Genomic DNA, 69,704 nt, shown 5'->3' on the forward strand with positions numbered 1-69,704 from the left:
GTGTTGGAATGCTGCGTCTCAGAATGTTTTCCACTTTCAATCACTTTTTTTTCTCGTTCCTTCTCACAACGGAGCTCTTTAAGCTCCGGTGCGCGACACAGAGCGGCCATTCATTGAAGGGCAAACCGAACGAGGGGGCAGGGGACGGAGCGCGAGCGTCACACCGGTGGACAGGGGAACGCACAAACTCGTGTGTTGAACGGGCGACCTCCTAAACTCTGCATTGGTAAGTTTTTTAACTTTATTTTCCATATGAACATAACATAGACTTGTTTACGCTTTTGGGTGGAATTTCTGAAATATCCTAATCTTATTAGCTGAGAGGTTTTTTTAATTCCCAAGATGATGTTGGGCTGAGTTTTACGGGCTTTTATCAACTTTAGCCTTAAAATAGGATTAAAACAGTAAACTACATATTCTCAGAATGATTTAAAGATAAATACTGAAACATTTAGGATGTTCGTTGTTAATGTTCAGTTTTCTTTATGAACCTTGGTTATTTGTAAAATAGGTCATATTGGGTGAAGCAAACCTTCCTATTATTAGCCTAAAATGACAAGAACCGGTGGATTTGGTCTTCTTCTTATGTATCCTATAAATTGGTTCCAGTTGACATATATTAGCCTATCTTTCGCACATTTTTTGTGGCCTAACATAACTGTAAACAAGACAACACTGTATGAATGCCTTTCTGTTCCTCTCAGAGCTAACGGTCATTTCTAGGCCTACCATTGTAATGAAAATATCCTCTGGGAATAGACGTTGAACTGACGTCTGTTCCCAGTGGGTACAGTTTCTGCCTTGGTCTATATATGATTTGTTTTATATATATTTTAAAAGTTGTATTAAATGGTGTCTGACTTCATTGCCCAATGTAAAATGTGTTAATTGCCTAATTTTGTTATATTCTATATTATTCATTTCAGGCGACATCGGTGGAAGTGAATGGGAAGTGCAAAGGACAGGATTTGGGTACATTCGATTACGCACGAGTAGGCTATGGGTTTACGCGTGGCATATAGGAAGAATTCCATATAAAGGAGCGAGTCCGGAGCACATCTCACAGCTGTAGCCTAAAGTTTTGTATTCTCTGAACAACTTGATTAATTTACCTAATTTTCCTGCAAGGATATTTTTGTTGCCAATCGATAATAGCCTATACATTAAAATGTCTGGAGAGGAGCACAGCCTATCCGAGGCAGAGTTGAGTCCCGGGGGCTCAGATGATGGTCACTCTCTGTCACCGGCACACTCCGGGGCCACCGGCGGCCGGGACTCCCCGCTCATCGGTCCGTCGCAGCAACTGACGGGGCTTTCTGGCGCAGATGGCGGCGGAGAAGATGGTGGACTAGTGCCCAAGTCAGAGGTGGATATGGACCGGTTCCCCATCGGCATCCGCGAGGCGGTCAGCCAGGTGCTCGATGGATACGACTGGACGCTCGTACCCATGCCCGTGCGAGTAAACAACGGGAACAAGAGCAAGCCGCACGTGAAGAGGCCCATGAACGCCTTCATGGTGTGGGCGCAGGCCGCGCGCCGTAAACTGGCGGACCAGTACCCTCACCTGCACAACGCGGAGCTCAGCAAGACACTTGGCAAACTGTGGAGGTGGGCATTGGCAGGGAATTGGAATGAATAGGCCTACGTGGGAAATTGATAATCTATAAACTACCCATAGGCCTTGTTGGCGTTTGTGTGTAATTGAAGCATGACTCATGCAGTAAAGTCCTACTTCCTTCAGATACATTTCCTGCCTGTATTTTATAAATATGTTTCTGAAATTAAAGGCATATTATATAACCATTATATTTAAGTTATTTAGCAGACACACTTATCCAGAGCAACTAGGGTTAAGTGCCTTGGTAAAGGGCACATCTACAGATTATTCACCTAGTCAGCATGGGGATTCAAACCAGTGACCTTTCAGTTACTGGACCAACCCTCTTAACCACTAGGCTACCTGCTGCCCTGCCATGACCATGTTTTGTCCCACAGGCTCCTGAATGAGAGTGACAAGAGGCCTTTCATTGAGGAGGCGGAGCGACTGAGGAAACAACATAAGAAGGACTACCCAGAGTACAAGTACCAGCCCCGCAGACGCAAGAACGGCAAGCTGGGGACCAATGGTGAGGGAGGGGAGGGAGCAGAGGGGGAGGGCAGCCACGCCCAGCCCCATTACAAGACCCTCCACCTGGATGTGCACAGTACAGGGGCTGGGTCCCCCCTGGCCGACCTCCACCACCATCATCACCACCCTGCAGGTGAGCTCAACTTTATTTGTTAGTGAATTTACCCAATACTCTGAGTAAGTCCTACTTCAACTAGCCAGGGCAAACAACAGGCCACCTGGTACCAAACGGCCTTCTGTAACCTCAGAGACCAAGATGAAAACAGAACTACTGTCTCCATTCGAAATGTTTCACTTCTATTGCTTTGCTGATTGGTTGTCCCCTTTTCCTTCCAGGTCAGGGCCCGCCGACACCCCCCACCACCCCAAAGACAGAGCTCCAGTCTGGGAAGATGGCGGAGGGGAAGAGGGAGGGCGGAGGTGGCTCAGGGTCCTCCCGTGGAGTAGGCCTGGGGGTAGGAGCAGAGGCCTCTGGTGGCCCTTCATCAGCGGGCGGGAAACCCCACATCGACTTCTGCACCATGGACATCGGCGAGATCAGCCACGACGTGATGGCCAACATCGAGCCCTTCGACGTCAACGAGTTTGACCAATACCTGCCGCCTAACGGGCACCCGGGGGTCGGCCAGGGCGGCGGTGTCACACCAAGCTCCTCTGCTACATCCTACGCCTACGCCCTGGCTGCTGCCAGCGGTCACTCAGCCGCCTGGCTCTCCAAGCAGCAGCATCAACAGGCCTCCCCCTCTGCCTCAGACCCCACCAAGGCCCAGATCAAGAGTGAGTCCGGAGCCGGGAGCCACTACGCAGAGACCTCCTCCTCCTCGTCAGGAACCCACGTCACCTACACCCCCCTCAGCCTCCCCCACTACGGATCAGCCTTCCCCTCGCTGGCCTCCAGGGCCCAGTTTGAGTACGGGGAGCACCAGGCGCCGGGGCCGTACTACGCCCACTCCAGCCAGGCCCCGGGGCTGTACTCAGCCTTCTCCTACATGGGGCCCAGCCAGAGGCCCCTCTACACTACCATCACTGACCCCTCCAGCGTGGCCCAGTCTCACAGTCCTACACACTGGGAGCAGCCTGTCTATACCACCCTGTCACGGCCATGAGAGAGACTGAGATGCATGGGATAGGATGGGTGCGTGTGTGTCTCTACACCACCATAGAGAAAGACAAAGATTGGAAGGGTGTAGGGCGGCTACTGAGTGTGTGTGTGTGTGTGTGTGTGTGTGTGTGTGTGTGTGTGTGTGTGTGTGTGTGTGTGTGTGTGTGTGTGTGTGTGTGCGTGTATATGTGTGTGTGTGTGGGGCGGGTTAACAAAGGATGGATATCTTACTGATGTTGTATTGGGATTCATTGGGACTTGACAGTGCATCCATGGAGGCCTTATAATCTTTTACTGTATAGTATATTTTCTATCACAGCCAATGGTCAATAGCCAATCAGAATAAACCTTTATCCAATGTGTGCCATGTTTTAGTGTGTAAGGTCAGGATCCCAGCTGCCATGGAGGCATAGTGTATAGTAAGAAAGCTTATCGTGATGATGAGCCCAGAGTTCACAGAATCAATACCGTAGTGGTAAGAAGGATACCCATAGGGTTGCAAAATGCTTGTAACCTTCCTCAAATTCCCCAGATTCCAGAAATCCTAGTTGTAAATTCCTGGAATTAGGAGGGAATAAGCAGGATATCCAGGAATCCTCCTACTGGGAAATTTTGGGAAAGTTATCGGAATTTTGCAACCCTAGCTACCTATATCACAAGGATTGAGTGACAGTGCCAGCGAGGACTGGCTTTGGGCGGGTTTCGACTGGCTATCAGCCTAGGCTTGACAAGAACAAATACAACGTGACGTTTATCAGAACTGGGTTGTTTTAGATTGAAATAATCCGATTCTATTAACCAAACTAAAGGAAATGTTTGTGTGACGTCATTTTAGTATTTTTTTATGACTTAAGTGATGTATTGTTTTTGTATTTTTTATATTACTTTACATGTTCTGGTTTGATATTACACTGCCATGGCTTCACCACTGCTTTTGAAAGAAAATGTTTATTTCAAATTCCTGAGTTTACTTGGCCAATAACTTTATGCTTTGGTTTATGGGCGTCAGGTAACCTAGCCAGTGCGTTAGGCCAATACCTGAAAGGTTGCCGGTTTGAAACCCTGAGCCGGCAAGGTGGAAAAATCTGCTGTTCTGCCCTTGAGCAAGGCAGTTAACCTGCAACAACTACCCCCCGGGTGCCATGGACGTCAATTAAGGCAGCCCCCCTGCAAATCTCTGATTCAAAGGGTTTGGGTTAAATGTGGAAGACACAGTTGAATGCATTCAGTTGTGCAACTGACTAGGTATCCCCTTCTGGGATGCTGCTTGACTCCTTATGAATTGCATTGTGCTAAACCATAGTTGATGGGAAAAAAAGAGGGAAAGAGAATGATTGGAAACACTTTAGCTTACAGTTCTGGAAATCATTACATTACCTCAACTCAATGTACATGTGCCAATAATATGCCAATAACACTTTACATGCTCAAATAACCTTGATAAGAATATATGGCACACATTTCGCTTATACTACTCATAAATAATAAAACATTGTTGAAGTCACTGGACTTTTTTATTGATATTGATTGCATTGTACCCTCTGGTTGCTTCTAATTCCATTTGTTTACCAAATTATCAAAGCAAAACAATCTACATGATTCAGCAAGTACAAAGTCTGCAAAATCTTTTGTGAGAATTCTCCAGCTTTAAACTAAAGATTTTGTGAGCTATTTAGAACAAGTGCCACATGCTATAGTTTATGTACATAGGTTTTCCCCTCTGCATCTCCCTTTTCTGTATCCTGTTTAATGTCCCTCTCTGCTCCCTCTGCAATGTGAATGCTCACCACATGCCTCTTCTTCCATAGGTGATTTATACTGAGTCATTTTATACTGACCCTCTCTGCTTTGTAGTTTTTATTTAAAACAATTTCACGTTTCGCTTTTTTTCAGTTTTGTACAATTCTGGATAGTTTCTAAAACGTTGTATGCTACACATTTGATGTATCTGCTTTCTTCTACAAGAAACAACAATGTACAAATATTATTGATGTTGTCATTACGTTGTCATTCTATTAAAGCAATTTATTTATACAAAACTGAAATTGATTGGATATGATTTGGAAAGGCACACACCTGTCTATATAAGGTCCCACAGTTGGCAGTGCATGTCAGAGCAAAAACCAAGACATGAGGTCGAAGGAATTGTCCGTAGAGCTCCGAGACAGGATTGTGTCGAAGGCACAGATCTGTGAAGGGTACCTAAATATTACTGCAGCATTGAAAGTCCCCAGGAACACAGTGGCCTCCATCATTCTTAAAAGAAGGAAGTATAGAACCACCAAGACTATTCGTAGAGCTGACCACCCGGCCAAATTGAGTAATCGGGGAAGAAGGGCCTTGGTCAGGGAGGTGACCAAGAACCCGATGGTCACTCCAACAGAGCTCCAGAGTTCCTCTGTGGAGATGGGAGAACCTTCCAGAAGGACATCCATCTCTGCAGCACTCCACCAATCAGGCCTTTATGGTAGAGTGGCCAGGCGGAAGCCACTCCTCAGTACAAGGCACATGACAGCTGGCTTGGAGTTTGCCAAAAGGCACCTAAAGGACTCTCAAACCATGAGAAACAATTCTCTGGTCTGATTAAACCAAGATTGAACTCTTTGGCCTGAATACCAAGCATCACATCTGGAGGAAACTTGGCACCATCCCTACAGTGAAGCATGGTGGCAGCATCATGCTGTGGGGATGTTTTTTAGCTGCAGGGACTGCGAGACTAGTCAATTACAGAGAGATCCTTGATGAAAACCTGCTCCAGAGCGCTGAGGACCTCAAACTGGGGAGAAGGTTCACCTTCCAACAGGACAACGACCCTAGGCACACAGCCAAGGCAACACAGGAGTGGCTTCGGGACAAGTCTCTGAATGTCCTTGAGTGGCCCAGCCAGAGCCCGGACTTGAACCCGATCAAACATCACTGGAGAGACCTGAAAATAGCTGTGCAGCAACGCTCCCCATCCAACCTGACAGAGCTTGAGAGGACCTGCAGAGAAGAATAGGAGACACTCCCCAAATACAGGTGTGCCAAGCTTGTAGCATAAAACCCAAGAAGACTCCAGGCTGTAATCACTGCCAAAGGTGCTTCAACAAAGTACTGAGTAAAGTACCAGGGTCTGAATACTTATGTAAATGCTATATTTCAGTTTTTTATTTTTAATAAATTTGCCAAAAATTCTAAAAACCTGTTTTTGCTTTGTCATTATGGGGTATTGTGTGTAGATTGATAAGGGAAAAAACGATTTAATCCATTTTAGAATAAGGCTGTAAAGTAACAAAATGTGAATACTTTCCGAATGCACTGCAAACAGCACTAATAAATCAAATCTCTGCCATGTACAGTCAGTGCGACAACAACAAGATCTCTGTCCCACAACACAAGCCCTTCCCCTAAGCAGTTTAATTTCTGTTTGTGTGTGTGGCAAGCTAAAATTGACAGCTAATTCCCTGCGTTTAATCGGCTGAGGCTGCATGTTACTCAGAGAGACAAAGAGAACCATTGAATATGAGAGAGAGGGAGGGAGGGAGCTAGATGGGGAGAGGGCCAGTGAGAAGGCCAATAGCTGCCACAGTCAGTACGCTACTTTACACATGGACTTTCATAAATGCCCGGCCGGAGGGATTTAACCCTCCCTCCATCCCCCTCTCTCTTCCTCGTGCCCTCCCTTTCTACGTTTACTCTCACTTCACAGTTCAGCTACGAAATCTAATGGATTCAAGCATTCAACAGCAGTCAGCAACCTAGATGGTGGGGTAAAAAAATTGATGTTTTAGCTAGTTAGACAGTCTCACAATGCACAATTTGATACCCAAACTCTTTGGATTGATAAATCATGTGCCATGCTTTACACAGTTGAGACTTGAGACAAGAGACACAAATAGAAAACGTTTAAAATAGAAGTTATACTCAAACACATTATTGCACAAAAATGAACACTTCATTTTTCCATAGCTCTATATGCCTCGTACAATTATCTCTGTGGTTTTGCCTCCCCCTAGTGGGCCAATGTTGTACTGCAAGACCAAATGCCTCATCACGTGGCTTTGAGACCCATGGTTTCTATGGCAACCGCCAGTTGTGTCCGGAAGAAACACTGCCATCATTATCCCATGGTGCAGCATCAAGAAAGTTGAGGAAAATAGAAATCCATGGTAAGAAATACAACACTGTGAAGTTATGTCTTGATAAATAGTTTGCATGTTTGCAGTTTGGGTAGCTTAGCTTCCTAACAAGCAACGTTTTGCTATCTGCCATGGCCTTTGTGCAGCAGCAGCTAACGCGTTATTCGTTGTAGATGGAGACGTCTTCTCGTGGTCCAGCTGGTGGAGGTCTGTGGAACTGTCCTAGAGGGACCCAGTACAGCAAGGAGACTCAGGAGATGCTGAAATGTGGGGGTTTGTTCTCTCTCTGTGTGTGTGTGTGTGAGTTTGTAGACTTTAGATCCATACCAGTGGAGGCTACTGAGGGGAGGACGGCTCATAATGATGGCTGAAACGGAGCAAATGGAATGGCATCAAACACCTGGAAACCATATGTTTGATATCATTCCACTGATTCTGCTCCAGCCATTACCACGAGCCGTCCTCCCCAATTAAGGTGTCACCAACCTTCTGTGATCCACACAAATACAATAGGCCATCTTGTGCACTGGTTTTACAGTGATGATGCAAGAGTCGAGACTCACCAACTTCCAGCAAAGACAGATCAATGACAAACTAAAGAGTGAGTGTCACATGTTTGTTATACATCTTCTCTTGAAAAGTAATGCTGACTTACTGCTTGAACTTCCTCCACAGCTGTTGCTCCATTATGAGTCCTAACATTCATTTTCAAGTATTATTAAACATTTTGCCCAACAAAGGTAAGATAATGTTGTGATGTTTTTTGTTTTTTTTTGTCTGCATTTTCAACAGAGGGAGCAGCTTTGCCATTGACCTGCAACCCCACATCATCGGCTCTTCCCTCACTGCCCAAACCCAAAGTCGTAAAAAATAGCACGACCCGCACTCCAGCCAAGCCCCTGAGGCGCTCCGCTGACAATTGTAGTTCTGGGGACAACTACACCAGAGAAAGGTTCCGCCCCAGTGCCACACGTATGTGTTCTGCTTCAGCTCTACCACCTTTGAACTGTCCGAGATGCTTGGTATTCTATTGATAGAGGCCCTCCTCTTCTGATATCAGAACTAGTTCACTGATAGTAGGTCAGGGACACCTGGGAACAAATGTACCACCACGCTCTATTCTTGTAAAAAAAGAAAATGTAATTTAGGCCTATGTGTATGAGCCTTCTTTTACAGTAGTTTCCCTCTCAATTTCTTTCTTTCTCTCACTCTCCTCTCTCTTCTGATTCAGAGGGGTTGGGTTAAATGCGGAAGACACATTTCAGTTGAATGCACTCAGTTGTACAACTGACTAGGTATCCCCCTTTCCCTTTCCTTCTATGAGAGATCTGGATAAGAAGAGGTGTATGTGCATTCATTCTCTCCCTCACCTTTTCTCCTGTAAGGAGATTTAGAGAAGGAGAAGAGGAGGCTCCAGAACATTCTAGCTACGGGGCAGGAGGAGCCCAGACCCAGTCCCAGGAACATTTCCCTGGACCAGGGCCCAGAGGAGGAGAGGGACCGCTTCCAGGAGGGTGAGGTTTACCACAGAGAGGGAGAGAGTTACTGCTTTCTGACCATGGGCAAACATGTTGTCCACATCTCTGGCTCTCCTACATGTTTTCTATATATATTTCCTCCTCACATACATCACTTTCCCCTAATTTCAATTCAGTTCCATATGACTCTACTAAATTACTAAAGTAATTTACCCCAACCTACTGTAACCCCATTCCAACACAGCGTTTGATCAAAGAGTTTCTCCTTGGTTTGATGTACGGTCTTTGCAAGTTTTCAAAGGGTTGTGTTCCTTTCCTAGTTTTGGGTGAGATTGAGGAGAGGAGGGGGTTTCTGGAGGAGATGACGGCCCTGGGGAAAGGGAAGCAGTACCACAACATCATCAACACAGAGATCTCACAGGTAAGTTGTCTCATATACCTCATGTCACAGGAATGTCTTTAAGGAAAATAATCTACACCCAACAACAAAAGTATTTACATTGTACTGTTTCGATGACGATACAGATTCATTGGTGAACACAATGTGGAATAACACACATACAGTACCAGTCAAAAGTTTGGACACACCTACTCATTCCAGGGTTTTTCTTTATTTTTACTATTTTCTACATTGTAGAATAATAGTGAAGACATCAAAACTATGAAATAACACATATGGAATCATGGATAACCAAAAAAAAGTGTTAAACAAATCAAAATATATTTTATATTTGAGATTCTTCAAAGTAGCCACCCTTTGCCTTGATGACAGCTTTGCACACTCTTGGCATTCTCTCAACCAGATTCAACAGTCTTGAAGGAGTTCCCACATATGCTGAGCACTTGTTGGCTGCTTTTCCTTCACTCTGCGGTCCAACTCATCCCAAACCATCTCAATTGGGTTGAGGTCGGGTGATTGTGGAGGCCAGGTCATCTGATGCAGCACTCCATCACTCTCCTTCTTGGTCAAATAGCCCTTACACAGCCTGGAGGTGTGTTTTGGGTCATTGTCCTGTTGAAAAACAAATGATAGTCCCACTAAGCGCAAACCAGATGGGATGGCGTATCGCTGCAGAATGCTGTGGTAGCCATGCTGGTTAAGTGTGCCTTGAATTCTAAATAAATCACAGACAGTGTCACCAGCAAAGCACCCCCACCCTATCACACCTCCTCCTCCATACTTCACGGTGGGAACCACACATGCGGAGATCATCCGTTCACCTACTCTGCGTCTCACAAAGACACAGCGGTTGGAACCAAGAATCTCACATTTGGACTCATCAGACCAAAGGACAGATTTCCACCGGTCTAATGTCCATTGCTCGTGTTTCTTGGCCCAAGCAAGTCTCTTATTATTATTATTGATGTCCTTTAGTAGTGGTTTCTTTGCAGCAATTCAACCATGAAGGCCTGATTCACGCAGTCTCCTCTGAACAGTTGATGTTGAGATGTGTCTGTTACCTGAACTCTGTGAAGCATTTATTTGGGCTGCAATTTCTGAGGCTGGTAACTCTAATGAACTTATCCTCTGCAGCAGAGGTAACTCTGGGTCTTCCTTTCCTGTGGCGGTCCTCATGAGGGCCAGTTTCATCATAGCGCTTGATGGTTTTTGCGACTGCACTTGAAAAAACTTTCAAAGTTCTTGAAATGTTCCGTATTGACTGACCTACATGTCTTAAAGTAATGATGGACTGTCGTTTCTCTTTGCTTATTTGAGATGTTCTTGCCATAATATGTACTTGGTCTTTTACCAAATAGGGCTATCTTCTGTATACCACCCCTACCTTGTCACAACACAACTGATTGGCTCAAACGCATTAAGAAGGAAATTAATTAACTTTGAACAAGGCACACCTGTTAATTGAAATGCATTCCAGGTGACTACCTCATGAAGCTGGTTGAGAGAATGCCAAGATGTGCAAAGCTGTCATCAAGGCAAAGGGTGGCTACTTTGAAGAATCTCAAATATAAAATATATAATTTATTTAACACTTTTTTGGTTACTACATGATTCCATATGTGTTATTTCATAGTTTTGATGTCATCACTATTATTCTACAATGTAGAAAATAGTAAAAATAAAGAAAAACCCTGGAATGAGTAGGTGTTCTAAAACTTTTGACTGGTACTATAGGTACATTCTCTCTCTCTTACACATTTTTTACGGTTATTTGTGTCTCCTCACCTTCCAGAAAATCCATGAGCTGGAGGTGATTGACAAGGCCCGCAGTGCAGAGCTGAGGACCATGATGCCAGAGAAGAAGACTGAGTGACAGAAAGGAATACTCATCTACCCCAACTCTGCTGAATGGATCTACTCTACTGCTAATACTGCTACAGAAAATACACTACTGCACAGGAATTCTGAACTCAAACTTGGATACTAGTCTTAATTTCAGCATAATGCGTGTTCAAATGATGGCATGGTATCATAAATGTTGCTGGGAAGACACCAATGCATCCTTATCAAACTGAAAAATCATTGTAGTGTACATTCAAACATGACCAAACAGACATCTTTTTAGTTGCATTAATATGTTTTATTTCTCAGTCTCCCATATTTCAATGCGATCCTGTTGTTTCTTTAGGACAGTGTTTTAACATAGCTATACAGAAGCCCTTGGTTTGAGTTCAATAGGAAGAAGAGGCACAAAGACAGGAAGAGACAGACATGGAAATACACTGACTAACAGAATGCACAAATAGACAGACAAGTAGCCATTTTGAATGGAAGACAAGATCGTGGAGAGAGAGAGAGACAATGACAACTAGACAATATACGAACAGACTATAACAAGACATTCAGTTTAACTTAGGACAAAAACAAGACTTATTGACAAATACATTTAAATAATGGCACTCTTAACATACAAAACGGATCTCATAGTACTATCGACTTTGACAGCCAATTCTAAGTTAAGGCAAAACTCAATGGAATTAGACAGCGTTTACAGAGTAAAACAAAGAAAGGTATTGTAAAATATATAAATTAAAAGATTTGCATATTTTGCAGGCTTTCCCGAAACAGTTAAACTGATATCAACTGGTAGGTACTAATAGTTTGCTACATTGTTAAAAGATATCTACAGAATATATAATTTATATACACACACACACACACACACACAGAGTGTACAAAACATTAGGAACACCTGCTCTTTCCATGACATAGACTGACCAGGTGAACCCAGGTGAAAGCTATGATCCCTTATTGATGTCACTTGTTAAATCCATTTCAATCAGTGTAGATGAAGGGGAGACAGGTTGAAGAAGGATTTTTAAGCCTTGAAACAATTGAGACATGGATTGTGTATGTGTGCCATTCAGAGGGTGAATGGGCAAGACAAAAGATTGAAGTGCTTTTGAACGAGGTATGGTAATAGGTGCCAGGCGCACCGGTTTGTGTCAAGAACTGCAACACTGCTGTTTTTTTAAATACTGAACCGTTTCCCGTGTCTATCAAGAATGGTCCACCACCCAAAGGACATCCAGCCAACTTGACACAACTGTGGGAAGCATTGGAGTCAACATGGGCCAGCATCCTGGTGGAACGCTTTCAACACCTTGTAGAGTCCATGCCCCGACAAATTGAGGCTGTTCTGAGGGCAAAAGGGGGTGCAACCCAATATTAGGAAGGTGTTCTTAATGTTTTGTACACTCACTGCATATGCATATGCATATGCATATATATATATATATATATATATATATATATATGCATATATATATATATATATATATATATATATAATGCAATCCTTATTGCATAATGTAGCCCCTAGAATAGTTCACACTTGTTTCGGTTGTAAATCTTGTCAGGTTCAGTAATACTAATAAGTCATACAACTATGTTAGTCAAATACAGTGCTTTAAAGTCCTCTTTTAAAGTAATTACATACATTCCATCTGAACTATTTCTATCCTGTCTTTCTCATGTCTTACTCTCAGACCATGATTATCCAACCCTAAACATTGTCCGATTTAATATCTACAGTCCAATAGTCAGTGATTTGGAAAACATAAGTAGCTAGTAAAGAAATAACCTTTTCGCTAAAAGCTACAGTAATTATTTGGGTTCTCATTTCTCCATCTTAACTGGCAGTCTTAACATGATGTATTTACTCACAACAACAGGTTCCTCTTTTAAAAGATTCACAATAGTTCAGAAGTACCACAGACTCAAACCAGACAACTGACTGACACATACAACTCTTAGTTCTATATCAAATCTACAGACAATGAGACATACGCAACGTCCACGAACAAATGAAAAACCTTATGACCACTGAATAAGCAGGAGATGTTGAGGGAGTGTTCTTCTTTAGTTTCTATCATGATAAGAGACTGATAAATGGTAAAAAACCTGCAGTCATAGTATTTATATCTTTGTTAAAAGCCGATTTAAAAAGGCCTGGGTCACAATGTGCAAAGTAACAATGAAAAGGGATAGAAGCATCCGCATACTGCACTGAACATCAAATATACAGTATATATACCTCCTCTTCAATTCAGTCTTTAGAAGTTTCTTAAGCTTTGTCTTAAAGCAGTTGAGTTCTCTTAACTTTCTCTTCACCCAAAGGCAACTTCAAATATATACAGTACAGAAAACATTGGAGTGGCTGTATTTGGAAGAGCATCATGGGAGCTACAGTAGGGAGCAGAGTATGTGAGCGGAGTGGAGCTGGAGCGAAGCGATCCCAATTTGACTGGAGCTCGGAGCGAGATTCCCAAAGGCTGGAGCGTCGGCCTTCTCGCCCGCCCGCTCCAATATCGCTGCAGTAGCGCTCACTTCACAAGCTCAGGGCATGCCCGGCCCAGCATGCATTTGTAGTCTACTTGTGTGCTGCTATAGCCCCTTGCTTTAGCTACTGTCATGGAGTTCGCTAAATATTTTCATAAAGAAACTGATATAACACACAGGTGCTAAATCAAGGTGACTTACAAAGATGAGGACCAAGAGCAAGAGAGGGAGTGCGGTGATGTGGTGTCCACAACTAAATAATCATTGTGGAATCTGAAAAGACACGTATCCCGAAAGCATGATGGTGTACTTACTATATGCACATGGTAAAAGAAAGGAACGAGGTGGGTAGATAACTAAGTGTGTCATTGTAGCAAAGTATTTATACACTAAAAATCACTATTATCTATACAATAGGCCGTAATTGATTTTGGCCCAATAGGCCTGGCATATTCCCACGTTCAATAAGCTTTCCGTTTTGATCGGGTTATTTTGCCTAAAAACCTTTAGGCCTACCTATGGTAAAAAAATTAAAAACAACTCTGCATCTCTGCCCAGCCTGGCAAGAATGGCCAAAAGGGTGTTTAGCATCCACAGTGGCTCTACAAGTGAGGAGAGGATTTTCTCCGATGCTGGCCTGCTCTCCAGGCACCATCGCATGAGCCTGAAGCCACATACTGGCCAAACTCGTGTTTCTAAAAATGAATTCTAAAAATAAATTTAAAGGCACTAATAAGTCATTTTTTTGTTTAATTTGTATTTAATTCTAAGTAAGTCCCAGCCTATATGCGAAATGTATAGACTATAATGATCAAATACAACGAAATGTTTAAATGCTGAGCACCTTATGTCCCTACCAATCTATTGTGTCGCACTCGCAAATGATTCACAATGTATTTCTTTGTAGGCTATAGCCTTGAAATATTTGAAATAATATATCCTAAATAATTCATTTTCGTTCCTTCTATCTGGCTATTTAGAGTGTTTATATGCTGTTTAATATGACATGTAGCCTATTTGAAATGATGTGCGCGTCTTACGTTCACCTTTTCATATTTATTCAAATACTTTTCATTCAAATCATATGGTTTGGTTTCAATACTTCAAAACCAAATGGTAGGTCCAGGTAGTCACAAAAATAGATGGGTGTTGGTTAAATTGTGATTTTCATGAATGGAGCGAATTTAGAGCAGCTGTTTTTTCTTCTGTGCGCGTAGCGATTTTTCGCGGAGCCTTTGGAAAGGACGTGGAGCCCGGAACGGGATTTCCAACCGCTCAACTCCACTCACATACTCTGGTAGGGAGGAGCGATATGAAGGATACGCTACAGTAAGGGCAAGGTGGAGTGAATTACAGGTTGCACAAATTACAGTCTTTGATATAGCTGTGAGAATCCTGGGCTGTTTTTCCTTTCTTTTTCTCCCTCCACTGTGTTTTGTTTTCATCAGTCGTTTCCTTGCTCTTTCCTTCTGATATGCCCCCCTGTAAAGGATGGTATCCCTCTTCCGTCTCCCATCCATCATCCACCTCTCCCTCCCTCCTTCTATACCTTGTTCAGCTCTTGTCCTTCTCTGGTATCTCCTTGCGTGGGCTCCCGCCTTTGCCTTGGTTCACACTCAACCTCTTCAGAACCTTCATGGGTTTAAACTTCTTCTCTTTCTTCTTCTTCTGTTGCTGCTCGCCCTCTGCTGCTGGCTCCTTCTGGAAGTCTGGAGGAAGGGAGAGATGGAGAGAGGACGTTAGGAGAAAGGAGAGAACGAAGAGAGAGAGAGGGGGGAAGACAGAGACATGGACGAGAAGCTTGAATACTTATAGTGGAAAGGAAGATCAATGGGAAAGTTCTAACAAAACAAGCTTTTGTCTTGTCTTACCTTTTTTCTTCAACATGGTCGCCACCAGCTTATCCTCTTCCTCTTCCCTATTGGAGAAGCACAGTAATATCACCAAAAACACAGACATTGACTGCAGATCACCTATCTAACATCATCCTACTAGCCCATCCTGCTCTGAATGAGCTCAGACAGTAGATGACAGGTGATTGATTACCTCTGCCTGTCCTGATCCATGTTGTTGATGATTTGGTTCCGCTGTTCGATGACGGTGACCAGCTCTGTCATCAGCTCCTGCTCCCTGCCCTTGTCCTCCTCATTCCAGTCTTTCTCTACAAGATGGAGGGATTGAGAGGAGAGGATGAATGAAGAGTAATGCAGTCACTTTTAACACATTTATCATTTTTTTGACCCTGTTCCATTTCAGTGAATTCAGTCCTCCAACACCAAAGAGGAAGGAAAGAGAAATGAAATGGAACCAGGTCTTTAGTTAACAAGCCTCCCATCCCAGGTAGGTGCAAGGGCCTTGTGCTCTATGATATCATTCACAAACAGGAAGTGAGATCACACACCCGGCTTGTTAAGAAGACATCTCAGCTCATACTCTACATCAGCCTGCCTCTCCTCCAAGTTCTGCTGCTTGTCCCTGTCAAGAGAAAAGAAATAGCGTCAGAATCTTAAAGAGACTGCAGCCAAATGGGCCAATGAGCACAGGCTCTGGTGAGGCTTTGGTACGTACGTGTAGACCAGCTCAGCCTCGCGGCGCACCAGCAGGTGTTTCTCATGGATCAGAGTGAACCAGTCCACCAGCAAAGTCTCCTCCTCCTCATCTATAACAGGACAGGAACACGACCATGAGAATATAATAAGATTATACTATAGATACAAATATGGATTATTAAACTGACTATTAGACTATTGACCTGACTATTAGACTACGGAACCAACTACTAGACTGTTGACCCGACTGTTTGACTGACTATTGAAGTGACTATTAGACTGACTACCGAACTGACTATTAGACTATTGAACCAACTATTGGAATATTGAACTGACTATCAAACTGACTATCAGACGATCAAACTAACAACTACCTAACCGACTATTAGACCACTGAACAGACTATTAGACTATTGAACCAGGTATTAGACTATTGAACCGGGTATTAGACTATTGAACCGGGTATTCAACCGAATATTCAACTGACTATTAGACTATTAAACTGAATATTAGACTATTGAACTGACTATTAGACTACTGAACTAACTATTAGGTAATTGAACTGACTATTCAAATAATGACTATTGAACTGACTATTAAACTATTGACTATTAAACTGACTACTAACCATTAACTATTGAACTAACGATTAGACAATTGACCCGACTATAAGACTACTGAACCGACTATTAGACTATTGAACTGAGTCCTGGACAAAAATATTTTAATAGAGACTCTCCAGACCTCTGAGACCATGCAACCTCCCTATATCATAAAATGAGTCTCAAGAGGTTTATATGATGGCCAGGAGTGCAGAACACTGGTTGATCTGATAGTTTTACCGTTGGGGTTGTCTCTTAGTTTTCTCTCCAGAGCCACTCCTCTCTGCTCCAGCTCATCCAGCTGTTTCTCCAGCTCTCCCATCTCTCCATGGATGTCCTCTACTGGGATGTACTGGTCTGACTGCACCTGGACAACACACACATCACAAAACACACTAGTACTGCCATCTTAGAATAATACAATATGGTACAGTTCGCATTATTTACATCCAGATAGAGTTGTTCCTTTGAAAACATTAGTGCTACTAGTCAAACTATATCCAACTATAACCAATACCGTTGCCTATTAATAGCAGTAATAGTAGACTGTTGTTGGCTTGTCGCCACATTCCATAAAAAGACTTGCTCTGTCGGATGCTGAATCATCGAGTGACTCATTGAATTACAAACTTTAGCTGACTGTGGCGTCCTCACAATCTCACCTTGCGTTTGATGAGGGGGAAGCCGTGTCCAGGTGCGGGGGGCCGGGCGGGGCGAGGGCCTCTAGGGGGTCTGGTTTTAGGGGAGGAAACGGGGGAGGGAGAGGCTTTCCTGTTGAAAGGGTTTTCCTTACAAATCCGCTGGAAGTAGAGAGAAGACAGAGATGAATGTCAAGGTATTAATAATTATCATGGTATTTGTTAGTTAGATATAAAGCTCATTACATTGAATATCTTGTATCATTAAAAGGTTCTTAGAAGTTAGTGGAGTGTATTTTTACATGGTGAAAAAATTAGAGGTCTAGAATCCCTTACCTTGGGGGGTGGAACTGGGATAGCACTTGACGCTGCCAGGGGACTGGGTGTCGTCGGGGGTCTCGGGGGAGGGGGTCTGGCGCTCCGATTGCTCTGCGGAGTGGCTGGAGCCGAGCTAGGATTGGCTGGCTGGGGAGGAGGGGAGGGGCTCGGAGAGAGGCGATTGGCTGAGGTAGAGGGGGAAGGGGTGGAGCCACCACAGGGCCCGCAGATGGAGGGCTCTGATACACTCTTGGTGAAGGGGTTGTCCTGATCGCCTGTGGCTCCGCCCCCTAGGGAAGATGGGTGGGAGGAGCTATGGTCGGAGGCAGAGGATAGGCTTTCTATGCTAATAGCTGGAGAGGGAGAGGAAGAGGAGGGCTGGGAGTGAGGAAGGGCTGAAGAAAGAGGGATGAAGTGATATCAGAAAACAGAAAAAAGGAGCAGAAGTTGAAATGGAAAACGAAGTAGAGTTGAATGGGACGAGGATGGAGGGAAAAACATTGTGAACATCCATGTACACACATCACATGTCTTTCAAAATGACAACAACAAAACCACAGTGCTGTGCAGGACATACAAGACACATGATTGACATGATTTGAGGTGAATTGGATCAAACCAGTCCATTGCGCTAACCCAGTGGTTCCCAACCTTTTTCGGTTACTGTACCTCCAACTGAATTTTGCTCTGCCCGGAGTACCCCTGAAGTATCCCCTCATGTGCATTTTACCAAGAAGCCTATGGTCTCATAAGTCTTCTCAAGTACCCCCTGTGGATAGGCAAAGTACACCCAGGGGTCTTAGTACCCCTGGTTGGGAACCACTGCTCTAACCAACCTCTATCCTATCCTGTTACCTTCAAGGCCCACTGACCTGAGTTAGAGTTTTGGGGCCTTGGAACAGGCTTTGGGGGCGCTGGACGTTTCTTGCACCTGGAGCCACTGGGGCTTGCAGAGCGGGAGGAAATACCCCCACTGGGGGGCGTGTCTGGATCAGCTGCAGCGTCTGCAGCCTGGGTGATGCTGTACCACGGATGACTCACCACCACAGTGGGCGAAACCAAACTTCCTACTGACCCCTCCCCTGACCCCGCCTCCTCTTCCTCTACTTCCTCATCGAAGGGGTTGGCGGGTGCAGGGGGCGTGGCTGGTCTGCAGCCCTCCCCTTTTAGAGAAGATAACGAACCAGTGTTTGGGGGCGTAGCCACTCCAGGGGGAGGGGGAGGGGCTGGTTTCTTCTTGGGTTCTTGGGATTGGACGAGGACCAGCCAGGGCGGGTTAGGGGGTTTGGGGGCGTCGCTGGAGAGACTGGAGCTGAGAGACAGGATGAGTGGGGGAGACAGAAACAGAAAGGGGGGGGATAAAACAACAAAGACAGATGAGTGCATGAAAACATCAACATACATTAACACACAAAGACTGCTGGACAGAGACTGGGAGAGACAAACAGATTAAGTAGTCCAACCACTGTAGACTTATAGTAAAGATAGGTTAGTCAGTATACTGAACCTTCCAGGGGAGTGGGATCTTTCTCGAGGTCTGGGAGCTGGAGGAAGAGATCTCCTGTGTTCACCATGATCACCTGAGAGTCAAAATCAGAGGTTTCATTTAGTTTCATATATTTTATTTTAGCAGGGAGTTCACAGTTCAGTTGAGGATCTACTGCAGCAAATAGCAATAACTTATTTCAGCTGTCAATCCCTTTAAAATCGACCACTCACCATTGACCGCGAGGTTGTCAACGCGGGGTGGGCGGACCCTGGGGGCGGGACGAGGCGGAGGGGAGGGCTGTGACAAGCGGCGAGGGACGGGGACTGGCTTACTGTCCCCTAGTCCTAGATGACTGACAGGTGTAGGAGGGATAACCCCATTGGCTGTGTCTTTGGCTGGTGTCTGAGTCTCCTCCCCCTTTCCCTCGTCTTGCTCCTCCTCGATGTCATCGAAAGGGTTGGGAGGAATGGAGGGTGGAGGTTTCACCTCTTTTTCTCCTGCGCCGTCTTCCCTCGCTTTCTCTTTTTCTGTTTTCAAAGAGTCTGTTTTTGTCGTTGAGGTAGGACAGGGTGTAGAGTCAGAGTCATTGGTTGGTGTGGGGGGGTAATCATCATTGGTGATGCCCTCTTGGGGCGGAGTCTCTTTTGGTGGAGTCTCTTGGGGCGGAGTCTCTTTTGGTGGAGTCTCTTGGGGCGGAGTCTCTTTTGGTGGAGTTTCTCGGGGCGGAGTCTCTTTTGGTGGAGTCTCTCGGGGTGGAGTCTCTTTTGGTGGAGTCTCTTGGGGCGGAGTCTCTTTTGGTGGAGTCTCTCGGGGTGGAGTCTCTTGGGGTGGAGTCTCTTGGGGTGGAGTCTCTTTTGGCAGAGTCTCTTGGGGCGGAGTCTTTGCCCCCTGGTCCCTCCCAGAAGGAGGAGAAGTTTGAGGCAGCATGGGTCGACCAATCCTGACAGACGGAACCGTTGTCGGTCGCTTGCTTAGGTCCGGTCGGCCATTCTGATTGGCTAAGGCAGACCTGGCAAAGTGATGCGTGCAGACCAGGGAGCCGACCTCGTTTCCTAGCTTGTAGGACCCAGGCAGCAGAGTGCTGCTACACTCCCTACACCTGAGAGAGGAGAGGAGGAGGCAACATTCAGAAGGCAGTAGGCTCTGACATACCCTGTGGTAAACATATTGATTAAACACTTGTAAAAACATGGTGAAAATCAAAGTTTAATTTCTTCAAACTCTGGAAATGCATGTCAACAGAGGCAATGCAACTGGCTGTTTTGAGTAACTGGAATAGCAGTGTATTATCATTTTACAGTTGACAGATTCAGCAGTATGACATGTTGTAGTTGCTGTGCAGACCAGATATACAGTAACTGAAGTGGTGGTGTTAACCTGAAACAGTTGCGGTGGTAGAGCTTGCCGTCGACCAGGAACCTCTGCACCAAGTGGACGTGCCTCTGGCAGGCAGCGCAGATGCTGCTGAGGGTGCTACGCTTCACCCCCGCCTGTACCCCTCCGTCCATACCCGTCTGACCAGGTAGGCTCAGCTAGCACGGGCGTGGCAGGCAGGTGGCCAGGGGGTGCGGGTCGCAGGTGGAGGGGGTGGGGGACGGGGGAGATGGAGAGGATAGGGGGGAGGGAGGGAGGTGGGGGGGAGATCAAACACGGAGTCAGGATCGAGGATGTGGAGGATTCATTCTGCTTATCATTCTGCTTATCATTCTGCTTATCTAGCTAAAACCAGTCTGTTATACTTCATCATCACCTTATCAGCTTAGAGTCATTGTCTTAGCTAGCTATACTATTATTATTGCATTTCTTTTATATTCATTCAAAATATTATTGTCTTGATATAAAAAAGTGATATGTATTAAGTGGGAAAGTAGTAAAGTTCCAAACCAGCTGTTAATTAGTTAGGAAAGTCTAGTAGAAAACTAGTCCTAGTAATGGAAGAAACTCTGGCAGGCGTTTTTAGGTCGAGTTAAAAGTTAAAAGGTTAGCAGCAAGTGTTCAAACTTGGCACACAACGTTAGTGGTATAAAACAACAGTTAAATAGTTAGTTTTTATGTACAGAGGTTAAAGGTTAAAGTTCAAAGTGACTGACCTAACTGTTTCAATCCCCCCCCCCCCCCCCCGCCCATCCTACTGTCTAGGCTCAGGACCAGAGAGAGGGGAGGAGATTACAGGCCAGGAGGAAGAAGAGGAGGAGGAGGAAGAAGAAGGGGAGGAGGAAGAAGAGTAGGGGGAGGAGGAGTGGATTTCCGTCTAAAGATGCGGAAGAAGGGAGGAGGCCGGTATGGGGGGACGGTGGGAGGAAGTGGTAGAGAGGGCATGCGGAAGAAGGGGAGAGACAGGATACAAAGGCTATCTTTAAAGCTACCTTTAAAAGAAAAACAATGGAGGCTAAACTTATAGGATAAAGCCCACATCAATAGTACCTTATAGGCCATATTTCTGAGATATCCTACAAGTTTAGCCTAAAATGTATTTAGTCAATAGAATTACTCCATCCCGTACCGCATTGATGTAATGGACAACATGACTTATATCGAAAACACTCACACACTAACTAGTACCCAACCTCTGCCATACGGACACACCAATAGATGCCATAGACAGACAACAATCCATTCATGTATCTCTGAGTGCTTTGTGCACGACACGTTTTGCATTGACACCTAAATAATGTGACAGTCAATGTTATAGAACACCCTTTGAGTGGTTTTCCAGGTCTTGGTCTGTGACAAAATACAACCACAAGCACAAATACATTCCCTGTTATGTTAAACAAATACAATGAATTAGTTATAGTTATCACGCATGTACAACAAAAGTTAAATCAATGTAGTAGGCTTCTAACGCAGCCATTAGTTTAATTTAATAAGGCGCTGAATTAGAACCATGTGAATGACATCATACACACATTCCATCAATCCAGAATATCTGCATACTCCGAGTCGATATTCACGTAATAATAAGGAAAACATTATATCCCATTGACCCCCAGTGTAAAAGAGCCAACTTTGTCATCGAGTTCTGTTATACAGAAATAACATACACCAGGTCAAAAATCCCAACCATCGGTTTGCAATGCTCCCACGTTGGGAAATAGAGCCTGCGAGAAGAGCCCTATGGCTTCAGGCTATTCGGCGTGGGACAGTGGGAAATTGTGGTGAGCCAGTGTCCAAGTAGGCTACACGTAGCTAGCTATGTGTGTGGAAAACATTTAAATCACAGGTAAGACATTTAACTTGTTTAGTACAGTCAGTTTGTAACTCCATTCACTACTTGTAGCTGTATAGTCTGTTTGTTTGTGTTGTTGGTCTTAGCTAGCTTAATGTTCTGGTTGGAAGCTAGCAACACATATAAACAACAGGCTAAATGTAGGCTAATATTGCTGGGGGGCAATGAGGAGATTCCGGATCTTTCCCCATATGGCCCTTTCCCCTACACGTTTCCATGGCAATTCCATTGTTTTGGTCACATTCCATTGACCTCTTTACCACATGTATTCATGCATAATCTGATTCCCTGATACCATCGTAGTCCTTACCTCAGGCTCAACCACTTTGTCTTCCAGAGGGGCCACCGGTCTCTTCTGGGCCGGCTCAATGTGGCCTGTACCACTGGACCTCTTCATGCAGGGGGGGTTGGCTACAGGAGAGGGAGATGGTATCAGTCAATTTCTAATCGAGTTTATGCATTGGCTACTGTAGATATTTTCCTTTGCGTCAGAGCACTACAAAGCCCAGAGGGACTTTTGAGAGACCAGTTACAAATGCAATCATGTAGTAGTGACTCAGTGATGAATGTCGGTGATACTGTCATATCTAATAACACAGCACCACTTCTTATCCAGCTATCGAACCGCTTAGGTTACCGTTGTGTACTAAAGGCCCTGGAGTCCTGGACCACGTTCCGTAGGCAATCGTTGTGGAACATTCAGATAGAACTATAATATGTAGAACAAATATGCCTCTCTGACAAATAGAAAAAGGGATCACGTCAGCTCTATTCATGACAATTCTATCTGCAACATTCCACAACACAGTCCTGGATTGGTGCTTTCACGGTGTCTGGGTCCTCCAACCCCAGAGCTGTACTACTCACCATGGGACTTGTTGGTGAAGAAGTTGTAGTACTGGGAGACGTAGGTGATGATGCTCAGTCTGTCAGGCACTTTCATTGACACCATGTCCTCTGGGTCCAGCAGAGCAGGGATACCCAGCTCCGCCTCCGCCACCTCAAACGCCTAGGGGAGGGAGGGAGGGAGGGAGGGAGGGAGGGCGGGAGAGAGAGAGGGAAAGACCATAAGAAAGAGCGAGAAAAACAACAATGTGAAAACAGACATCAGTTATTTTATTTTGTGTGTGTGTGTGTACTTTGATACTTGATCCCCTGCTTCAACAAACCTCAGTGTTATTTGGTCATAATGAAATGTTAAAGCCTGCCTGAATACTGTTGGCTAGATAACCATCTGCCTAATGAAAAATTCCACTGAGGAAATGAAGGCCTTAATAGTTCTGTGCCCCAAATGGTACCCTATTCTCTAAATAGTGCACGACTTTGACCAGGGTCCATAGGGAATAGGGGGACCCATATGGCTCTGGTCAAAAGTAGTGCACTATGTAGGGAATAGGTGCAATTTGGGACGCAATGCTGGTCAGGTTACAAAACACTGGGGATTACACAATCACTTGGCAGCTGTTCAGTAAACAGGGCCACAATTGATGCAGAACTGTGTACATGTAAACAAACTGTTACAAACTGTGTACATGTAAACAAACTGTTACAAACTGTGTACATGTAAACAAACTGTGTACATGTAAACAAACTGTTACAAACTGTGTACATGTAAACAAACTGTGTACCGGTACATGTAAACAAACTGTTACAAACTGTGTACATGTAAACAAAATGTTACAAACTGTGTACATGTAAACAAACTGTTACAAACTGTGTACATGTAAACAAACTGTGTACATGTAAACAAACTGTTACAAACTGTGTACATGTAAACAAAATGTTACAAACTGTGTACATGTAAACAAACTGTTACAAACTGTGTACATGTAAACAAACTGTGTACATGTAAACAAACTGTTACAAACTGTGTACATGTAAACAAACTGTGTACATGTAAACAAACTGTTACAAACTGTGTACATGTAAACAAACTGTTACAAACTGTGTACATTTAAACAAACCAGTGAATGGGAGCTGTTTTTGCATGTGAAAAACAAACAATCATCAAATGTATCTCGGCCAAATGTAATATCAGTCAAAACAATGACAGCTTGCAGAGAGTAGTTCAGCTGAATGTTATCCCAGAAGCAAGATAAATTCTAACAATTAACTCAAAACAGAATGTCCCATGATGACTAAAACTTTTCAAGGATTATCAGTAGTCAGATAAGTCTGAGAAACAACGGTAAACAAACGCAGGGGAACAATTGAAATCTACCGTGTAGACAATGATTGGAAGTTAATCATCTAGCTTTAGCTTAGTATGCTGCGTGTTTGGGTTCAGGATTAGGCTGTCTCGGGCTAACTCAGGCTAATGTCGTAGCTACAGTGAAAACACTCCAAATGTTCATAGATATCTGACATGCTGCCAGTGAAACAAACACTTATTTCGACCACCAACTGCTTCTACCCTGAAAAAGCTCTTGGATAATTGGAAAGAAATGTAAATAGTAGCATTCAGCTGCCAACACTCAAGCTCAGTTTGAGGATTAATACAAATAGGCTAACCAAGGCCTACTCAATATTAGAGCAATGTTATTTTGGCCCCTTTACAGTTGTTGATAAACAAATATTTGGCTTTTATGTAAATGCATTGCTACCACAAACAGGCCTATAGTGGAGGACTAGTTTTTTAAATATCCTCCCTTCGGTTAGCTGTTTTGTCTTTCTTTCCTGTCCTCATTTGCTCGCTCTGGCTCCCCCTTTCTCTCCTTCCCTCCCTCTCCCTCTCTCACCCCCCTTTCCCATGACAGGCTCCAGCAGGATCCAATACACAACTATGCTCTCTACAGACAGACAGACACAGAAGTATGAAACAGACCAATGAAAATGTATGACACTTAACTGACTAACTAACTGTAATGACTAATGACACTGCTCTTCTGTCATACCCACAATCCATCCGTTCCTCATCTCCATGACCTTCCTAAACAACACTCATACTCTCATACATACTAGCAGGCCTATACTTGGGCTACACTGTATTCTAGCATTACAGAATTCACCCAAAACATAGCCTACCACAGACTGTTAAATAGCCATCACTAGCACATTAGAGGCTGCTGCTGCCTATTGAAATCACTGGCCACTTTAAGAAATGGAACACTAGTCACTTTAATAATGTTTACATATCTTGCACTACTCATCTCATATGTATATACTGTATTCTATTCTATAATATTCTACTGTATCTTAGTCCATGCCGCTCTGTCATTGCTTGTCCATATATGTATATATTCTTAAATTCCATTCCTTACTAGATTTGTGTGTATTGGGTATATGTTGTGACATTGTTAGATATTACTTGTTAGATATTACTGCACTGTCAGAGCTAGAAGCACAAGCATTTCGCTACACCCACAATAACATCTGCTAAACACGTGTATGTAACAAATGAAATGTGATTTGACACCGAGGAGGGAACCAGAGTAACAACCATGACTGACTTGTCACAGCTAATTACAGTATCCGGCAACATGAAGTCACTGGCTGATTCACAACTAATCATAACATCTAGGCCTAGGCTATTAGAGTGTGTCTGTATGTGTGGAGAAGTGATGTGTTCTTGTGACTCACCAGACGGTTGTTCTCGTAGACATTCTCTTTGGAGAGGGAGTCAAAGTCTCTGGAATGAGGGACAAAAGACAACATTTAAAATCTAAACAAATAGCCTACTCTAAATCATTGATACAACATTACATCACAATACTACGGTCAGAATATGAGAGATCACACTACTATTATTAGGTAAAAGGGTGAGCATCTAACCAGAACAGTAATAAACCATATAGCATATTAACGCTAAAATATGTAACCTTTTGGCGACCCAACCAAATTCACATAGAAATGTGAGTTATAGGTCAGTTATAGATTCTTTCCTGTTGAAAGTGTGTCTAAGAAGCGGTAGATCTGTTCTATGAGTGCTATTTCTATGCTTCCCATTCTGAAGTTGTTTTTGCATCTTTTACTTTGGGTTTTGTACACCAGCTTCAAACAGCTGAAAATACAATATTTCTGGTTACGAAAAATATATTTCACAGCGGTTTAGATGGTACAATGATTCTCTACACTATACTTTATTATTATATTATTATTATTCTTGTTTTGTCACATAAACTGAAATTAGGCAAACTACTAGAATTTTAGCAACCAGGAAATGGAGCGATTTCTACATAGTGCATCTTTAAGTAATGACAGGCCTAACTATCTTGGGTGGGAGGGTAAAGTCAATTGGATCTCATCTGAAAAGTCTCTTGAGTGATGGCCCATCAAACACCATCAAGATCCTAACAGAATGACAGACAGTGTTTGCCCATACACAAGCAGTTACCTCCACATTCAATGAGACAATGGGGCCACAGCCCCCATCAAGTGTTTTATGGGTGAACCCCACTGTGATGAAAGGACAGCAGGTTGGCTCAACACAGCAGTAATGAGTAGGTGGCTGGTCGACTGGGCCTGGAGCAGGGAACTAAACCCCATATTCCCACCAATTAACATCCTGCTGTAAAACTGGGGTTGTGTCTCAAATGGCACCCTATTCACTGTGTAGAGCACTACTTTTGACCAGAGCTCTATGGGCCCTGATCAAAAGTAGTGCACTATGTAGGGAATAGGGTGACATTTGGGATGCATCCTGGAACATTAGTGAGTTGCTTTTGGACGCAACGTGTCTGCTCTGTTGAAGAAGGGAAGTAGGAAAAACACCAACACCACAACCTTGGAGGAGAGTTTGAAACCTCCCTAGCACAGCCAAGCCCATAGACTACTATGAGGCAGCCTATATACTAGTATGAGGCAGCCTATAGCACAGCCAGCCTATAGACTTGTTTTGTTTTACCCCATATGTAACTCTGTGTTGTTGTTTTTATCGCACTGCTTTGCTTTATCTTGGCCAGGTCGCAGTTGTAAATGAGAACTTGTTCTCAACTGGTTTACCTGGTTAAATAAAGGTTAAATAAAAAATAAAAGAAAAAAAGACTAGTATGAGGCAGCCTATAGACTAGCCAGCCTATAGACTAGTATGAGGCAACCTATAGACTAGGCAGCCTATAGCACAGCCAGCCTATAGACTAGTATGAGGCAGCCTATAGCACAGCCAGCCTATAGACTAGTATGAGGCAGCCTATTGCACAGCCAGCCTATAGACTAGTATGAGGCAGCCTATAGCACAGCCAGCCTATAGACTAGGCAGCCTATAGCACAGCCAGCCTATAGACTAGTATGAGGCAGCCTATAGACTAGGCAGCCTATAGACTAGTATGAGGCAGCCTATAGACTAGTATGAGGCAGCCTATAGCACAGCCAGCCTATAGACTAGTATGAGGCAGCCTATTGCACAGCCAGCCTATAGACTAGTATGAGGCAGCCTATAGCACAGCCAGCCTATAGACTAGGCAGCCTATAGCACAGCCAGCCTATAGACTAGTATGAGGCAGCCTATAGCACAGCCAGCCTATAGACTAGTATGAGGCAGCCTATAGCACAGCCAGCCTATAGACTAGTATGAGGCAGCCTATAGCACAGCCAGCCTATAGACTAGTATGAGGCAGCCTATAGCACAAAGTGAGCTCTGTTCTCCCCCTAATCTGACTCCCATGGCCCCTAATGCAATTAGATTATCCGTCCTGAACTAGCGCTACGTCACACACACCCTGCCTAGGCTACTGTATGTGATGGCCCACTCTGCTGTAGGCCTACTGGTGCTAAAGCGCTAACGCTACAGCTGAGTCTGCTATGACTCAAAGTTGTGCAAAGTGCAGCAACCGCCACCGCCAAATCCTCCTTGAGTAACAATGAAATCTCTGGAGTGGTGTCGCTCTGTCCTTCAACAGCTGACAGCCTGACAGGCCAGATCAGAGCAATGCTTCCCCTGTATTCATTTAGCAGTGGCGCACCGCAGCTGCTAAATTGTTGTTGCCACAATTTTTTTTTTAGAAAAGATAATTGACCTATCACATTTTTTAAAATATAATCTTTGAGAACAAGAAATAACAAAATAAAAGCTAGACACTTCTAAAAACAAATTGTGGAGTATTTTTGGCATGGTTGGATTAGTGACGGGGCACGCAGGGTTAGTGTCCATGGCCAGGGGCCCCCATTGATTTTGTTATAATGTTTGAGCATAAGAACACACAATTAGCCATGGCAAAATGCATATAATTGCAGGAAATTTGTTTTCACACTGCAAAATGTTCTCTCAGCTCCATGGAAACATTTATAGAATGTGGTCCTCTGTAGCTCAGCTGGTAGAGCACGGCGCTTGTAACGCCAAGGTAGTGGGTTCGATCCCCGGGACCACCCATACACAAAAATGTATGCACGCATGACTGTAAGTCGCTTTGGATAAAAGCGTCTGCTAAATGGCATATTATTATTATATTATAGAATTGCAGGAAATTAACTGGAAAAACAGAACATTTTTCTCTCTGCCAACAATTCCCGACCAATTTAACTCCGGACCAATTTAACCCACTCCTTCTGCGAGCATTGCACATTTTTGGGAGAGAAACACTGCAGACCATGACATAGACGGATGAGGGAGAGAGAACCTAATCCGACAAGTATTGCTGCCTCGCTCACAAGTTTATTTTTGGCAAGGGGACTGCCATCACCACCGGTGTGCTCGCTGTCTACCATCCTCATGTTTAAGTCCTGTATTGTGCGAGTGAACTTGGTGTTGCTGCCAACAAGATACATGGTCTGCTTTAAGCTACATGGTCTGCTTTAAGCTTCATGGTCTGGTGGTTAACAACAAACACAGCATGTAGTCAAATGTCCTCTGTTTATTTGGTGGTGATGTTGCTGTGTGGACAGTATATAGAGAGAGGTGGAAAAGTGGTGTCATTTTGAACAGTCTGGATGGGTGAGCTGGATGGTGTGGGAGAATATCACAGAGAGGTAGAGAACACCGTGTCAGTGTGGAAAAGGGAACTGAAATACAGAAAAGGGGAAAGAGAGACAATACGGAGGCCACTAGTGTCGTGTGTCAGAGAGAATCACAACGTCTGACATGAGGCACCGAAATCACATGAAACTGAGGTTGATACTGACTGAATAATAATAATAATAATAATAATAATATGCCATTTAGCAGACGCTTTTATCCAAAGCGACTTACAGTCATAATAACTGATCTGGGCCAATCTGTCTGGGCCCATTGATGGATCTACTGAACAAGGCTTATTGTTTGTACTGAGGAAATAATCAAAGTTGCCCCTACCAAACCTTGGTCAGACTTATAGCGTCAGTTTAATCACCTTGCTTATTAGCCCTGAACCAAGAGCCACTTCAGTCAAGAGAGAACTGGACCCTGTCTGATCCTGAATGACATTACTAGGTTTCAGTCAGATAAGTCCTGCGATGTGACCACTTTTGCTATTATTTGTGGTGCATTTGTATAGTACAGTGGAGTGCTGAATGCTGATAGCACAGACGTCAGTGCAGCACTAATAGCAGGAGTAGCATTGCTGTGCAGCACTGCACACTGACTGGCTAGAGTAGTATGAGAGCTAAATGCAGGTTGGCAGGCGGAGGCCTCTGCTGCAGATTACCCTGACGGCCTGTCTGTCTGGATCAGACTGAAGACAGTCACAGGGAGGACAGTGCAGCGCTGCTGGTTGGTTGATGAGGCTGCCTGGCCAAAGAGCTCTAAGCTCAGCGGACAGAGGTAGAGCTGGATCTTTAGCATTTGACCCATAGAGATAGATGTACTGTAATATATCTGGTGTCATTTGCCTTCACTCACTCCCTTTCTACTGTATGTAGTAGTTGAAGACTTAGGTCGAGAGAGACACTCATGTCAGGTGATCTCATGTCCTGTCACACACACAAGCCAGGATAGGTGCAGTGTGTGTAGTACTGGTGCAGTGTGTATGAGATCCTGCATGCAGGTCATGCACGCTTGGTTTTCACACACACACGTTGAAGGACATGGACACACAACGTGTGACGTCCGCAGAACAGCAATAAGACATGCCATTACACAGCAGAGTTACAGTATGAGGTGCGTGATTGTACCTGAATGATCTGTCTTGTACTGTATTGAATGTGAGGCATCATAGTTTGCTCACTCTTACTCTCAGTCAAGGCAGTTCTATTTACCATCTTCCGCTTCCTTGCAACCCATCATCGCAAACATTTTCATGCAGTTAGTTTGTGGCCTAACTGTGCCCTTGTTTTGTGACTGCAGTGTGTGTGACTCCAACACAGGAAAAGGGGTGTGTTGTTACAGACAAGGGCAGGCCCGTCAACCCACATTAGATACAGCACACTTGGCTTACCCTTGGTTTTCCCCTTTCTAATGCTGCTTAGAAACCGTCTCTGTAATGACGGTAAGTCAAGCCTAGGTTTGCTGGCCGTAATAGCTCACAAAAACGTTGTTAGTGGAACAATGTGATCGTTGTGGCAAAAGGGTAGTTAGCAAATCTTCTCATTCTGCACACAAACACTGGTGGTAAAATAATAAACACCAACACAAGCCAGAGGGCACACCCTCCCTATATTTAGTTGCATGTTGTAGTGACATGATCTTGTCTGTGTTCAAGACAAATTTAGTTCCCTGGCTACATAATTCTGAAGGTGGTCTGGCTCTGGCTGAGAGCACTAATATGCCACCCCATTATATTATCTAGTTACAGGCTAGATCAGTTCACTTAGCCTAGCGTTTGACCAGGAACACAGAGTGTACTCGAGTGTCCTGATGATAGGATTAGATTATAGTGAAGTCAGCAATCATGCATTACTGTATCGAAGTTCAGCGCCCAGCTAGTTCTGTTAACAGTTGTTACATTGTAACAGCGATGAAGTGTTGCAGCACGTTGCAACATTATAATTAGTGATCCTATTTTGGAGCAACAAATTGCTACATTCTCGATTAGTTTGAGAGTTCCATTGTTATTTAAGAATCTTTGTCAATAAGGACATTTTGCCCTGATGTGTTAAATAAACTCACTCTTTGTAGCTGGCGTGCTATGTTTCTAAATATGTATTGTTTCTGAGGGACAATATCATCTTGTTTAGGCCTGGGAAGAAGTGGAGGAAGTTTTTCAAAGTTTATTGAAACGAAATACTTACATCAAATCCGGTCTATATCGGTGGATTATGGCACAGAATGCCAAACCATCCCGGAAAGACGATGACATGTTCTTGATGTCTACATCGTTGTAACTCTCGCATTGTATCCGACACCATTCTTGAAGCGCTTTTAACGACCCCATGTTTGGAAACATTCAGATTTTATTCCTTTCAATCTCAGTCTCATCCCACGTGTAACGTTAGCGGGATGAGAAATAAGCTTTTGTAAGATTCTAGAAGCAGCTTTTAGAATTTTGGAAGACAACACCCGAAATGACTCATTCTGAATTCCATTGCCTGGTTGAGGATAGTAGCGTAGAAGTCACGTTTGTAGCAAGCTGGCTAACTTTGCGATGTCAATGAAACATTGTTTCCACAACTCCGCCAGCAGATGTGATCAAAGTTTCGATCTGCAACTTTTCCCAACACGCACAATCAATAAATCACCATATAAAAAGACTCCTACATACAATGGGTTTGACAGCTTGTCACAGAAATGTTGTCAGTGACTAGCTAGCTAGCTACCTGGATTAGCTAGCTTCGGTCCAAATTTAGACGAACATCTCAACCCTGCTTCAGACTGGTGTGAGTTAGCCTTTTAGCTAGTTAGCTAACCGCTAGCTGAAGCTAACTAGCCATGTTTTCACCTGGAAAAACACATTCATTGACCCGAAACGTGTCCCTTATTTGTGTTAACTCAGTTACAATCCTTATGTTGAAGCATTCATCCAAAACTTTAAATGGGAAACGTCGTTGCTTGTTATATTGTGCAGTCCCATCTGTGTCGTTATACCGGTCAGACTCCAGAACAAGGCGCTTTTTCTTCCTCGTGCACTGTTCTTGCCGCGAAAACAGAAGATAAATGTATCAAACGCACAGCTGTGTTTGGATGGTTAGTTATATGTATCATGAAAAAGTAATGTAATCAAGGCAGCCGACCATCCTGCCAAGCCTTGCCTTGGCTGCCTGCTGTTGAAATGAAACGAATGCAACAACGTTCCTCCTATGTGTCCGCTAGAGGGAGTAGCTAAATACTTTTTTGGCAACTCCTATAATTACAGTACTCACACACTCAGTCTGTTGACAGTGACCCAATTTACAAATTGACAACTTTTATGGAATATGTTGTTGGTCTCTTCTCCTCTCTGTGGAGTTTAATAGACTTATAAGGGAAACGCTAAACAGCATATTGCTGTTTATGTTTCCAGTTTCTGTGCTATTAGGAGCAGGTTAGTGCACAGGCTTGTCATCATCAATGGTTGAGGGTTGAGAACACACTTTGTGGAGGCAGAGAAGGATCAGGTATATCAGCCATAAAAAAGAAAACCTATAGATAGACCATGGGCAACAGCCAGGCTTTAGCCTACTATTTGTGTTTCTATTGCAATGTATCTGTCTTTCTCCTGATGGAGCCTTTACATGTGACGATGAAACACAGAACATTGTGCCTTTCCATGGTATCTGTGTAGAAAAGTGACATAAACATCCTGGAATATCAATCATGGAAAATGAGATGATCATGCATGACATACAGTCGTGGTCAAAAGTTTTGAGAATGACACAAATACTAATTTTCACAAAGTCTGCTGCCTCAGTTTTGATGATGTCAATTTGCATATAATAATAATAATATGCCATTTAGCAGACGCTTTTATCCAAAGCGACTTACAGTCATGCGTGTATGGGTGGTCCCGGGGATCAAACCCACTACCTTGGCGTTACAAGCGCCGTGCTCTACCAGCTGAGCTACAGAGGACCACGAATGTCATGAAGAGTGATCAGATGAATTGCAATGAATTGCAAAATCCCTCTTTGCCATGAAAATGAACTTAATCCCCCAAAAACATTTCTACTGCATTTCAGCCCTGCCACAAAAGGACCAGCTGCCATCATGTCAGTGATTCTCTCGTTAACACAGATGAGAGTGTTGACGAGGACAAGGCTGGAGATCACTCTATCATGCTGATTGAGTTAGAATAACAGACTGGAAGCTTTAAAAGGAGGGTGGTGCTTGAAATCATTGTTCTTCCTCTGTTAACCATGTTTACCTGCAAGGAAACATGTGCCGTCATCATTGATTTGCACAAAAAGGGCTTCACTGGCAAGGATATTGCTGCTAGTAAGATTGCACCTAAATCAACAATTTATCAGATCATCAAGAACTTCAAGGAGAGAGGTTCAATTGTTGTGAAGTAGGCGTCAGGGCGCCCAAGAAAGTCCAGCAAGCGCCAGGACCGTCTCCTAAAGTTGATTCAGCTGCGGGATCGGGGCATCACCAGTGCAGAGCTTGCTCAGGAATGGCAGCAGGCAGGTGTGAGTGCATCTGCACACACAGTGAGGCGAATACTTTTGGAGGATGGCCTGGTGTCAAGAAGGGCAGCAAAGAAGCCACTTCTCTCCAGGAAAAACATCAGGGACAGGCTGATATTCTGCAAAAGGTACAGGGATTGGACCGCTGAGGACTGGGGTAAAGTCATTTTCTCTGATGAATCCCCTTTCCGATTGTTTGTGGCATCCGGAAAACAACTTGTCCGGAGAAGACAAGGTGAGCGCTACCATCAGTCCTGTGTCATGCCAACACTAAAGCATCCTGAGACCATTCATGTGTGGGGTTGCTTCTCAGCCAAGGGAGTGGGCTCACTCACAATTTTGCCTAAGAACACAGCCATGAATAAAGAATGGTACCAACACATCCTCAGAGAGCAACTTCTCCCAACCATCCAAGAACAGTTTGGTGAAGACCAATGCCTTTTCCAGCATGATGGAGCACCTTGCCATAAGGCAAAAGTGATAACTAAGTGGCTCTGGGAACAAAACATTGACATTTTGGGTCCATGGCCAGGAAACTCCCCAGACCTTAATCCCATTGAGAACTTGTGGTCGATCCTCAAGAGGCGGGTGGACAAACAAAAACCCACAAATTCTGACAAACTCCAAGCATTGTTTATGCAAGAATGGGCTGCCATCAGTCAGGATGTGGCACAGAAGTTAATTGACAGCATGCCAGGGTGGATTTCAGAGGTCTTGAAAAAGAAGGGTCAACACTTCAAATATTGACTCTTTGCATAAACTTAATGTAATTGTCAATAAAAGCCATTGACACTTATGGAATGCTTGTAATTATACTTCAGTATACCATAGTAACATCTGACAAAAATATCTCATAACACTGAAGCAGCGAACTTTGTGAAGACCAATCCTTGTGTCATTCTCAAAACTTTTAACCACGACTGTAGAGTGGTGGTGTGTGAGTTAGTAGTGTCTGTGTATTTGGATGAGAGCAGCAGGTCTAGGGCTGACACAAGGTGAGTTTGAGTACGTGGCAATATGGGTTGAAATGGAGGCTTTTGCTGCAAGATGATTTGAGTCATAAAACGCATTATCATGCACCTCAGTTTTTTACTTCTCCTTGACAACCGTGCAGAGGTACTACCAAGGATGGGTTGATGTGATGACGACCACAACGTTGCATGAGACAGGCAGAGTACCGCGATAGCTGCCAGTTTGGCAATTGGAATCCCCGAAAGATGGCGGCGCCGCCAGAGGAGGAGAGCTTGGAGTCTCGCGTCAGTGAGTCATACGATGCTTTTACTGCTATAACGACTAAATAAGTGACCAATTTACTTTCAGAAAACTGTGGTAGATAATGCGCTGTAGTTTTAGTGTTATGTGCATAATTGCTGAATGTGCAATGGACGATATCCAAAGTGTTAGCTAGCGTCCTATAACGTTAGCTATCCATCGCGAAGCGCTGCTAAGGTTGGAACAAAAACAGACCTCACTCCTGTATTGTTTACGCTGAATAATGCCTTGACAACCACGAATAAAGTTTATTTTAGCTGTTCTTAATACGCAATTTGTTACAAATACAACAAAGTCCGACTTTGAAACTGGTGAATAGGACTGGCTAAGCTAACTAGCTACATTATCCAGTGGCTATGTGTCAATACTCAAAGAAATTGGGGAGGAGTCACTTCTGCTAACGTTTGCAGAATGTGAACATGAAGTCTGTCTTTGTGCATTTGGTTCTAGGGTAGAGAGAAACCCTTGAAAATGTTGATAATCCCCAGGTTCTGGAATTTGCTTTTATTCTCCCCAGACAAAGCCACCAACCCTCTGAACAAGGAGGCGGACTGGGACAGTATCCAGGGCTTCTGTGAACAGCTCAACAATGAGCCTGAAGGGTAAGGAGGACCAACATAATGTGGAGAGCTGGTTATAGGCTTGCTTTGTCAGTCATTACTTCAACATTTTTAAACATATGGCAAACCATACAGGTACTCTTATTTGATGTGTCCCCATGCCTCTAGTCCTCAACTGGCTACCAGACTTTTGGCCCACAAGATCCAGTCACCCCAAGAATGGGAGGCCATGCAAGCACTAATGGTGAGTATACTGTTATCGGGATAATGTATTGGTTGACATGCTCACTGACAACTCCATTAGCCAGAATATGCTAATTGTCAGTGATCACACCACCAGCAGTAACATGACATCTATGGGTCCCTAGGTCCTAGAGATGTGCATGAAGAACTGTGGGAAGAGGTTCCACAATGAAGTGGGCAAATTCCGCTTCCTCAACGAGCTCATCAAGGTGGTCTCACCCAAGGTACTGTCTGGAGGGCTATTTCTCTAGGGTCCAATTTTAAATCAGTCACCTTTTGACTGCATCCCGTTTGATTTGAACGAAACTTTCCATACATATTTGCCCATGGTAGAAGTGGTGAGAAAGTGCATTTCTGGACCTGAATGTCAAAACATTCAGAAGATAAAAATAAATAAAATATAATGTGGTTTGACCACCCTGTTTGTAAGGTTTTAAATGATATCAAACTTAACCGTTAATCGTTTCCAGTGATGAGGACATGGATGTGTCATGATATCGTGGGGTATGCAAAATGGGTGAACTTTGAGCACCAGAATGTTTTGACATTTAGGTCCAAAAAGTTACTTTCTGGCCACTTCTACCATGGGCAAATATGTATGGAAAGTTTCGTTCAAATCAAAAGGGGTGCGGACAACAAGTGATTGAAATCAAATGGAAAAACCCTCTATGTAACTCAAAAACCCTTTATTAACAAAAACAACACAGTATTCCTCCCATCTTATGTATGTTTTAATGTTCCTAAATCTCGTCTCCTGTGCAGTACCTGGGTACTCGGGCCCCAGAGCCAGTGAAGAAGAAGGTTCTGGAGGTGATGTTTAGTTGGACGGTGGGGCTGCCTGACGAGCCCAAGATAGCGGACGCCTACCAGATGCTGAAGAAACAAGGTGAGCTTTAATAGTGATGCTATACATAGAAAGAATACAAGGAGTGAAATAAAAACATTCCCTCTGTGTTGATCCTTTTCTATCAACTCACATTGTTTTCATTATGCTGTAACATGCTGACCAGACTGCACGCGTGCATGTTGATTTTTTTCCTCCCACACTAGACACGATCAGGACATGCAGGTTGAAATATCAAAACAAACTCTGAACCAACTATATAAACTTGGGGACAGGTTCGAAAAGCATTAAATATTTATGGCAATTTAACTAGCTAGCTTGCTGTTGCTAGCTAATTTGTCCTGGGATATAAACATTGGGTTGTTATTTTACCTGAAATGCACAAGGTCCTCTACTCCAACAATTAATCCACAGATAAAACGGTAAACCAAGTTCAGGCTTCCTTCAGGCTTCTTCTTCTTTGGACTTTATATGTCGGTTGGCAACCAACTTTAAGATGCATTACCACCACCAACTGGACTGGAGTGTGGACCTCAGTTCATCTTTCAATCACCCACGTGGTTATATGCTCCTAAAAACCAATGAGGAGATGGAAGAGGCAAGACTTGCAGCGTGTCAAGCATCACAAATAGAACCAAGTTCTATTTTAGTGCCTGCCCACGCAGACGCTTGCGAGCAGTGTGGGTGCAATGATTGAATAACATGTATTTGTACATTTATTTTGCAACGCACGCAACGCTTCCGGTCTGATCAGCATGTTACGATAGGATGAGGAATATGGGTAAATCATATGATTATTACAGTACTGTAACTGTATGATAATTTCAGGAGTTCACTCATTTAATTTTTTAGTTATCTGTAAGTTCCCCTAACGTGTGCTCCTGATATACAGTGGAGAAAAAAAGTATTTAGTCAGCCACCAATTGTGCAAGTTCTCCCACTTAAAAAGATGAGAGGCCTGTAATTTTCATCATAGGTACACGTCAACTATGACAGACAAAATGAGATTTTTTTTCTCCAGAAAATCACATTGTAGGATTTTTAATGAATTTATTTGCAAATTATGGTGGAAAATAAGTATTTGGTCAATAACAAACGTTTCTCAATACTTTGTTATATACCCTTTGTTGGCAATGACACAGGTCAAACGTTTTCTGTAAGTCTTCAAGGTTTTCACACACTGTTGCTGCTATTTTGGCCCATTCCTCCATGCAGATCTCCTCTAGAGCAGTGATGTTTTGGGGCTGTCGCTGGGCAACACGGACTTTCAACTCCCTCCAAAGATTTTCTATGGGGTTGAGATCTGGAGACTGGCTAGGCCACTCCAGGACCTTGAAATGCTTCTTACGAAGCCACTCCTTCGTTGCCCGGGCGGTGTGTTTGGGATCATTGTCATGCTGAAAGACCCAGCCACGTTTCATCTTCAATGCCCTTGCTGATGGAAGGAGGTTTTCACTCAAAATCTCACGATACATGGCCCCATTCATTCTTTCCTTTACACGGATCAATCGTCCTGGTCCCTTTGCAGAAAAACAGCCCCAAAGCATGATGTTTCCACCCCCATGCTTCACAGTAGGTATGGTGTTCTTTGGATGCAACTCAGCATTCTTTGTCCTCCAAACACGACGAGTTGAGTTTTTACCAAAAAGTTATATTTTGGTTTCATCTGACCATATGACATTCTCCCAATCCTCTTCTGGATCATCCAAATGCACTCTAGCAAACTTCAGACGGGCCTGGACATGTACTGGCTTAAGCAGGGGGACACGTCTGGCACTGCAGGATTTGAGTCCCTGGTGGCGTAGTGTGTTACTGATGGTAGGCTTTGTTACTTTGGTCCCAGCTCTCTGCAGGTCATTCACTAGGTCCCCCCGTGTGGTTCTGGGATTTTTGCTCACCGTTCTTGTGATCATTTTGACCCCACGGCGTGAGATCTTGCGTGGAGCCCCAGATCGAGGGAGATTATCAGTGGTCTTGTATGTCTTCCATTTCCTAATAATTGCTCCCACAGTTGATTTCTTCAAACCAAGCTGCTTACCTATTGCAGATTCAGTCTTCCCAGCCTGGTGCAGGTCTACAATTTTGTTTCTGGTGTCCTTTGACAGCTCTTTGGTCTTGGCCATAGTGGAGTTTGGAGTGTGACTGTTTGAGGTTGTGGACAGGTGTCTTTTTATACTGATAACAAGTTCAAACAGGTGCCATTAATACAGGTAACGAGTGGAGGACAGAGGAGCCTCTTAAAGAAGAAGTTACAGGTCTGTGAGAGCCAGAAATCTTGCTTGTTTGTAGGTGACCAAATACTTATTTTCCACCATAATTTGCAAATAAATTCATAAAAAATCCTACAATGTGATTTTCTGGATTTTCTTTTCTCAATTTGTCTGTCATAGTTGACGTGTACCTATGATGAAAATTACAGGCCTCTCTCATCTTTTTAAGTGGGAGAACTTGCACAATTGGTGGCTGACTAAATACTTTTTTTCCCCACTGTAAATAGTATCTTGTCCATGCCAATCTCACTTCTTCTTTTTATAGTTATGATGCACCAACACAAGACAAAACTATTGAAACTCCTGAGTCATAACTAGCTGCATCCAGAATCTTCTGGGTTTTTTCTTTCACTTAGTCCGTCTAAGTGAGAGAGAAAAAAAAAAAACTGTTTGTGTAGTATGATAGAAGATAATTACATAGTGCTCCAGTTAAGTGTTTTGCTCCAGGGAGTGACAGCCAGCAATATTTCTTAGCCTGGCCCTGAATCCATTGGTTGTGCTGCTTGTGTTTACAATAACTAGTATCTTCATGGGGAAAACAATGTTATTACCAACGTGCCGGCAACCTACGGTATATACAAGATGTACTATACAGTGTAAGGAGTGCCAGTGACAGGCTGTTTATTCATGTGACGTGGATGGGGTTCCCTGCTCTCTTCCAGGCATTGTGAAGCAGGACCCGGTACTTCCTGATGAGCCCCTCCCACCCCCTCCTCCCAGAACTAAGAGCGTCATCTTTGAGGATGAGGAGAAGTCCAAGGTAAAGATGACAATGAAGGAGCCCCTTGAGTTTTGTCAATAGAGATGACATTAGCGGACAATTTGAATTGATGTCATCTTTCCATTCTTCCACTGTAATTTTCATGTATTCCCTAACAGCCTGCTCTCCCTCTTTTACCTCACTCCTCCTGTTTTTTCCTATTTTCCTTCCTCTTCCCTTCCTTCCTGTGTAGATGCTGTCTCGCCTTTTGAATAGCACTCACCCTGAAGATCTAAGAGCAGCCAACAAACTCATTAAGGAAATGGTGCAGGAGGTGAGTCCTACTCTGTTTACTCATGTCTGCATGATTGTGTGTGGGTTTGGGTGGGTGCCAGTCAAATGCATATAGGCCTATTGCATTCACAACTCAGTAGATTTATTACTCGTACGCTAAGTAAACAGCAAGCACTTTATATCGTCAAAGCACTTCTAATGATTTATGGATTCAATTCTAAACTCCCTCACAATTGTGATCTACTATCCCTACAACTGCTCTCATAATTGCACTGTATATGCCTGCAATAAAACAAGAACCTATGCAGACTTTGGAGTGCTCCAGCTTTTCTTATCTGGGAAAATGTTTTTATTTTTGATTGCAGTGTTCTGAGTCTGTGTGTGTTCTGTTGCGTTCCTCCAGGATCAGAAGCGAATGGAGAAGGTGTCTAAGCGTGTGAACACCATCCAGGAGGTGAAGGAGAGTGTGGGCCTGCTGACCCAGCTACTGGGAGAGTATAGCAAGGAGAGCAACTCCCAGAGCAACCAGGAACTCATCAAGGTTAGCACAGAACAACACCACTAGGGTGGGTCTGTGTAGGCAGTGGGCTATTACTAAATGTGTTTGTGTTTGCAGGACCTATACCAGAGCTGTGAAAAGATGAGGCCTACTTTGTTCCGATTGGCTAGCGACACAGAGGACAACGACGAGGCCTTGGGTGAGAATCATATGTTTACATATAGTGTGATCACATCAATAGAAAAGGTATGATTCAAAATGGCTGAAGAGTGATGCATGCCTCTGTACGGTTTCTAGACAGTTATATATGGTTATAATGTGTTATGTAGTGTTCTGTATCGACGCATTGCATAGCTCACCACTGTGTGCATCACTGTGTTATGCCAGCTGACATCCTGCAGGCCAACGACAGCCTGACGCAGGTCATCAACCTGTACAGACAGCTGGTGAAGGGAGAAGAGGTGAACGGAGACACCACAGCCATGCCAACACTACCAGGTGAGAGAGAGGACCTCTGTAGGGACATGACCTGAACCAGCTGGCATCTCAGAGGGGCAGACACACTGTTGTACACACCCACAACATGTTCACACATGCAGAGACTGAACCTCAGGACATCCAGCATAATCAACCAAGTAGTTTTTCTGTTCATTTTCACAGATGTATTCCATGTATTCCAGGTTAGGTGGTTAGTTCTGTGGTTTCAAAACATTTGCTCACAAAGACTGATGTGTTTGATCTCTCCTATCTCTCCACAGGAAGTAGTACAGCCCTCCTAGACCTGACAGGGTTGGACACCTCGCCCACCGGACTGCCGTCCTACCCAGACACCCCGTCACTACAGACCCCGTCACAAGAACTGGGTATCAGCCTGCTAGATGATGAGCTCATGTCACTAGGTAAGCAGTAGGTTTAAATGTCATTTCTCTAGCTTGTTTACTCTCTTATTAAATTGCCCAATTATTTTCCAACTTGTCATGACTCGTCTAACTGTGGTTATGCATCATGTTCTCTCCCGGTTCGTGTTGACACCTCTTTCTGTTGTTGTTTTCACTCAGGACTCAATGACGTAACGCCCAACTCTACCCCCACTCCTCAGTCAGGAGACTGGAACTCCTTTCAGGTGAGAGAGAGTTGTCAGCGTATGACACATACGCAAAAGCACACACAATTTCCCTAACCCGTTGTTTTTCTGCGCAGTGTTCTGACAGTGTAGAGCCAGTCGTCCCAGCGGTGCCTACTGCAGCAGTGTTACTACCGGCCGTGACCCCTAACCCCCAGGCTCCGTCAGGGGGGGCCCCCGCCGCTCCCTCTAAAGCCCTGGATGAGTTAGACCTGCTGGGCAAGACCCTTCTGCAGCAGGCCCTACCCCCGGGGACCCAGCACGTCAATTGGTAAACACTGCAGGCCAGAGGGCAGCTGCTAATCTGTCACACAAACAATCTGTATTTTCTTAAAAAAGCTGACCCCTTTCTCTCTCTCCCTCACAGGGATAAGCTGCAGCCTCAGTCCAGACCCACCCTGCGAGACCTCCAGACCAAGTCCAGTACCAACACTACTAGCACCACCACCCCCAGCCCCATCCTGGCCTTGCCCTCGGAGCAGCCTGGGTCTCTCCTAGACTCCCTGCCCAGCCTTGGGCCTCCTGCCCCAGCCCCCCAGAATGATATCTCCCTAGCTAACGTGACTGTGCCTCTGGAATCAATCAAGCCCAGTAAGCCAATTGTCTGATCAATCTGTATTATTGTATGGTTGTTTTGAACATTAGCAAGAAAAATACCTACTCAGCCTCCAAATATAACTATAACATACCCAGCCATTACCTGTGTCTCAACATGTCTCCAGACATGGTGATGGCTGGGTATGAGCTAACCCTAACCCTCTGTCTGTCTTCTAGGCAGCTTGTTACCAGTGACTGTATTTGACAAGCACAGTTTGCGGGTGCTGTTCCACTTTGCCCGTGACTCTCCTCCCTCTCGGCCTGACGTGCTGGTAGTGATCATCTCCATGTTGTCGTCCGCCCCCATACCAGTCACCAACATCCGCTTCCAGTCTGCAGTACCCAAGGTAGGTCCTGTCTCATTCCTGTCTCTCGATCACCGCTCTCTCTCTCGCACTCTCTCTCTCATTTTTCTCTTCTACCTCTGTAATCATTTGTTTGTCCCTCATTTCTCCTCCGTCTGATTAGATGGTTGTGTTCTGTGGTAAGCTATGTGGACTGTGTTGTGACTGTAGTTTAAGTGTAATGTGTTTCCTCCTCTGTCTGTTTCTAGGTGATGAAGGTGAAGCTACAGCCTCCTTCAGGCACTGAGCTTCCAGCCTTCAACCCCATCCTACCCCCCGCCGCCATTACACAGGTCCTACTGCTGGCCAATCCTCACAAGGTGCTACACACACACACACACACAGAGACTCCTCCTGCCTGCTTTCCAAGGTGTTTAACAAGCTCATTAAAAAAAAACCTGACAAGTCAGCATCTCGTTTGTAGCTGTGAAACGCCCTGAGGTGACAATGAAAACGGTCACCGTGGCAACAAAACAGAACTTAAACATGTGCAAGCAGAAAGCATGTTCATTTGGGACTTGTGTCCCTGTTCCTGGTGTAGCCTAAAATGGTTCTGTTCTTTCTTTCAGGAGATGGTCCGGTTGCGATACAAGCTCACATTCGACCTGGGAGAAGAATCACACGACGAATCCGGCGATGTAGAACAGTTCCCCCCTCCAGACACCTGGGGGAACCTTTAGTTGGACGGATCAACTTCCTGTCACCTGATCCGCTGCTTCCCTTAGGTGTAGGTCGAAGGTCCCCCCCAAGCACTGGTCCAGGGAAAGATGGCGTTTTTACATGGTGATGGTTACGGATTGAATTTGGCAGGGTAATCTGGTCTTAGATCTGTTATTTGGGATCGGTTTCTCCCTTAAGGGTCACACCAAATGTGCGCTGTTGACATCTGACTGGCAACTTTTGACTGGCAACTTTTTTGCATAATTCTACATGTAAAATCGGTTTGCACTCAGTTCGCAAATGTCATCTGGTACTCTGTTCAGAGGTGCTAAGTACTCTCAGCAGGCAAATGCTATTGGTGTGTCTGAGCCCTTATGTCTTCCCATGTGTTATGGATTGAATATGGGCAGGGAAAGCTGATCCTAGATCAATTATTTGGAGGCAGTATCTCTCTTATGCCTTCCCATGTGTCCCATCCATGATCCACCATCCCACGTCCCAATGCTGTAATCTTTCATACTCCATTTTGTGTTGTCTTCATTCCATTGACTGTACTACAATCAGCCCTTAGTCTCCAATGCATTACTGTATAATAACCACCTTACGTGATCTGTCCAAAATGAACGTCAAATCATTGCAGTGAGTTCTGCGAGAACAAGCGGAAGCCTTTTAAACTGAATGTGTGTGGGACTGTTTCTTTCTGTCTATGTCTAATAGCATTATTCTGCACAAAATATGACACTCAAATTGTCTAGTCCCAAAGTATTGTATTATTGTCTTGTTTTTATTATTATTTGTACGGTGTAAGACCAGTTGGGTCTGTGAGTGTGTTATGATGATGCCGACGAGTTGGGCAATAAGTGTCTAAAGCTGTGACAAATGTATATCCTGTCAAATCTTCTTTGAAGGAATAGCCAATCTATGGCGCTTTTATTCATTCTATTGAAATCACATTATCATTTTCTTATTTAGATTTTGTTTTGATCTAAACAGCAATTTGTTTTGGTTCATCACTCTAAACTATGTCATAGTTCATATTTTCATTACAACAAGTGATTTCATTACAATACACACCCAAATGTGCACGCACTTCCTATTTCTTGTTTGGTTTTGCACATTAATATGATTCCCTCATTTCCTGTCCTCTCTGATCTACCTTGAGCTGTTGACGCTGACCTAAAGGGAGAGGTGTTAGTTCAGTACTGAGTTGTCAATGCTGACACCCTGTTTAAATCTGCCGGATGTGCCTAAAGCTGAGAGTTTGTTCTTTCTGTATCTTTGTATTTCATTTTTTTTACCTTCCATGTACATACGAATTTAAATTAGTTTGATGTCAATTTTTTTCCTATTTCTGAGTCGGACTACTGCTTTTCTTATTACGTGATCTGGTTATGCTTCCTTTGGTGTGAGATGTGAAACGAATGGGACATGGTCATTGATGATGCGTCCGTTCAATCTAGGGGCGGCCAATCATATCCGCAAAGGGACGGTGGGGGCGGAAGCTTTTACTCCAGCCAAGAGGTACCACACCTGATTCAACCAATAAGCTGATTTATTGAAAACTAAGATTAGTTGATCAGGTATCATGTTAGTGCTTGGATAGAAGTAAAGCCTGCACCCCCACTTGTCCATTGCAGATACAGTCGTCCAACCATGCAGCAGCTGCATCTCTCTTGCCACTCTGCATCTCCCCTTCACATTCCACCTCCCTGCCTTTATTCCGTAGCCTGGTCCCAGATCTGTTTGTGCAGTCTTGCCAACTCAATGACCATAGGAGCTGGTAAAACAGCACAAATATTCCCTGCTCTGACTTTGTAAATAATAAGAATGGTTCTGCAATTATGTACATTTGCCCAAAAAATATAATTACAAAGAGCAAATAAATATTGAGGGGGGAATGGTGAGAATGTAGTGCAAATATGTATTTAAGGGAAATAAAAGTATTCTTTTTCTTGGGGGTTTAAACTGACTTTTGTCTATTGGTGGTTGTAAATGAACTTTCACTCATGCTTACCTATCCTGTACTGCATACAACAATCAGAAGGATTTTGGTTTCAAAAACTTTATTGAAATCCTGTGAAATAAAGCAATGTAGAAAAAGAACATACAAGTATGAATGACCTCTTACCAATAAATGTTATGATTAAACAATCACAAAGCATCACTCAATGTGCTGACACATGATGTGTCTATGATTATCATTCCAACATTCTCCTGATATGGTTTTGATATGAATCTGAAGAACATGGTATAGCCATACAGCTTATGTAGTTTAGAAAAAGTTTATAGAAAAGCTGACTGCAGTATCAAATGAATATACATTTCCAGAATATGATAATAGTTAGAGAATGATATAATGCAACATTCACGTCCCCAAAAGAGAGTTAAGAGAAATAGAAAGCATAGACGAATGACAACCAAAATCACAGTTGAGTTCTACATAACAAAAAAATCACATTTTAGCATTTGTTGCTCACTGAAGGACTAGAACGTCACCATTTAGAGTAAATCACAAATGGAAATATCAACTCCTGTCGTGCCAATTAATACCAAAGAGTCACAGCTTTAGATTCACAAAATACCATAATCTGGCCGAGCACGGACTGCTGAAAACATGAAAAGCAAGAACAAATGTATCACACATGCATGAGTACAACATATTTTCAGACGTAGGAAGAATCATATCGCGAAACAAACATTAAACAAGTACAAAAATATGTAGCTATATGTTAGCCCTTACCTCCTCAAATCTCTTGACTTTCGCCTTAACATGGTAAGGGCAGAACGGCAACTCTAAACACCCTTTCAGAGGAGTAACGTTACAGTTACACACTGGTACCATGGTGATTGGGGTTACAAGTACCATGGCTGTACAGTAATTCTATTTCCTGGGTGTAGGAGGAGGCGGGGGAGCAAAGGGGTACGGAGGCTTCCCTATGAAGCCCATGAGAGGGGGCTGTGGCGGGGCCATCAGCTGGGCCATGAGGGGCTTGGGCCCTGCTGGAGGTGGAGGGGCTGGACCGAACACACCCTGGGGCTGACTGGACTGATTCTGGCCCCCACCACTACTACCCCCAGGGGCCCCGTTAGCTGCCACCCCAGCCCTGGAGCTGTACTGGGTACCTCCACCTCCACCACCACCATAGCTCTGGTACTGGTCGGCCCCCCCGGAGCCGTAACCCCCCCGGCTGTCCCTGCTTCGGTCCCTGTAGGAGGAAGAGGACGAGGACCTAGTGTCTCCGTCCCGACCCCCTCCACTGCGCCCGCCCCGGCTAAAGCTGCTGCCGCGGCTGTGTGGCTTGTTGCCCCCGCCGTCGGAGCGCATGCGACGCTCACACACGTCCTGGAACATCATGTTGGGGTTGTTGGCGCTGGAGCCACTGCCACGGTAACGCATTCTGCCACCTGGAGAAGAACATTCACATAGGAGGATTAGAATGTCATATAATATAAACTGAAACATTTTAGTATAAGAATGTCAAACATCACTGGTTACACAGAACATGTGGCTTATGTTTGGATTTGACATGGTAAAGGTGATAGAATAGAATTAAAAACTGTGGTCTAGAAATCACTCTCACCCCTTCCTCAAAATCTGAGCCAGCATAGTATAGTTCGGGTTGGCCCTATAGTGTGAATCAAGCAAAGGTGTAATCAAGCCAGTCTCACCCCCTCCTCCCCCATGTCCAGAGTTAACCAGCTGCAGCAGTTTGGGATTGATGGCCTGCCGGGCCTCCTCCAGGACTCGGACCAGGTCCCTGGCCTGGCGCAGGTTCCCCGGGGTGAAGAAGGTGTAGGCCGTGCCCTTGTTGGTGCTGCGGGCCGTACGGCCGATCCTGTGCACGTAGTCCTCAGACGAGTTGGGGAAGTCGTAGTTGATGACAAACTTGATATCCTCCACGTCTTTGGGGGAAAGTGGTTTTGAGAGGTGGGAGAGGAAGGTGAGGAGGGAGAGATGAGAGAGGAGGGAGAGAAAGGAGGGAGAGAAGGGAGAGGTGGGAGAGGAGGGTGAGGTGAGAGAGGAGGGAGAGAAGGGAGAGGAGGGTGAGAGAGGAGCGTGAGAGAATGGGTGAGGAGGGAGAGGTGAGAGAGGAGGGTGAGGTGAGAGAGGAGGGTGAGAGAGGAGCGTGAGAGAATGGGTGAGGAGGGAGAGGTGAGAGAGGAGGGTGAGGAGGGAGAGGTGAGAGAGGAGGGTGAGGAGGGAGAGGTGAGAGAGGAGGGTGAGAAGGGAGAGGTGAGAGAGTAGGATGAGAGAGGAGGGTGAGGAGGGAGAGGTGGGTGAGAGAGGAGGATGAGAGAGGAGGGTGAGGAGGGAGAGATGTGGGTTTGAGGGATTTTTGTATGGTGAGAAAGAAGACAGATGGTATTCAAACAATGCAAAAGCTATGAGAGAAAAGTGTTTGATTATTTAGAATACTATTTCAGATTAATATTTTATAAATATTGATTACCACTTACCTCTCCAATAATAACATAAGAGGAAATATACATTTATCCAAACTGAAGTAGAATAAAAGTTTTAATTCTTGAAGTAAACCTATGAACGTTTTTCAGCTTTGGGTCAAAATATCTTGACCGGAGAGGCCTAGAGGGTTAGTGGTAAACCCCATAAGAATGTGACAAGAGAGTGCCACTTATACAGCATTAGCAGGGCTTCAGTAGAGTTGATGATGTGACATTTTCTCTGTCTGGACCTTCACCAATTCACAGTTTATGTAATCGTACATAATAGTGTAACTATCATTCAGAACATTTAGTTCTACCATGGTAACATGTTCTATGCTGAGAAATGGTATGAGTATGAGGAAATGAGTGACAGTATACTGTCAACACGATCAGACCGGAAGAGTAAAAAGTGTTTCCAATCTTTCTTTTAAATTCGGATGTTCAAATGACAGTAGAAGGACAAATAAGTCTGTTTCTCATTACAGAAGCTCTGACAACACTGCTGGGTGGGTCCGAAAACAAAATGTCTCCTTGGACCCTTTCCTTGTGTTTTCCATGGTAACAGAGGGAAGCCATTTTACTACTCACAGAACCTGCCAAACAACAATATGTTTCCACCAAGAGAAAATGTGATGGAGTAAATGTTGAAGGACAGAGTTCAACACAATTCCTTCAACAAATACCTTTCTGTGACTGATTTCAATATAGATCGATGAAACTACCTGAATGAGTTGTTGCGACTGGGGAGGTCGTGGAAGAAGTGGTAGGAAAGGGGGTGTTGAGGTACTTACCCCTTTAGAGTTGTTTTACAAAGGTAGCCAGTCACCCCCTGTCCTGTCCTGATCAGCCCTGGTTCGCTTGGAGGCGCTGGGGGGGAGGGAGAGAGGAGGGGGCCCAAACTAGCCCCCCGTTTCCCCCTCACCCTTCGCATACACCAGCAACTTCGGACGGGAGCAGAACCGTTAACCCCCCAACGGCCGGTTCTGTTGCTCTCTCGCCGAGTTGCAGGACCTCCTCAAACCGGTCAGGACTCGATCCAGCCGAGCTCCTACCTCTCCCTGTCTGTCTGCCTTTTGGACGGGACAGACAGGCACCTCAGGTTGATCCCAAGGAGAGCTCGCCTGAATCATATACCCTCAGTCTATGATGGGGATCTATGGGGGTGTTTAGGAACCAGATAATCATATACCCTCAGTCTATTGTGGAGGTCTATTTGGAGGTGTTTAGGAACCAGAGAAGGTGGAGAACGGGGGAGGATGTATCCTTCTGATAACTAGCCAAGCCACTAGCTAGCTGCTAACGTGACTGAGGACAGCCCCAGTACTGTTTGACACCAGCATGTGCTGGAGCTGCCTTGTGCTGCACAACCCTGAGGGGGGAGAGAAAAAGAACAAAGATACAGTCATTGGTAGCTTGGCAAATCCAACATGTCTACTTCCCCTTCTCAGTTCCAGGTTTAACCTATTTATTCAGGGAGGTGGAATAGGGCACTACTGTACAAGTTTCAGTGTGGATATGGGGAGAACTGACCGTTGATTTCACTTATAGATAGCCCTAAAACACGCCCTACCTAGACAATACCTGTAGCAAAAAATACTACAGTACAATGAATGACGTAAACATATCTTGAGGAATAATCAAACATATAATACTGAATATTTGGGTTGTTTTCCTTCATGTTTTGGGTTACATCATAAAGGAGACATGAGAGGAGGGTATTGGGGCGAGCATGGGGACATCTGCCCCCCCATCACACCCCCATTCAGGCAGCGTGCCAGAGAGCCCCGGTCGAAGGAAGCTTTGGACTGCAGTAACAAGAAACAGACTGTAAAACATTGTGGAGTTGAAGGCCTGGGGGATTGTGAGGCTACTGATGGTTATACTTTTGTTTAAAAAGTAATTTACAGAAGTCATGCTGTAGAAAGAGCGCTGATTGATTTTTCGTTGTTGTTTACAGGTTAAATTACACCGCTATTACATGTTTGCAGACAAATGTATACTTTTAAACCTGGAAAAGGGGATGGGATATTAGACAACAATAAAAATCACATTTATTACATTTGTGTATATTTTTCTCTGAAAATGTTTTGTTTCTGTGTGTTGGAGAGTGTGTATACAGTCGTGGTCAAAAGTTTTGAGAATGACACAAATACTAATTTTCACAAAGTCTGCTGCCTCAGTTTTGATGATGGCAATTTGCATATACTCCAGAATGTCATGAAGAGTGATCAGATGAATTGCAATTAATTGCAAAGTCCCTCTGTGCCATGAAAATGAACTTAATCCCCAAAAAACATTTCCACTGCATTTCAGCCCTGCCGTAAAAGGACCAGCTGCCATCATGTCAGTGATTCTCTCGTTAACACAGGTGAGAGTGTTGACGAGGACAAGGCTGGAGATCATTCTGTCATGCTGATTGAGTTAGAATAACAGACTGGAAGCTTTAAAAGGAGGGTGGTGCTTGAAATCATTGTTCTTCCTCTGTTAACCATGGTTACCTGCAAGGAAACACGTGCCGTCATCATTGCTTTGCACAAAAAGGGCTTCACAGGCAAGGATATTGCTGCTAGTAAGATTGCACCTAAATCAACCATTTATCGGATCATCAAGAACTTCAAGGAGAGAGGTTCAATTGATGTGAAGAAGGCGTCAGGGCGCCCAAGAAAGTCCAGCAAGCGCCAGGACCATCTCCTAAAGTTGATTCAGCTGCGGGATCGGGGCACCACCAGTGCAGAGCTTGCTCAGGATTGGCAGCAGGCAGGTGTGAGTGCATCTGCACGCACAGTGAGGCGAAGACTTTTGGAGGATGTCCTGGTGTCAAGAAGGGCAGCAAAGAAGCCACCTCTCCAGGAAAAACATCAGGGACAGACTGATATTCTGCAAAAGGTACAGGGATTGGACTGCTGAGGACTGGGGTAAAGTCATTTTCTCTGATGAATCCCCTTTCCGATTGTTTGGGGCATCCGGAAAACACCTTGTCCGGAGAAGACAAGGTGAGCGCTACCATCAGTCCTGTGTCATGCCAACAGTAAAGCATCCTAAGACCATTCATGTGTGGGGTTGCTTCTCAGCCAAGGGAGTGGGCTCACTCACAATTTTGCCTAAGAACACATCCATGAATAAAGAATGGTACCAACACATCCTCCGAGAGCAACTTCTCCCAACCATCCAAGAACAGTTTGGTGATGAACAATGCCTTTTCCAGCATGATGGCGCTCCTTGCCATAAGGCAAAAGTGATAACTAAGTGGCTCTGGGAACAAAACATCGACATTTTGGGTCCATGGCCAGGAAACTCCCCAGACCTTAATCCCATTGAGAACTTGTGATCAATCCTCAAGAGGCGGGTGGACAAACAAAAACCCACAAATTCTGACAAACTCCAAGCATTGATTATGCAAGAATGGGCTGCCATCAGTAAGGATGTGGCCCAGAAGTTAATTGTCATCATGCCGGATTGCAGAGGTCTTGAAAAAGAAGGGTCAACACTGCAAATATTGACTCTTTGCATAAACTTAATGTAATTGTCAATAAAAGCCTTTGACACTTATGGAATGCTTGTAATTATACTTCAGTATACCATAGTAACATCTGACAAAAATATCTCATAACACTGAAGCAGCGAACTTTGTGAAGACCAATACTTGTGTCATTCTCAAAACTTTTGACCACAACTGTGCATTTCGAATCTGTATGTTGAGCTCTGTAGGAGTGTAAGTGTGCATACGTGAGTGTGTGTGTGTATTCAATGTTGAGAAGACATACCCAGACCACGAGATGCCACATCAGTGGCGATGAGGATAGGAGCTTTGCCGCTACGGAATTCTGAAAGTTCAGACAAAATCAAAGAAGATGTCAAGCGGAAGACTGAAAAAGGAAACAAAACTGAAGAAAAAGCAGAAAACATCAAACATAACATAAAAAACATAGTGAAACACATTGCACCAAAGCGGAGCATCCAAACGTAAACATGGCTGTTGAAATGTGACCTACCTGTCAGAACCCAGTCTCTCTCTGGCTGGCTCTTGTCTCCATGGATACACATGGCTGGCCACCTAGAAAACACACCACAACAATGTTGCCATGAGACAGACAGCTGAGACAGGAGAACAGGACGTGATAAAAAACAGTTAGACGGTTTCGTTACACTCTTATCTGACTAAGTAGCCCAACACACTCCATATGAAACCAAAACCTGACTCTTGTTTTGCATAGTCAGTACTGTGGCTTTGAAAGAGGACTTTAAACCCATTTCTGCAGACTGTGCTTTCCCTCCATCTCTCTCTCTGTCTCACCCATCTCTTCTCATCCTGCGGGTGAGCTCGTCACAGCGCTTCTTTGTCTCCACAAAGATGATGGTCTTGTTCTCCTTCTCTGCCATGATCTCTTCCATCAGCTGGAGCAGCCTGACATCAACAAAAAGACAGAGGAAAGATATTAGGAAAACATCCCTCATCACCGCAATCCCAGGACTGATATTCTCTCACGTTACAAAAACATAGCGTCCTGCACTCTGTTCCTGTCCTTCATAACCAACAATAGATCAAAAGACTGAATACTTTTAAACTACATTGGGTTAATCCCTTCCAGATCAGTGATGATTAAGGAAAGGAGACATGAACAGAACGCAAAACTAGAGATTGGTCTTGTCCATTGGCTGATGGCCTCACTAACTTGTTGTCCTTCTCATTCTCCATGCAGACGTCTACTATCTGCAGGATGTTGTGGTTGGCGCTGAGCTCCAGAGCTCCTACGTTGATCTGGACATAATCCCGCAGGAAGTCCTCTGCCAGTTTACGCACGTCCTTGGGCCAGGTGGCACTCCACATCAGAGTCTGGCGGTCCGGCTGGGGCACAGGGAGAGAATGGTAATGGGGATATTCCTCCTCAGAGGACAATACACTATTATTCTATTCTATAACATGAGTATTTAGTTATTTATGATGGATGAATATTATATCAACTGTCATGAATCTATATAGATAGATAGATACATAGATAGATAGTACATGCAGACAGACAGACAGACAGACAGACAGACAGACAGACAGACAGACAGATGATGATCTACCTCCCTCTGTAGTATCCATCTACTTATCCAACCATCCATGAATGGCTATGTATTACACTGTTATAATAATTGCCTAATGCCAGGAGAAGTGTGTGCGGTTTGCTAAGTATGGCATGTGTCTGGCTTACCCTGATCTGGTCCACGATCTTGCGTATCTGTGGTTCGAAGCCCATGTCCAGCATGCGGTCAGCCTCGTCCAGCACCAGGTAGGTGCAGCGCCGCAGGTTGGTCTTCCCTGCCTCCAGGAAGTCTATGAGACGCCCCGGGGTGGCAATGCAGATCTCTGTACCTGTATGGACATAGGATGCAAAGTGTCACAGTTTCAAAATAGACGCAAACGCGTCAGAAGAGACCAATTGTGAGATTACTTCCAATACTTGCAACTTTTTCAATCTTTAATACTAGTAACTGAAGGGGAAGTGCAGGAAATTAAGCTAAGCTGGGGTGCCAATCAGGTTTTAGATCATCAGAAGTGGAGAGGTCTTGTCTCTAGTAGGCACAAACAATATAAGTAAGTAAGTAACTTGTAGCAGCATTTAATTCAACCTGCAGCTCCTCACCTCTCTCCAGGTCACGTATCTGCGGTCCCTTCGGTGCTCCTCCGTAGACACAGGTACTCTTGATGCGGGAGGTCTTGCCGTAATCATGAGCCACCTGCTGCACCTGCTGGGCCAACTCTCTGGTCGGGGCCAGGACCAGGCACTGAGGAGAGAGAGAGAGATCAATAGATAGAACCTTTAATAACACATGATACAGTGCCTTGCAAAAGTATACATCCCCCTTGGCGTTTTTCCTATTTTGTTGCATTACAACCTGTAATTTAAATTGATTTTATGTAATGGACATACACAAAATAGTCCAAGCTGGTGAAGTGAAATGAAAAAAAATTACTTGTTTCAAAAAATTATAAGAAATAAATAAAGGAAAAGTGGTGCGTGCATATGTATTCACCCCCTTTGCTATGAAGCCCCTAAATAAGATGTGGTGCAACTAATTACCTTCAGAAGTCACATAATTAGTTAAATAAAGTCCACCTGTGTGCAATCTAAGTGTCACATGATCTGTCACATGATCTCAGTATATATACACCTGTTCTGAAAGGCCCCAGAGTCTGCAACACCACTAAGCAAGGGGCACCACGAAGACCAAGGAGCTCTCCAAACAGGTCAGGGACAAAGTTGTGGAGAATTACAGATCAGGGTTGGGTTATAAAGAAATATCAAAAACTTTGAACATCCCACTGAGCACCATTAAATCCATTATTAAAAAATGGAAAGAATATGGCACCACAACAAACCTGCCAAGAGAGGGCCGCCCACCAAAACTCACAGACCAGGCAAGGAGGGCAATAATCAGAGAGGCAACAAAGACACCAAAGATAACCCTGAAGGAGCTGCAAAGCTCCACAGTGGAGATTGGAGTATCTGTCCATAGGACCACTTTAAGCCGTACACTCCACAGAGCTCGGCTTTACAGAAGAGTGGCCAGAAAAAAGCCATTGCTTAAAGAAAAAAATAAGCAAACACGTTTGGTGTTCGCCAAAAGCCATGTGGGAGACTCCCCAAACATATGGAAGAAGGTACTCTGGACAGATGAGACTAAAATTGAGCTTTTTGGCCATCAAGGAAAACGCTATGTCTGGCGCAAACCCAACACCTCTCATCACCCTGAGAACACCATCCCCACAGTGAAGCATGGTGGTGGCAGCATCATTCTGTGGGGCCCCATGTAGCTCAGTTGGTAGAGCATGGCGCTTGCAACACCAGGGTTGTGGGTTCGTTGCCCACGGGGGGACAGTATGAAAATGTATGCACTCACTAACTGTAAGTCGCTCTGGATAAGAGCGTCTGCTAAATGACTAAAAATGTAAATGTAAAAGTTTTGCCTTGAAGAATGGGCAAAAATCCCTGTGCCTAGATGTGCCAAGCTTATAGAGACATACATTTACATTACATTTACGTCATTTAGCAGACGCTCTTATCCAGAGCAACTTACAAATTGGTGCATTCACCTTATGATAGCCAGTGAGATATACCCCCAAGAGACTTGCAGCTGTAATTGCTGCAAAAGGTGGCTCTACAAAGTATTGACTTTGGGGGGGGTGAATAGTTAGTTTTTTTGTCTTATTTCTTGTTTGTTTCATAAGAAAAAATATTTTGCATCTTCAAAGGTAGGCATGTTGTGTAAATTAAATGATACAAACCCCCAAAAAATCCATTTTAATTCCAGGTTGTAAGGCAACAAAATAGGAAGAATGCCAAGGGGGGTGAATACTTTCGCAAGCCACTGTATATAGCTACAGCATACCATAGGTAGGTCTAAGTACAGCAGAGAAGTTAAGTACACTATAGAAAAGGGTCAAAACAGGCTGGTCTCACAGACCTGAAATATATGAATAAGCAACAGTGTGCAGTTTCCAGATGTGTACTCACAATAGGTCCGTCTCCCCTCTCTAGATAGGGCTGATGGTTGATGTGCACAATGGCAGGAAGCAGATACTGCAAGAAAAGGCGCCAAATAGTACAATGAGGTCATGAGGTATATGTACCAGTCTGACAATCCAGGGACATTAGTCCTCATGTGTCAATATGTCTTTGTGTGTTGCAGCTGTCAATGTTCCTCTGGGAGTTTATGTGTTTTTGTACTGCAGCTGTTGGTGTTGGTGCTTGTGCTTGTGTGTGTGTGTGTGTGTGTGACAGAAAGAAAGACAGATGTTGCAGTTGTCGGTACTGTGTGTGTTGTTGGATTATCATGGCGTCCTTACTGCCAGGGTCTTGCCGGAGCCGGTCTGAGCGATGCCCACCATGTCCCTTCCACTCAGGGCCAGAGGGAAGCCCTGTGCCTGGATGGATGTGGGCTCCTTGAAGTTCTGACTCAGTAGCACATCCATCACATACTCTGTCAGAGCAAAGACAAACAATTAAAGGAACAGTTAGCTATAGCCCAGGGGTGGGCAAACTTTTTGGCTCGAGGGCCGCATCGGGATTTAGAAATTCAACGGAAGACCGCACAGATTTCTTTTTGACAGATTTTTGTCCAAATCAATTTGCAGGCCATTAGAATTTCTACATACAGTTGATGTTAACATACACCTTAGCCAAATACATTTACACTCTGTTTTTCACAATTCCTGACATTTAATCCTAGTAAAAATTCCCTGTCTTAGGTCAGTTAGGATCACCACTTTATTTTAAGAATGTGAAATGTCAGAATAACAGTAGAGAGAATGATTTATTTCAGCTTTTATTTATTTCATCACATTCCCAGTGGGTCAGAAGTTTACACTCAATTAGTATTTGGAAGCATTGCTTTTAAAAATTGTTCCTGACTGATGTCTTGAGATGTTGCTTCAATATATCCACATAATCTTCCTTCCTCATGATGCCATCTATTTTGTGAAGTGCACCAGTCCCTCCTGCAGCAAAGCACCCCCACAGCATGATGCTGCCACCACCGTGCTTCATGGTTGGGATGGTGTTCTTCGGCTTGCAAGCAACCCCCTTTTTCCTCCAAACATAACGATGGTCATTATGGCCAAACAGTTCTATTTTTGTTTCATCAGACCAGAGGACATTTCTCCAAAAAGTACGATCTTTGTCCCCATGTGCAGTTGCAAACCGTAGTCTGGCTTTTTTATGGCGGTTTTGGAGCAGTGGCTTCTTCCTTGCTGAGCGGCATTTCAGGTTATGTCGATATAGAACTCGTTTTACTGTGGATATAGATACTTTTGTACCTGTTTCCTCCAGCATCTTCACAAGGTCCTTTGCTGATTTTCTGGGATTGATTTGCACTTTTCGCACCAAAGTACGTTCATCTCTAGGCGACAGAACGCGTCTCCTTCCTGAGCAGTATGACGGCTGCGTGGTCCCATGGTGTTTATACTTGCGTACTATTGTTTGTACAGATGAACGTGTTACCTTCAGGCGTTTGGAAATTGCTCCCAAGGATGAACCAGACTTGTGGAGGTCTACAATCTTTTCTCTGAAGTCTTGGCTGGTTTCTTTTGATTTTCTCATGATGTCAAGGAAAGAGGCACTGAGTTTGAAGGTAGGCCTTGAAATACATCCACAGGTACACCTCCAATTGACTCAAATGATGTCAGTTAGCCTATCAGAAGCGTCTAAAGCCATGACAACATTTTCTGGAATTTTCCAAGCTGTTTAAAGGCACAGTCAACTTAGTGTATGTAAACTTCTGACCCACTGGAATTGTGATACAGTGAATTATAAGTGAAATAATCTGTCTGTAAACAATTGTTGGAAAAATTACTTGTGTCATGCACAAAGTAGATGTCCTAACCGACTTGCCAAAACTATAGTTTGTTAACAAGAAAACTTCTGTAAACTTCTGACTTCAACTGTACTTTGTATCTAGTATTTGACGTTCAAGAGTGGCCTGGGGTGTTTAAAAAAATAAAATAAAAATAATAATGTGGCCCATGGGCCGTAGTTTGCCACTCCCCTCCCCAATAGCCTATGGGGTTACTGTTTTGTAAGCTTGGGCTGTGTTCCAAGAACTCTTTAAAATGGGTTCAACTTCCTTTCCTCATATCTTTACTGTCATGACTGCTGACAGGTGAAGGAACAGGTTATAATATAGGTTCAACAAGTGTCAACTGGGATCTACTGTTGTCTACTTACGGGGAAACTGTGCCTGGTGGAAGCTGGTGGTGGCCTTGGGGCAGCCAGTGCCGCTGACTGTGATCTCCTTTCTCCTGCAGAACTCATCTATGTCATACTGCAGACACAGACAACAGAGAATCAACAGGCTCAATAGACACACTATGGATAGCATCCTTCTAAGAACATTTTTATATATTGTGTGTGTGTGTGTGTGTACCTGACTCATGCGCTGGAGCTCTGGGTGCTCGTTGTAGAAGTTCTTCTCAAACTTAGGCAGGTCGTCCAGATCCCACTTCTTCTTGCGAAGGCGTTCTCCAGGGTTCCCAAACTTCTTCATAGGGGGAGGGCCGCCCCAGCTACTGGACCCAAACCGAGGCCTACAGGACAGGCAGGGAGAGGAGTGATGAAAAAGAGGATGAATGATTATCATTAGTAACACTGCAACATAGACACTAAATAGGTCCCTGGCCATTTTAATCTATTTGCAGTAAGTGCACTTTTCCCTGGGTGGGGTGGGGCCCCGCCTATAACTCTGTTGCAAACAAATAGAGTTGTTTATCATGCACGAACTAGAGTTGATGGGCGCGTGCAACATGTCTGAGACACGCCCGTGCACGTAAACATTCAGCAAGATAGTTGTGGTTCAACGAACATCACACAGCATTCCAAGATAGCCCCGTATCATATAAAAAAAACACATTTGACAGATACTTCCTATATGGCTATAAATATATTTCACATGCCGAAGAAAATATCTGCTTACCCTCTGTCTCGTCCACGGTCTCTATCTCGGTCTCCATACGACGAACTCCCTCTCATGTTGTCAATAGATTCTTGCTTGTAGAAATATTTTTAGTTGCACGGTGTTGTGCAGTCTGAATAGCGTATGCAGCAAAAGGAAAGAGCAATAAAGTTTTAGAAAAGACAACACTTACTTACAAACACAAATGAAAAGGTAAGACAAGCCCTGAAATTATGGAACAAGCCAAAACAGAATTTTGTTTTGCAGTTGCTGCTGCACGTGACGTCAACTCCCCTAGTCACTATCTCCATGTGGACGTAAATTTTTGAGGCGTAACTCCACACGAACAACATGCACGTTTCGTAGCAAAGGAGCGTAGAGCAAATTGGGAATTCTGTGTAGCGTACGTTTCAATTTTCTAGTGTTCATGCACTAATAATATTCCTGTACAGTTGGTGGCAGTAATTCATATTGTGGCAGTAAGTGACATTCTTGAGGAGAAAGCCTACCAAAGAAGAAGAAAATGGATCCAGGAAGTGAAAGCTAGCTAGCCGTCTGTCTTGTGTAATATGTCTAGTTTTCATGTTTCGCGACGATAAATATTTAATTATATTAGGTAGATTTAGATTATAGGAAGAAATGCCTCTGCTAATACAAAATAGAAGAATCGAACGACCAGGTTCGACAGTCGATTTGTTCGCCAGATATCCGCATTTACAGGTAAGTTAACTAGTTAGCCAAGCAAGCTAGCAGCTGTCATATCGTAAGCAAGTCGTTCTTGGTGGAATTAATCACCATTAAGTAAAATAGCACTTGCTTTTCATGCAATATTGAATTGACGTTTTACTCCATTCTTATTTTATACCATAGGAAAACGCCCGAGTATTTAGGTCCAAGACGATTGTAGATGTCGACCCAAAGTGCCTCCTATACATACAGCAAAGAGAGTTTGCAGCCACAACACCAGCGGACAGTGAGTATAAACCTATAGTTAAATCAATATGTCAGCCTAGCTTAACATAGTATATTGTTGCGTCCATAGGCTACCTCTACACTGATAAATTGTAGTAAAAAATCCCCGGCACAGTATCCAGGACCATGACGAAATATGTCCCTCTGTTTCTCCAGACTCTGTCGCTGTCCTTGGTTCTGATGATGCAACCACCTGCCACCTAGTTCTGGTGCGACACACAGGTGCTACAGTTCTCTATTTAATGTATGTTTGTAGATACTATGGTAGCATCACAATATGAGCTTCATAATGTCTGCATTTGTACCATCTTGTAGGAAGCGGAGCTGCTTGCCTTGCTCACTGTGATGGCTCCAGCACGTGGAGTGAGGTTCCCCTCATCGTCAAAGCTGTCACATCTCTGAGCAAGGACCCTGCCAAGGAGGGCAGGTAAGAGATAACACACACATACACACACACACACACGTAATTGGCCCCTTGCTTCTTTTCCTTCAGGCTGGAGCTCCACCTCGTTGGAGGATTTGATGATGAGTCAAAGACGTCCCACAAACTCAGCCTTAGCCTATTGTGTACGTAAAGCTCCTTCTCTTCCCTCCTGTTTGAATGCAACTGTCAAAGTAGCAACACCATTATCAGGCTGCATAGGGAAACTACAACCCTTCTATTGTGTTTTGCAGCGGCCTTCCAGAGACAGAAAGAGGATATTCACCTAGAGACCTGCTGCATCACAGGTACATGTTTACACTATTGTCTGATTATTAGACTGTTATATTCTCTCTCAGCCTGTGTGTTTCTTTATACTACCCAGAGCCATATATGTAGAGAGTTTGGCCAGGTTTTAGAACGGCTGCCATGTTAGCCTTTATTCTCTATATGTTGGTGCCTCTGACAATTCCCTCTGAAATGACCCGCTGTAAACAAGCAAAACAGAGCAGCGAATTTAACAGACGTTTTTATTGATTCGCATTCGGGGTCATGTGTATCCAAGTCTATACTGTGTTGTGGTGTCAACAAATTGCATATCTGCTTTCAGTGGACATCTTCATAGGTTTTGAAAACAATCCGAAATAAACAGCACAACGCGGAAGCGTCAATTATCTCTTCGCAAAGGCTATGGAGGAGAAAGTGGGGCTCTCGGAACATTCAGACAGAAACCACATTGGCCCAACTCTATATATCTGACTCCGCCCCTACCTATCTCAAGACTCTTTCTCTTCTTTCCGCTTGCAGAGATGAATGACAGCTTAGTGGACGGAGCGCACAGACCAGTGGTGTATGGAATAGGTACTATACTGTATCTACACTGCAAATCACATCACCTCTGTGTCACACACAGTTTATAGTATGGCATTGACTGTGTGTTGTGACTGTGTGTCTGCAGGTATAAATATGAAAACAGGGGAGGTGTTCCCTGCCTCGTTCCCTTACAAAGGACCCGCGGAGGAGCTGCGATCTGCACGGACCTTCACTGGGGGCCAGGTAAAGACTTGCGCATAGATATAGAACCTTAAATAGGCTGATGTCATAGAGCCACTATGCATCAGATTGGCAAAATCTGTCAGCAATTTTAGCTGGGGCCTGCTCTAATTGGACCGACAAGTAGAACCAGAATTCCTGTCTACTGATATATTGTCTATGCTCTTGCACTTCATCTCTGACACTACATGAAGGATTGATATAAAGAAAGATCAAAGATGACACATTGAATGGCTTGTGGAGTGTCTGGATAGAACCCATACGTGACTTGCTAACTACATTTCATCAGACAGTCATATAAGATTGTAATTATATCTCCACAGATGGCTGATATATATGACTCGAGCAAAGGAGAAGTGAAGATAGGCCCATGTAAGTGGTCCCCGAATCTGGATATTTCCTTCTGGCTGTCGCAAGACGATGACACCATCTTAAAGGTAAGGTGTAAGGAAATAATACATTACTAATATTGATCCCATAATCACTAGAACTTTAGTTATATGTCCCTTTAAAACCTTATTGACAACCTCTAGTGTGTTATAGTCCCTGTTTCTGTCAACACTTATACAATGAATGTTGCATAGTATATTATCAGTATACACACTGTGATATGTTACTCCCCCTGTTTTTTTCCCGACCAGTACCTATCCACGTCCCCTATGGCTGAGCCTCCGCACTTTGTCCAGCACATCAAGTCCACCATCCAGTTCCTCCTGGAGCACCCCAGTTCAGATAGCGTCTTCCCTGGAGGACAGCCCCAGCAGTACCGCAGGACAGAGCAAGGGGACTGGGAGAACGTTAACCAGACATAAAAGGCTTGAGTCTCTTCTCCAACGCACTTTACTTTGACTTTCCATGGAATCTGCCCGGAAATGAAATCACTCCTTAACTTCTGGAAGACAAGACACTGTGACCCTCCTCCTTATGCCATTGTGGGCGGCACATCTGTTATTGTTATTGTTTGTTTGACTCGGTACCGGTACCACTTGTATATAGCCTTGTTATTGTTATTTTATTGTTGCTCTTTTATTTTTTACTTTATTTCGTAAATATTTTTCTTAACTCTTATTTTTCTTTAAACTGCATTGTTTGTTAAGGGCTTGTAAATAAGCATTTCACGGTAAGGTCTACACCTGTAGTATTCGGTGCATGTGACAAATAAAATAGTATTTGATTTATCCGTGGTGGCTATGTACAGTACAGAGGTATGTGGATTGAACCCAAGTGCTATATCTATGGACTGTCTGTCTCGTAGTTTACCAGACTTTAAATATTTTTTATTTATATATGTTTTATTTTAAAACAACAATACAAATATCCGCTCCCACAGAGGGTGCTCTGGTCAGTGGGTGCTCTGGTCAGAGGGTGCACTCGCCCCCACCCACCTCGAGACGCCAGCAAGGCCCCGCCCCTGGCCCAAAGGGATTTTCCAAGGGCGGGAAAAACCAAGCCCCGCCCGACTCCCGGGTGGGCATGGAAGCGAGCGCACCCATAACAACCAGGACCAGCACACACACCGCTCACAGCATGAAGCCAAACCACAAAACATAAATAACGAAAAGCAGAACATACAATAATCACATCCCCACCCTCACCCCTGATTGGAGGACCTTTACCCTGTACATTTATGTATATACTTACTTCAACACTCATCAATTCCAACCTTCAGACAGCCACAGATCAACCCATCTTTCCCATGAAATCATAATTCTACCATTTCTTCTCGCAATACATCCCTCCATTCTCCCATGGTGTCTCACTAGGGACTTCAACCTCCCCATCTGCAACATTTCTGCCAAAATTACCCCAAAAATAAACATTTAATTTTGTTAACCTGACTTGACTGGCTGGCCCCGGTGAAGAGACAGGACAGGCGGAGCTCTATTTTTCATCCCAAATGACACCCTTTTCCCTATATTGTGCAGCCCCATAGGGCTCTGGTCAAAGGTAGTGCACTATGTAGGGAATAGGGTGCCATTTGGGACGTATTGTCTCGCTCTGTTACTGATGGTTGTTGGGATGTTTGTGTGGGTAAATGTCTGCACCCACGCGGCCTGTTGGATTGCACAATGTGTTCATCTGAGTCCTACTATGCTATTATCTGGTGTAGTCATGTTATCCAGTAGCTGTAGATGTACCCTGAGTGGACAAAACATTAAGAACACCTTCCTAATATTGAGTTTCACCCCCTTTTGCCCTCAGAACAGTGGCTGCTTGCTGCTTATTTGTATCATTTTAGCTAAGCAGGTTAGGAGAATGAATGTAGCAGGTAAGGACAATGAGGTTAATGTTAGGAAAATGTTTAGACTTAGCTAAAATGCTACAAGGAAGCAGCATGCTACAAGGAAGCAGCATGCTACAAGGAAGCAGCATGCTACAAGGAAGCAGCATGCTACAAGGAAGCAGCATGCTACAAGGAAGCAGCAAACAGCCACGCAAAAAGGTATCGAGTGGCAACCAATCTGGCCAATTAGCTGTTAGGTTTCCATACACTCACTTATGTTGATCCTCCCACTTATTTAGTAACGCCCACTTTCAAACGCTTGCCCATGACTCACATTTGCATCAAGAACTAAGGTCTGTCAGTATCGATTTTTCCTCAATCTTGGACATTTTGGAAAACCTTTGAAAAACATATTCACATGAAGCAGGAGTCAAATAACACGGGTATGTGGCACATCTCTTAATTTAGTTAGAGAAAAACTAAGGGATTGGTTAAGAGATGGCTGAGTTATTAATAATTTTACGGGTCCATTGAATTGCTTTGTGAATTAATTTCACAGTGGCCTATCAACTTGAAACTTTTTAGGGCCACCAAAGACATTACCATGATGAACCATGTTAAGGAAACGACTGTATTAACAATTCACTTTTTTGACTATGTAACACTAATGCTTAAAATAATCCAGAGTGGATGAGTTTTAGTAAGGTTGGATGTCTTGCGTTCATAGCCATGGTGATCAACTGCACTGATGGAGCAGAAATCACAGAAGATAGATGTGGTAGTTGCAGCAGAGAAATATTTGGGTGTGAGAGATTTTAGTGCAGAAGATCTACAGGAAGTTTTGAGAGAAGGTGTTCCATCCTCCCATGCCGACGCCCTGGTTTAGGATATTTTAGGGCCAAAGTAGTGGGATGGGGTGGTAGGTTTTGGGGGATAGTGTATAGGTGCAGGGTTAGATGGTGGTGCAATTTAAGATTTTCCCATTGCCCCTTTTGTTTTTTATTACCAATGTTCAATCCGCACTCCGACCTGCGAAAGGCAGCAATATGCAACACGGCGTCTAGTCTATTAGAAATTCAGAGAAGAAGAAGATTAAAAAAAAATATATATATATTTTTTTAAATTATTATTTTCATTATTATCCCATGTTTATGTATTTTATGTATTTTGAATTTGGAAGACAAACCGGCTCATTTTCCCTTTGAGGACCCCAGCCAAATAATAGTTATTCAGTGCAAAAAAAAAGCTAACAATTTACACTGGGCTGAAGATGGACCAGCCTATCAAGCATTTGTAAGAACTCCCCTATGGCCAGGCAGCTCTGTATGTCTTTTAATGTGTTCTCTTACTGTTATTCCTGATGTGGAATAAAAACAACAATTCCTAATAGATGGGCCTCCTGTGTCTTTGTTGCTCAATATCCATCCATTGTTTTATTGTTTCTTATAAATTATTAGTTTTTAAATGTGGTTTTTGATTAGATTATTTGCTGAAAATATGTTTTAAATTCATTTTGATTTCTAAGCTATTTAGCCTATACAGTTATTGTAACTTTATTATAGCCGTTTTATTGTAATTATAGGTTTTCACAATATGGTATATTGGCCATATATCACAAACCCCCGAGGTGCCTTATTGCTATAATAAAGTGGTTAACAACGTAATTAGAGCAGTAAAAATAAATGTTTTGTCATACCCATGGTATACCACGTTTTTCAGCCAATCAGCATTCAGGGCTCGAACCACCCAGTTTATAATAAGAGATAATAGACTGTAGACTATTCAAAGTAATTGGCTTGCCATAATTCATATTATGTATTTGGTGAATATGATAATTTACCAGAATACTTGGTACAGCCCAAAAGAGGGTCGCTTTTTTCTACCCAGCTGTTGTTATTATTTGGTACATCCCATTTGCTGACCTGTTCACACAAGATGGCAGCTTCATTGGAAGAAGAATTTGAAGATGCGCCCGATGTGGAGCCTTTAGAACCAACATTGAAAAACATTATAGAGCAGAAATCTCTGAAATGGATATTTGTTGGAGGCAAAGGTGGTGTTGGCAAAACGACATGCAGGTAGGTCGATGCGAAATAGTGCTTTGTCACTATTAGCTAACGTCACTAGCAAAATGAATGGCCTAGCCCTAGCCAAGTATAGCTAGCTAGCCATCTAGCTAGGTAGTGTACCTTGTTTACATACATTAACACTAGCCCGAAGTTCAATTAAATTTATTTTTATTGACAGTAATTTACCATCAGCGTAGCTCTTATTTCAGTGGAAAACACAGTGAGCTAACGTTAGCTAGAAAGCTGGTTAGCTAAAATGACAACAATAGCTAGCCAGCTAGCTGTCAAATTCATGAGACTGTCATTACTTGCTACATGTTAGCTAGCAATCCAGCGAGTTAGAAACAGTTCTGAACAATCTTTGATATAAACAGCAAACATCAGGTTAGCAAACTCAGTTATCTATCTAATGTTATGTAGCTAGCTAGTTTTAACTAGATACTACCATCAACTCAACATGGACCATCACTTTCAGGCACCAATTTCAAAATTCGGTGGTTAAATGTGTCAGTTTCATGTGAAACTGATTTTAGTTGAATTGAGAAGACATCATGTTACTAATGTTGTAACGTATAACAATGTTTCTAACTGAAGGGTTGAAGAAGGTAACTGTCTGTCTTGTTTGTCAGTGTTCATGTGTCTGTCTATCAGTGTTCATGTCTGTGGTCATGAGTCTGTCTGTGCGTGCTCATGACATTTCTGTCTATGTGTGCTAATGTATCTGTGTGTCCTTTGCCACCACAGCTGCAGTCTGGCTGTCCAGTTGGCTGCGGTGCGCGACAGCGTGCTCATCATCTCCACCGATCCGGCCCACAACATCTCAGATGCCTTCGACCAGAAGTTCTCAAAGGTGCCCACAAAAGTGAAGGGCTACGAGAACCTCTTTGCTATGGTATGTCAGCCTTAGACCCAGTCTCTCTGCCATAGTTTTTTCTGTCTACCCTACAGACTGGTGATGTTGCTCTCTGCAGTTTGCACTCTCTTACTAGGTTTTGAGAATGATTAGAGGCAAAGAGCTGGTTTGTCAGACTACCTCCTCACAAATATGTTAATAGAAGTCGACTTAGGAGCCTATGTTGACTTGAGGGTGACATTCAGCCAGCTATGTTTGGAGAATGACACACGCATCACATGTGACTGTAAACTCTTGATTCACACAATAGTGTCAGTGTTTCACATACACAATAGAAATAGACAATCTAGTCATCAGTATAAAAAAAAGTATTGTAAGCAAAGCCTGTTTTTCCCTAAGATGGCGATTTTTCTTTCCTCCTGTGTCTTGCCCTGACGTCTGTCTGTCTGTGTGTCTCTGTGTGTGTGTGTCTGTTGTGTGTGTGTGTGTGTGTATGTGCGCTCCTGCAGGAGATTGATCCCAGCCTGGGCGTGGCGGAGCTCCCAGATGAGTTCTTTGAAGAGGACAACATGCTGAGTATGGGCAAGAAGATGATGCAGGAGGCCATGAGCGCCTTCCCCGGCATCGATGAGGCCATGAGCTACGCAGAGGTCATGAGGTATGGAGACACACACACACCGAGGTCATGAAGTCAACACTTAATGGCCATCCACATAGTTATCGATACACGTTATGCTTTGAGTGCTTTTAAAAGTTATTTAAATTCAGTCAATCATTGGTTATGTTCAGTTTCTGTGATAGAATGCACCATATCCATGGATGATAGTGTTGCTGTTGGTCTGTACTTGTGGTGGTAGGAATTAGTTGGGCTGATATTATTGGGCTTTGTCACCCGAATCAAATTCATACATCTGGGTTAGCTTAACCCTTGTCCTACAATTTCCACGGCCATAATAGAAAAAATCCCCATCAAAATCTGTCAGTTTAAACTAGAGATATTTTTTGCATGGGCTGAGTCTCAATCCAGCGCATCCGCCGATATCGCCCTTCCTCACCTGCGGTGAAAGGTGGCAGAGCTAGAGCGTGTTTGTCAGACCATTAGACATCCTGAAAATCGATCTTCTCACGAATGTCTGTAGTGTCTGAACGGTTTGGCCTGCAAACTATGAGACTCTCGCGAACACGATGGTGTTCTCCGTTTTGCTCTATGACCCCCCACAAGCGTCACGGGACTCACCTGAAGTCGGTACAGCCTCTTCTGCCAACTTCTGTCTGTAGCGTCCAAACAGTTTGGGCTACACACTAATATGACCCCTCTGTGGGAAAGTGAGTCTCTCACAAACACGTAAATGTCTCTAGGACGCCCACAAGCCTCACAAGACTTGTCTGAAGGTCCCCTGTACCAGTTTAAAAAATGAATGGAAGTATATATGGAGATAGTTTAGTGCCTAAAATAAGGAGTTAAATACATGTATTTTTTTATTTATAAAAATAGATCTTTCTTATATCTCTCAGATATAGGACAGACACTTTAGAACAAACTTCCTTAGTATAATATTTTGTACTATTTGTTCCAAGTAGTGAATCTGTTATTATAGCGAGGACCAAGTTTGGGAGACCCTGCCTTAAGGGGTCTTAAAAATCAATTATCCTTGGTATGGCCATCTTAAAACAAATCTATATGTTAGCTTAGTAGAACCCCCCCCCCCCCCCCCCCTCTGCCAGCTTAGAAACTAGAGGGTTAATAAGGTTATATTGACAAATTCCACAGTGTTCCTCAGTCAGACTCTTTTCCTCTCTGTTCAGGTTAGTGAAAGGCATGAACTTCTCTGTGGTGGTGTTCGACACTGCCCCCACTGGCCACACGCTACGTCTGCTCAACTTCCCCACCATAGTGGAGAGAGGCCTGGGACGACTCATGCAGATCAAGAACCAGATCAGTCCCTTCATCTCACAGGTAAGGCCTGCTGACCCTAAACCAGATCAGCCCCTTCATCTCACAGGTAAGGCCTGCTAACCCTAAACCAGATCAGACCCTTCATCTCACAGGTAAGGCCTGCTAACCCTAAACCAGATCAGACCCTTCATCTCACAGGTAAGGCCTGCTGACCCTAAACCAGATCAGCCCCTTCATCTCACAGGTAAGGCCTGCTGACTGTTGATTTGTTTCAGTGTTAAGCCTTAAGCTCTGTTGGTATTGTTCAGAGTTGCTGTCTGTGTCTGTCTGTCGAGGCCTACGGTAGCATCAGTTCTCTTATTATTGCCACTTGTGCATGATCCTTCTCTCTAGTTCTCGCTCGCTCTCTCTTTCTCCCCCGTAGATGTGTAACATGCTGGGTCTGGGGGACATGAACGCGGACCAGCTGGCCTCTAAGCTGGAGGAGACCCTACCAGTCATCCGCTCTGTCAGTGAGCAGTTCAAAGACCCTGTAAGTCAGACCATCACAGACCCATTTAGAAACACACACCTCCATAACAATGCTTTTCCTAACATCATTGCTCTAGGAAAACATTGAGATGTACAGTGGGGAAAAAAAGTATTTAGTCAGCCACCAATTGTGCAAGTTCTAAAACTTAAAAAGATGAGAGAGGCCTGTAATTTTCATCATAGGTACACGTCAACTATGACAGACAAATTGAGTGAAAAAAATCCAGAAAATCACATTGTAGGATTTTTTATTAATTTATTTGCAAATTATGGTGGAAAATAAGTATTTGGTCACCTACAAACAAGCAAGATTTCTGGCTCTCAAAGACCTGTAACTTCTTCTTTAAGAGGCTCCTCTGTCTTCCACTCGTTACATGTATTAATGGCACCTGTTTCAACTTGTTATCAGTATAAAAGACACCTGTCCACAACCTCAAACAGTCACACTCCAAACTCCACTATGGCCAAGACCAAAGAGCTGTCAAAGGACACCAGAAACAAAATTGTAGACCTGCACCAGGCTGGGAAGACTGAATCTGCAATAGGTAAGCAGCTTGGTTTGAAGAAATCAACTGTGGGAGCAATTATTAGGAAATGGAAGACATACAAGACCACTGATAATCTCCCTCGATCTGGGGCTCCACGCAAGATCTCACCCCGTGGGGTCAAAATGATCACAAGAACGGTGAGCAAAAATCCCAGAACCACACGGGGGGACCTAGTGAATGACCTGCAGAGAGCTGGGACCAAAGTAACAAAGCCTACCATCAGTAACACACTACGCCGCCAGGGACTCAAAACCTGCAGTGCAGACGTGTCCCCCTGCTTAAGCCAATACATGTCCAGGCCCGTCTGAAGTTTGCTAGAGTGCATTTGGATGATCCAGAAGAGGATTGGGAGAATGTCATATGGTCAGATGAAACCAAAATAGAACTTTTTGGTAAAAACTCAACTCGTCGTGTTTGGAGGACAAAGAATGCTGAGTTGCACCCAAAGAACACCATACCTACTGTGAAGCATGGGGGTGGAAACATCATGCTTTGGGGCTGTTTTTCTGCAAAGGGACCAGGACGACTGATCCGTGTAAAGGAAAGAATGAATGGGGCCATGTATCGTGAGATTTTGAGTGAAAACCTTCTTCCATCAGCAAGGGCATTGAAGATGAAACATGGCTGGGTCTTTCAGCATGACAATGATCCCAAACACACCGCCCGGGCAACGAAGGAGTGGCTTCGTAAGAAGCATTTCAAGGTCCTGGAGTGGCCTAGCCAGTCTCCAGATCTCAACCCCATAGAAAATCTTTGGAGGGAGTTGAAAGTCCGTGTTGCCCAGCGACAGCCCCAAAACATCACTGCTCTAGAGGAGATCTGCATGGAGGAATGGGCCAAAATACCAGCAACAGTGTGTGAAAACCTTGTGAAGACTTACAGAAAACGTTTGACCTGCGTCATTGCCAACAAAGGGTATATAACAAAGTATTGAGAAACTTTTGTTATTGACCAAATACTTATTTTCCACCATAATTTGCAAATAAATTCATAAAAAATCCTACAATGTGATTTTCTGGATTTTTTTCTCTCAATTTGTCTGTCATAGTTAACGTGTACCTATGATGAAA

The 69,704-nt window shown here is 43.9% G+C and overlaps 7 protein-coding genes across 8 annotated transcripts in view; 5 read left to right on the forward strand and 2 right to left on the reverse strand.

Annotated features, from left to right (window-relative positions):
- Window positions 1-1,168: 1,168 nt before the first annotated feature.
- Window positions 1,169-3,234, forward strand: LOC311123961 (transcription factor SOX-10-like; the record flags this gene model as incomplete). Its single annotated transcript, XM_084198179.1, has 3 exons — window positions 1,169-1,608; window positions 1,996-2,261; window positions 2,465-3,234. The coding sequence occupies 3 exons, from the start codon at window positions 1,169-1,171 to the stop codon at window positions 3,232-3,234; spliced, it is 1,476 nt and encodes a 491-aa protein (XP_084054305.1).
- A 4,287-nt stretch (window positions 3,235-7,521) lies between these two features.
- Window positions 7,522-11,099, forward strand: LOC311123971 (UPF0193 protein EVG1-like; the record flags this gene model as incomplete). Its single annotated transcript, XM_084198187.1, has 6 exons — window positions 7,522-7,615; window positions 7,887-7,949; window positions 8,141-8,320; window positions 8,734-8,862; window positions 9,147-9,247; window positions 11,019-11,099. The coding sequence occupies 6 exons, from the start codon at window positions 7,522-7,524 to the stop codon at window positions 11,097-11,099; spliced, it is 648 nt and encodes a 215-aa protein (XP_084054313.1).
- Window positions 11,100-11,349: 250 nt separating this feature from the next.
- LOC311123988 (MICAL-like protein 1) lies at window positions 11,350-32,463 on the reverse strand. Of its 2 annotated transcripts, XM_084198212.1 has the most exons (17): window positions 31,471-32,463; window positions 25,972-26,020; window positions 23,260-23,401; window positions 22,703-22,803; window positions 20,541-20,695; window positions 19,394-20,262; window positions 19,182-19,254; window positions 18,547-18,986; window positions 17,693-18,069; window positions 17,381-17,518; window positions 16,959-17,085; window positions 16,136-16,226; window positions 15,969-16,042; window positions 15,614-15,728; window positions 15,439-15,485; window positions 15,117-15,276; window positions 11,350-12,425 (listed from the first exon to the last, which is right to left on the reverse strand). In XM_084198212.1, the coding sequence occupies exons 1-16, from the start codon at window positions 31,623-31,625 to the stop codon at window positions 15,122-15,124; spliced, it is 3,108 nt and encodes a 1,035-aa protein (XP_084054338.1). In that variant the 5' UTR covers window positions 31,626-32,463; the 3' UTR covers window positions 11,350-12,425; window positions 15,117-15,121. The 2 variants fall into 2 exon arrangements, with proteins under 2 accessions (XP_084054338.1, XP_084054337.1); XM_084198211.1 differs by lacking the exon at window positions 11,350-12,425 and having other exon boundaries at window positions 14,325-15,276.
- Window positions 32,464-34,976: 2,513 nt separating this feature from the next.
- Window positions 34,977-45,339, forward strand: LOC311123949 (ADP-ribosylation factor-binding protein GGA1-like). Its single transcript, XM_084198163.1, has 17 exons — window positions 34,977-35,040; window positions 35,570-35,654; window positions 35,781-35,856; window positions 35,981-36,079; window positions 36,618-36,741; window positions 39,632-39,729; window positions 39,923-40,003; window positions 40,367-40,504; window positions 40,580-40,661; window positions 40,850-40,960; window positions 41,221-41,361; window positions 41,521-41,585; window positions 41,663-41,856; window positions 41,953-42,176; window positions 42,360-42,529; window positions 42,736-42,846; window positions 43,096-45,339. Exons 1-17 carry the CDS (start codon window positions 34,998-35,000, stop codon window positions 43,204-43,206), a joined length of 1,953 nt encoding a protein of 650 aa, XP_084054289.1. The 5' UTR covers window positions 34,977-34,997; the 3' UTR covers window positions 43,207-45,339.
- LOC311123947 (putative ATP-dependent RNA helicase DDX17) lies at window positions 45,237-58,377 on the reverse strand. The gene is made up of 13 exons (XM_084198162.1): window positions 58,088-58,377; window positions 57,542-57,701; window positions 57,343-57,439; window positions 55,467-55,600; window positions 55,135-55,200; window positions 53,263-53,404; window positions 52,831-52,991; window positions 52,306-52,478; window positions 51,927-52,037; window positions 51,625-51,686; window positions 51,397-51,456; window positions 46,856-47,089; window positions 45,237-46,591 (listed from the first exon to the last, which is right to left on the reverse strand). Exons 1-13 carry the CDS (start codon window positions 58,141-58,143, stop codon window positions 46,068-46,070), a joined length of 1,980 nt encoding a protein of 659 aa, XP_084054288.1. The 5' UTR covers window positions 58,144-58,377; the 3' UTR covers window positions 45,237-46,067.
- Window positions 58,378-58,443: 66 nt separating this feature from the next.
- On the forward strand, window positions 58,444-61,690 carry LOC311123950 (protein N-terminal asparagine amidohydrolase-like). The gene is made up of 10 exons (XM_084198164.1): window positions 58,444-58,786; window positions 58,937-59,039; window positions 59,195-59,260; window positions 59,354-59,465; window positions 59,532-59,605; window positions 59,714-59,767; window positions 60,267-60,320; window positions 60,418-60,515; window positions 60,836-60,949; window positions 61,154-61,690. Exons 1-10 carry the CDS (start codon window positions 58,706-58,708, stop codon window positions 61,322-61,324), a joined length of 927 nt encoding a protein of 308 aa, XP_084054290.1. The 5' UTR covers window positions 58,444-58,705; the 3' UTR covers window positions 61,325-61,690.
- Window positions 61,691-64,652: 2,962 nt separating this feature from the next.
- Window positions 64,653-69,704, forward strand: part of LOC311123976 (ATPase GET3) — a 6,297-nt gene continuing 1,245 nt past the window's right edge. Inside the window, exons 1-5 of the mRNA XM_084198195.1 lie at window positions 64,653-64,814; window positions 65,550-65,697; window positions 66,168-66,316; window positions 67,465-67,615; window positions 67,980-68,087. Of these exons, the coding sequence (XP_084054321.1) occupies window positions 64,672-64,814; window positions 65,550-65,697; window positions 66,168-66,316; window positions 67,465-67,615; window positions 67,980-68,087 (699 nt within the window). The 5' untranslated portion in view covers window positions 64,653-64,671. The remainder of the gene's footprint in view (window positions 64,815-65,549; window positions 65,698-66,167; window positions 66,317-67,464; window positions 67,616-67,979; window positions 68,088-69,704) is intronic.

Source organism: Coregonus lavaretus (genome assembly GCF_964263955.1).
Source record: "Coregonus lavaretus genome assembly, contig: HAP1_SCAFFOLD_224, whole genome shotgun sequence".
Classification (NCBI taxonomy): domain Eukaryota; kingdom Metazoa; phylum Chordata; class Actinopteri; order Salmoniformes; family Salmonidae; genus Coregonus; species Coregonus lavaretus.

What these genes read in the sequence shown, in the direction of transcription:
- LOC311123988 (XM_084198212.1), bottom strand. Translation starts at nt 31,625, where the DNA reads ATGTTTCCAAACATGGGGTCGTTAAAAGCGCTTCAAGAATGGTGTCGG. An exon ending in GAGGCTGAGCTGGTCTACAC is followed by an intron (nt 16,043 to 16,135) that starts GTACGTACCAAA and finishes TTCTCTTGACAG; the next exon opens with GGACAAGCAGCAGAACTTGG. An exon ending in ATGTCTTCTTAACAAGCCGG is followed by an intron (nt 15,729 to 15,968) that starts GTGTGTGATCTC and finishes TCCATCTTGTAG; the next exon opens with AGAAAGACTGGAATGAGGAG.
- LOC311123949 (XM_084198163.1), top strand. Translation starts at nt 34,998, where the DNA reads ATGGCGGCGCCGCCAGAGGAGGAGAGCTTGGAGTCTCGCGTCA. An exon ending in AGGCCATGCAAGCACTAATG is followed by an intron (nt 35,857 to 35,980) that starts GTGAGTATACTG and finishes ATGGGTCCCTAG; the next exon opens with GTCCTAGAGATGTGCATGAA. An exon ending in TCCAGTCTGCAGTACCCAAG is followed by an intron (nt 42,530 to 42,735) that starts GTAGGTCCTGTC and finishes GTCTGTTTCTAG; the next exon opens with GTGATGAAGGTGAAGCTACA.
- LOC311123947 (XM_084198162.1), bottom strand. Translation starts at nt 58,143, where the DNA reads ATGAGAGGGAGTTCGTCGTATGGAGACCGAGATAGAGACCGTGGACGA. An exon ending in GACCGTGGACGAGACAGAGG is followed by an intron (nt 57,702 to 58,087) that starts GTAAGCAGATAT and finishes CCTGTCCTGTAG; the next exon opens with GCCTCGGTTTGGGTCCAGTA. An exon ending in GCTCCGGCAAGACCCTGGCA is followed by an intron (nt 55,201 to 55,466) that starts GTAAGGACGCCA and finishes CTTTTCTTGCAG; the next exon opens with TATCTGCTTCCTGCCATTGT.
- LOC311123950 (XM_084198164.1), top strand. Translation starts at nt 58,706, where the DNA reads ATGCCTCTGCTAATACAAAATAGAAGAATCGAACGACCAGGTTCGACA. An exon ending in AGCCACAACACCAGCGGACA is followed by an intron (nt 59,040 to 59,194) that starts GTGAGTATAAAC and finishes CTGTTTCTCCAG; the next exon opens with ACTCTGTCGCTGTCCTTGGT. An exon ending in ACCAGTGGTGTATGGAATAG is followed by an intron (nt 60,321 to 60,417) that starts GTACTATACTGT and finishes GTGTGTCTGCAG; the next exon opens with GTATAAATATGAAAACAGGG.